This window comes from Carettochelys insculpta, chromosome 3 (genome assembly GCF_033958435.1).
Source record: "Carettochelys insculpta isolate YL-2023 chromosome 3, ASM3395843v1, whole genome shotgun sequence".
Classification (NCBI taxonomy): Eukaryota; Metazoa; Chordata; order Testudines; family Carettochelyidae; genus Carettochelys; species Carettochelys insculpta.
Genome location: NC_134139.1, coordinates 42,636,543 through 42,708,631, shown reverse-complemented (window position 1 = coordinate 42,708,631; position 72,089 = coordinate 42,636,543). Strand labels below are relative to the sequence as shown.

Here is a 72,089-nt window from a genome sequence, read left to right as displayed (position 1 = left end):
ATTGCTCCCCAGACCAATTCTTGAGGAGCTCCACCAGTGACCTCCCGCCAGTGTGACCTCTCACCTTTCAGCACAACCTGTTGTCAGAGCCATCCCGTCCATAGGATAAACTAAGGGTCATTGTCCCAAGCCCCATGCTTTTGGGGGCCCTGAAGTGGCTGTCTCAGCTGTCCTATGGACAAGATAGAGGAGGATTACTTGGGCCAAGGTGTGGCAGCAGCAGCAGCAGCAGCAGCAGCAGCAGCAGCAGCAGCAGGGGGTCACCTCCTCTTTCACTCACCAAATGGGCAGCACAAGTGGCAGCCTACTCAGCTCCACCACGCTCTCCTGGCCTGCTTCCCCAAAGCAGTGGGAAGCCGCTTCTGCTCCCCACCACCCTCAGAGAAGTGGGGCTCAGTGGACCAGGAGTCCACAACATAGCATAGCACACTGCTGCTCGTGCTCCTCGCACAGTGAGTTGGTGGGGTGGGGCAATGAGAGATGACCCTTGCTGCTGCCACTGCCCATCACCATATCCTGCCATGGGTCATCCTTGGCCCAGTTGGTTGGGGAAGAGGCCAGGAGGCAGGGGGGTAAGGCTGGAGTGAGGGAAGTGTGGGGTCTATGGCATTAGGAGGTGTTGCCCCAGGCTGCACACCAAAAGCAGTAGCAGGTGTTGCCCCAAGCCCTGTCCCCACACCCCCTTGGGATGGCCTAGCCTGTTGTAGTCTCTCCTTTAACCAGTTCCTTACCTACCTTTCAGTTCCAGTATTAATCTCTATCTCCTCTAATTTTACTTCTATTAATAAAGAAACAAGCTTTTGAGCTCCACAACACTCTTCAGGCCACTGCAAGCTTTTCTCTCTCACCAGTGGAAGTTGGTCTAATAAAAGGTTTGACCTCATGCACTTTGTGTCTCAAGTATATTTCAGATCACTTTATATTGTGCCTGACTACAATGACCTTCAAGTGTTCTGAGGCACTTTTCATGGACTTCTAGTGGAACAGGTCCTTTTATCATTTCTGTTTGGAAATTGTGTCTCTCCCTGTGGGTGCTATCATAAGTGAAATGTGCAATAAATTTTGGGTAGCAGGAGTTCAAATTTCTCCATGCCCTAGATCTCATTTTCCCGCTATTTCCTTCTTCAGTTTCTGCCTTCCTAGGCCGTTTCTACACAGGCCACTTCCTTCGGAAGTGGCATGCTAATACACAGAGTGAAAGATGCTAATGAGGCATGGATGCAAATTCCCCATGCCTCATTAGCATAAAATCACGTGATTTGGAGTCTGGAAGACTGTTCTTCTGGACTCCAAAACACCGTGTAGAAGCGCGTCCTTGAGGGGGTTGGGGGGGTGCTTCTGGAAAGAAGTCTGTCTTCCAGAGGTCCCTTCTTCCTGAAAATTTTTGAGAAGAAGGGGCCTCCGGAAGAAGGACTTCCTTCTGGAAGCACCCCTGCCCCCCCGGCCCCCGGGCAACGCTTCTACATGGCATTTTGGAGTCTGGAAGAACGGTCTTCCAGACTCCAAATCACATGATTTTATGCTAATGAGGCATGGGGAATTTGCATCCATGCCTCATTAGCATCTTTCACTCCGTGTAGCCCTAGAATTCAGGTTCTCTTTCCAAAGTGCATATCAATGACTGGCTCTGCAGACAGTTATGAGAACTACTGAGACTATGGTAAACGAAAAAATATTTGGTAGTACTTCCTTGGCAATTTACTTGAAATACCCTGTGTCTACACGTGCCCCTTCCTTTCAAAAGGGGATGTTAATGAGGGGGTTTGAAATATGCTAATGAGGTGCTGCAATGAATATGCAGTGCTTCATTAGCATAACGGCGGCCACGACGATTTCAAAGAGCGGCTTTTTGAATCATGTACCACCTGTGGAGACAGGACCTTCTGAAAGGACCCTTCCAGTTTTCAAAGGCCCTTCTTCTGATCTGGTGGTCGGAAGAAGGGCTTTCGAAAACCGGGGGGGGTCCTTTTGGAAGGTCCCGTCTCCACAGGCAGCCCGCAATTTGACAAGCCGCACTTTCGAGTCCCCCCAGCCGCCATTATGCTAGTGAGGCGCTGCATATTCATTGCAGCACCTCATTCGCGTCTTTCAAACCTGCGCATTAACATGCCCCTTTCTAAAGTAAGGGGCACATGTAAGCCCAGCCATAGTGTTAAATCGAAAAATGAAAAATGTAAAATGTATGCTAACCTTGCCAAACGATGGAAAATGTTCCATACAGAGTATTGGAACATCTTCTTGGACTTAATTTCTGTGTCATCCTGACCTTTTCTCCAACTTTGTTCAGGAAACACTGAACCAGACTCCAAAAGGAAGTTTTTTTCTTGGATTCAAATATAGTTTGGGAAGTACTAGATACAGTTCACATTGAAATCCATGTGAGTTGTGCCTTTTTACTGAAGCAAAGGAAATCTGCCATATGCTTCACCAGGTATGTGTTTCTCTGCCTCAGTGGTGACTGAAGAACCTCTAGATGCCCCATCGCCTCAGAACCTGCTGCTGTGATGCCAATGGAAGTTCACGTAATCAGTGTTGTTGTAGACATGAGGATTCTAGAATACTGGGGAGATCAACAGAAGTTGGTCCAATAAACAATATTATCTCCCCCAACCTGTCTCCCCAATGACAGCTGATCACCTTAACCCCCTCTCAAGAGGAACTCGGTACCTTGCAGAGTTGGACCCCAGCTGTCTGTGTTTGGCAGAGCCATACCCTCCAGTCAATGAATGACTGTTACAACACTTTTCTTTACCAACCTGTTTCCTTTTCAGTTCGTAGAGAACTTAGCTATAACAGTGATGGGGCATGAGCAGTGATAATGTCTTCTTCTCCTATTAATGTCTGTAATGATTAGAACTAATTGAAATATTTAAAATGAAAAAAAGTTCATTGAGAAATGGCCATTTAAAAAAATGTTGTAAAAAGCTACTGACAGGAGTTACCCTGTGTCGTGACCTCTAAGTACAAAAATCTACCTCTTAGTTAAGGAACATTTGTCAGTCTCAGGAAACAGCCAATGCTTTGTGGGCACGATGTTTAGATCCATTTGGCCTTAAGTCAGTTTCAGTCAAACTCTTCCTATCATTTCTGTCCTCCCCACCATTGGTAATAAAATCCATTCCCCCCTCCCAAAATTGCACAATTAGCCCAAGAGTGATCTGCTTAGACCCTGGCTTATGGATTGGCTGGACTGCTTAGGCCTCGGAGGGAATTGCTTCAGATGACTCAGCAGGCTCGGAACAAATCAAGGTCATGTTCAGAACACACATCCCACAGTCTACTGAATAATTCAATAGGGGGTGCTAAGTTATAAACTTAAAATAATATCAAACCCTATATAAGTATAGCAGTAATTCTCTCTGCTTCATCAGGAACTGCTTGTTTTGCCGTTTTTTGTTGTTTCCTCATATTGGTTGATTTTTTTTTTCAGTTCCACAGACCAAAGTGCTGATTGTACATTATTGCAAGTGCATTGGGGCACCAACAGGAGATGCTCTGGTTCTAATTTAGATTTCACTCTGCAGAATCTCTGGAATCAAAGAGGGCTCAGTTTATTTAAAGAAAAAAAAAACTTTCTAAAAATTTATGGGGCAAAAAATACCTTCATAGTAAATCCTTGTGTCCTTTCTAGCTGTCCTTACACAACATTTAGTTATGAAATGTGGCTGTTTAGAACTAAATACTTTCTCAGATAGAGTAACTCTCTCAATGGCCAGAGGTGACAAAAGCTTAGGGAAGAAGTTGATGTGCATTTATTATATTGCTTTTACAGTCTTTAGAATTTCTTCAGGGCATTTCCTGCTCTCAAGAGTGAATGTAATTGAGTAATACTGAATTCCTGTTAAAAAATAACAGACACTCCTTTCCTCTAGAAAAACTGAAAATTAAAAGGACGAGGATTATGCAAAAGTGGCACTGGCAGTTATGCAGGTAATGCTTTAGAAGATGAGAGGGGTTCCTCTTTGTACAAAATTAAAGAATTATGCAGTTTGTCAAAAGGTGGGGGGTATCATTAATTAAAGGGTAGAGGGGACAGAAAACTTCATTCACCTAATTTTCTGTTCAGAGTACAAACTAATTGAAAGAGGTCCCATAGCAGTCATGGGGGGGAATGGAATCCTCACCCATGGGCTTTGTTAAAGACACACACACTGTGTGTCAGGGAAAAATAAATTATTAGACATTTGCAAAAATAGTGTTTGCCACAGAAAATTAAATTAAATCAACTTAAAAGCGAATGAATGTCTTTAGATTCACATTGGCCACTTTAAAATGTGCAATAATTGTATAATTTTTTGTTCTGTGTCAAATACACTGTGTATATTCTGTTTTCTTTTCCCTTTTATAATAAGGCAAATTTCAGAAACGGTAAATTTCCCCACTCACTCAGAAAATGTCAGAGGAAAGAAACATCTGTATATATGCTAACTCTTCCTCAGGAATTGTGTAAATTTTTGGTGATGATGGTGGATTCTCTATATGAAAGATTTTAAATGTAAACATACGTGTTGGATATTTTTTCCTCTTTTCAATGGCAGGGACTTAGCGAGTCTTTGAAAAACTGGCTAGTGACTCCTATTTCGCAATCGTGGAAATACAATAAATTCATCCACTTCCTTGAATGGTAATTGAAAGAATTTTTGGCATCTTAAAAATAAGATTTAATTGTCTAGATAAATCAGTGACACGTTAGAACACTGTGCTTCAGAAGATTACCATAATATCATACCAAAGTGCGTGAGATGTTCCTGGCTTGTTGCATGGCACACAAGGTAGCTGTTAAACATGGATTGTCTTTGAAGAGGCAGAAAGTGTTGAGTCAAATGAAAATGATGGATGAAGTGATCTTAATGGGTTGCAATTGTAGAAAGTGATTTAACCTTAACATTATGTAGATCCCAGGAGTATCTAAGCTCCCATAAAAGAGAACAGTTTTTAAAGTAAATATGTTATATTTGATTCACATAGTATTTCAGAGCTATATTGGTTATGTTAAACTACTTGGAGGCTGGACGAGGTTGGGGTAGAGAACCTCCAGCCCAAGGGCTGCACATAGTTTGTCAGGGTTAGATGCCGACAGGCTGTCTGTTTGTTTACCTGAGGCTATGTCTAGATTAGAGTGATCTGGTGACAGAAGTTTTGTCAGCAGATATCTTCTGACAAAACTTTTATTAACAGATTGCATCCAGACTGCAAAGCAGATTGCTCTTTTGGTCCACTTTTTTGTTGACGGAGAGCAGCTCGACTGCCTGGCTGCTCTTTCAACAAAATGACTACCAGGAACATCCCAACTGGCTTTCTGTCAACAGATCTCTGTCAACAGAGGCATTCTACCTCGTGGGGAGTGGGATAAGGCTTTTGACAAACATGCTGCATTCTATCTATCTATCTATCTATTGATAATGCATTGTATGTGAAATGTGTTGTATGATAAGGAAGGCTATTGATAGATACATAAAAATAAATGTATAATATATGGCTCAATGCCCTCCTCCATCCCCTGAGCCAGGCACCCCCAACCTCCTGCTCTAACCCAATCCCCGTCCCCTCCTCTCCTCCTTTTTGTGTGTGTGACTGTATATGAGGCTGCGTCTACACGTGCACGCTACTTCGAAGTAGCGGCAGTAACTTCGAAATAGCGCCCGTCACGTCTACACGTGTTGGGCGCTATTTCGAAGTTGAAATCGACGTTAGGCGGCAAGACGTCGAAGTCGCTAACCCCATGAGCGGATGGGAATAGCGCCCTACTTCGACGTTCAACATCGAAGTAGGGATGTGTAGACGATCCGTGTCCCGCAACATCGAAATAGCGGGGTCCTCCATGGCAGCCATCAGCTGGGGGGTTGAGAGATACTCTCTCTCCAGCCCTTGCGGGGCTCTGTGGTCACCGTGGGCAGCAGCCCTTAGCCCAGGGCTTCTGGCTGCTGCTGCTGCAGCTGGGGGTCCGTGCTGCATATACAGGGTCTGCAACTAGTTGTTGGCTCTGTGTATCTTGCACTGTTTAATGAAAGTGTGTCTGGGAGGGGCCCTTTAAGGGAGCGACTTGCTGTTGAGTCCGCCCCGTGACCCTGTCTGCAGCTGTGCCTGGCTCCCTTATTTCGATGTGTGCTACTTTGCCGTGTAGACGTTCCCTCGCTGTGCCTATTTCGATGTTGGGCTGAGCAACGTCGAAGTTGAACATCGACGTTGCCAGCCCTGGAGGACGTGTAGACGTTATTCATCGAAATAGACTATTTCGATGTCGCAACATCGAAATAAGCTATTTCGAAGTTGGGTGCACGTGTAGACGTAGCCTGAGTGTGGTATAGAAAGACATAGCACACTAACGTCCTGCTTTTATGTGCTCCCACAGAAGGAAAGAAGAAATAAATAAATAAACCTTAGCACCCCAGTGGTCTGAAATAAAAAGCTAACCAGGAGCTAACCATATCATCAGACTGGTTTCAACAGAAATGTGAACTTGGCAAAGAAACAAGAAAGCAAATCTTTTTTGGCTGTACCCTGTTATTGCCCCATCCTGGGCTCCCATGTTTCTGCTCCTCCTACCAAACATGTCTCAAGAAAGCCAAAACCTCCATGAAAAGTGACCAGGAAGCATGGTGCCTCTACAATTCTTGTGACAGTTATTTTACAGCACATGTGGATCCCCAGCACCTCTGACTTGAAGGGAAATGTGGCCGAACCAAGACTCTGCCCTTCCTCAAGGTGTGGTCTGTGTGCTCTCCAAGCTAGAAGTGGAAAAGCAACTGGTGCAGATTGTGCAGGGGTCCTTGGGCAAGAAGAGCCTGAGGTGGCTGGTGCTGACTGGGCAGGAGGCATTGGGGGAAAAGCCTCAGGCAACAGTTGCTGACAGGCCTAGAGGTGCTGGGCAGGAAAAGCCTGAGATGGCTGGTGCTTACTGGGCAGTGGGGTTTGGGCAGGAAAAGCCTGAAGGGGCTGGCCCTGAAAGGGCAGAAGGCTCTGGATGGTAAAACCTTCAGATGCCTCAAGCTCACTGGGCAGGAGGAGCTGGGAGGGAAAAGCCTGAGGGGGCTGGTGCTGAGGTGATGATAGGTGGCTGGACTGTCAGATGCTCACTAGGTGGGAAGAATTGCCAGTAGCTGGTGCTGACTGGATAGGAGGTGCTGTGTGGGAAGACCCTCAAGAGGCCTGTGCTGACTGGGCAAGAGGCAATGGGAGACAAAGAACTCATGTGGCTGACAGCATAGCAGGTGCCAGACAGGAAAAATCGCAGGTGTCTTCTGCTGACAGGGCAGGGTATGCTGTGTGGGAAATCCTCAGCCAGCACATGCTGACAGCAGGAGGTGCTGGGCAGGAAAAGCCTCATGTGGCTGGCATTGACTGGGCAGGAAGCACTGGGTAAGAAAAGCCTGAGGATGCTGGCACTGAAACGACAGGAGGTTCTGAATGGTAAAACTCTCAGATGCCTCAAGCTCAGTGGACAGGAGGTGCTGGGCAAGAAAATCCTGAGGGGACTGGTGTTGACAAGACAGGAGATGCTGGGTTGGAAAACTTTCAGACACCTAGAGCTCACTGCGCAGGAAGTGCTGGATGGGAAAAGCCTGAGGAAGAGGGTGGGAAAAGCCTGAAGGGGCTGGTGCCAACAGGGCAGGAGATGTTGTGGGGTGGGGCTGGGAAAGCTTCAGGCAACTAGTGCTGATTGTGCAGGAGATTTTGGTTGAGAAAATCCTGAGGGAGCTGGTGCTGATCAGCCAGAAGAGTTTGGGTGGGAAAAGCCTGAGGAGGCTGGCACTGACAGGAGGCTCTGGGTGCTAAAACCCTCAGATACCTTGAGCTCACTGGGAAGGAGGAGCGAGGTTGGAAAAGCCTGAGCGGACCGGTGCTGACAGAGCAGGAGACATTGGTAGGGAGAGCCTCAGGCAGCTGTTGCTTACTGAGTAGGATGTTTTGAGAAGGAAAATCTTGAAGGGGCTGATGCTGACAGGGTAGGAGGTGTTGTGGGCATGAGGACTGGTGCTCAGGTGGCTCAGGTGACTGGTGCTGACAGGGAAGGAGGTTTTGGGTGGAAAAAACTTGAGGGGGCTGGTGCTGACAGGGCAAGAGGTGTTGGGAGGGAAAATCCTCTGGCAACTGGTGCTGACACAGCTGACACAGCTCCATGAATGTCTGCTTTGTCATCCTAAAGTTCTTGAGCCACCTTTCATTGTCCCACTGGCCCAGTCCCAGCCTCTCCCACCAGTCCGCACTGCTGGGGTGGCTCCAGAGGCGTCATGGAATGGGGAGGAGTGGTTGCCCATTGCCAGAGCCTGCAGGACCCCAGTGGGCGGGGGAGGTGGGCCCCAGGGTGTCCACCACGCCCAGCATGGCAATCACCCCCTGGGTCCTGGTGTGGGTGGGGCCATCGGCCTCAGGCGGCTGCTGTTTCTCCATTCTCCTACCGTTCTTGGAGCACGGTCCACACAGTGCTGTGTGATGCTGTGTGTGCAGGGTGGGTGTGTTTGGGAGGGGCCCTTTAAGGTGGCGGCTGGCTGTGGGACCCAGAAGGGTTTGTCGGCCATGTGATCCCATGCATGGTGTTTCCTAGATGCTTATTTCAAAAGACCCTGTGTTCCCATGTGAACACTCCCTTTCGAAGCATGGGGAGGGGGTTCTTTCAAAATAGCGGATTGGTACAGAGATCCGTTTTGTGTGTGTAGCTGCGCTATTTTGAAATCCCTTATTTCAATTTTGTTTTTCGATGTTCCCCCTTTCAAAGTTTCTTTGTAGTGTAGACAAAGCCCTACTGATGGAAATTTTCAGAGCACATTTGAATATTGTTAAGGTGCACACTAGGGATAAAAGGCAGATGGACAGCCATTTTCTAAGGGCTTATCTATACTTGAAGTGCTATGGTGATGCTTCTGTAGCACTTTGATGTGAACACTATGGCTATGGTTACACTAGCAAATTTTGCTGACAAAACCCCAGTGTTGTTGACAAAACTGGTGGAATGTCCACACACAAAATGCATTGTGTTGACATCTTGTTGTCAAAACTCAGCACTTTCATCAGCAGCATTCTGCTTCTCAGCCATGAGGCATAATGCTTCTGTTGACAGATTCTGTTGACAAAAAAGCTGTGTGGACACTCTTGGGGGGCCTTCTCTTGAGAGACACGGCATCCAAAAAAATGGACAGCTCTGCCTGCCGTGCTTCCGGGTGCCTGTTTTGTCGAGAGAGCAGCTGGGCAGTCTGGCCGCTCTGTCAAGAATGGAGAGCTCTTCTGATTGGCTTTTGTGTTTAGCCACACTCTGTCGGCAGAAGTTTTGTTGGGAAATCTTTTCCGACAGTGACTTCTGTTGACAGATTGTTGTAGTGTAACCATAGCCTATGGGAGGAGCTTTCCTGTTGGCGTAGTTAATCTACCTCCCTGAGAGGTGGTAGCTGGATTGATAGAAGAATTCGTCTGTTGATCTACTGTTATCGACATGATGGATTAGGCTTGTTGGTATGGATTTTTTACGCCCATGTGCAACATTGCTAAGTAATTCTGTTCAGTATAGTGGACCAGACAAAGGGAAAAGGAAAATGAATTAGATAATGTGAAACATTGATGTTGTTTCAAAACTTGAAGCCTTAAGACTTTTTTCTGTAACAGATATGTCCATATAGAGCATGAAGAACTTCCTTGGACTCCTGAAGGACTATATAACTCTTACATTTTTATGTAATTTCTTAACTCAGTCTCCTGAATAAATCTCCTAATTCACTGTCATTTGGAATGCATCCAAGCATTGGCAGCATAGTTTCTGGGTCTGGGTTATTTCTCTGTGTGGCAGTTCAATTAGGCCAGAAGTATAGAATTACCCCTTACGTTTTCTGTTACCTGCTTTATAGACAGGGATGGTGGAAAAACTTATATAGTGAGGGTGTTCAGAGCCATTGAACTAAACTGTAAACCCTACATATGATGGAATCTACTTCATGCCAGCACCCCCTTATTTCTAAGGTGACCAACTGTCCCATATTTGGTGGGATGGTCATGTATTTGGGATGCCAAAAAGGCATCCCAACTTATTTCTTAAAAGGGACAAATTGTCCCATATTTAGGCCCTTGGGAGATGGGGGTGGGACCAGGAGCGCCCGCAGCCACTGCTTTCCCAGAGCCAGGAGCTCCTGTGCTTGCCACTCTCCCAGGGCTCTGCACCATGAGCTCCCACAACCACTGATCTCCCAGGCCTCTGTGCTGGGAGCTCCTGCAGCTGCTGCTCTCCCAGGGCTCCAGGCAGGGAGCTCCCACGGCTGCCACTCTCCCAGGGCTCTGTGCTGGGAGCGCCCGAGGTCCATCGCTCTCCCCGGGTTCCGTGCCAGGAGTGCCTGCAGCCATGCTCTGCTGGGGCTCCCGGTGGGGAGAGCCCCTGGCTGCCATTTCCCCAGGGCTGGGGGCTGTGGGGAGCGCTGGCTCTGTGGGACTGGACTTGGTGCAGCCTGGAGGAGCTGCCCTTTCCCCTCCCCCATTTTCTCTCTTTCCCGTATTTGGGACAGGGTGATATGGACAACCTTCCTATTTTTTGCACCTATATTTACAGGTGGCAGGTGCTTCAGAGAAAGGAAGTCAAAATGAGATGGGAATTTCTGGGGTGGGGGAGCAGAGGAAGAGGCAGAGGCAGAGGCAGACAAGGCTTGGGCAAGTAGCAAGGATGAGTCATGGACACAAAAACAATGAGCTCAGCTGTGAGCTCCAAGGTAACCACTACCCACTTGCTTACTACAATCCAGCTAAGAGGCTAGAATGCTGGATTCAGACATTGCCAGACCCTCCTGCTGGAGCTGTACCACTTTGTATAAATGTTCACTGAGCCAGAAACGAAGACTGACTCTATAACCTGGCGGGGAGGAGTCTGAGAACCAAGTCCCTGTGCTGGCTGATTGAGTTCAGCAACTTGTGCAGGGGTCTCCAAAACCCAAGAAGACTGTCCCAACTACTGTCTCACTTGTGTTTTCTTTCACAACAAATTTTAAACGCCCTCATTTTCCTTCTGTACTGGACTGAAAATGAATTGTTGACAGAGCTGATCACTTTTGATCCACTTTGCAGCCTGGCAGCAATCTGCCAACAGAAGTTTTGTCAGAAGATATATTTTGACAGTAACCTCTGTCAACAGATCACTCTAGTGTAGACATAGGCTACCACCTTCACTGCCCACATATTAAACTTTCAAACACCTTGTGCTTGCTCTCGTGCTACTTCTCAGGCTTGAGAGGTGCTGCCTGACATCTGCAGAACTACCTCATTATCCTTCTTTAAAACCCTCCTTTACTGTAATGCCTACACAAAATGTAGTGACTAAGCTGTTGGCATGTGACCCTTGCCGGTCCTGCTGACCAAGTCTCATTGTTTCCTTGTCCTCCCCAGCTATCCGTCCATACCTATCTGGCTCCTGTCTTATGCTCAGATGGTAAATTCTCAGAGGTGAGGGTTGGCTGATGTTCTATTCACACCACACCTAGCGTGGTACGATCCTGGCCCACCCCAGAAGCTGCTGATCAAACATATACCCCTGGTGACGGGAGGGCTTCGCTGCAGAAAGCCCAGCCAGCATTGGTTTCCTTTCTCTGAGGTCACTGCCATCTCGAACCCCCGGGGCTGGAAATAGGGCCTTGAGGTTGCCACGGCACGCCCGGGCAGGAAGCAGAGTCCATCCCGTGCAGCAGGGGCCCATGAAATTTCACAAGAGGGGGTGCAGCATGATGGGCTGCTGGCTCTCAAGCTCATCCATCTCATTCAAAAGGCTGAAAGGCGTTACTGTATTGATATGGGTGTGCTCCCATTCATATACCCATTAACAAATGTTTCCATTCTGCCTCCTTATTTTCTTATACCTCAAACGTTTTTATAGGACTATAACTGAACTTTCCACCAGTCTGCATTACATTAGACAGGTTGGGGGGAGGGGCTAATTGCAGGGACGAAAAGCGGGGTCCCCCACGTAAGGTCTGCTCACCCCTGACATACGCCCCTTATAGTTTGGGTCAATGCCTCCCCCCCCGCCCCCAAAAAAAGCGGCACTGCCCCCAGGCCTACCGCCCGCTGACACTGCTCCGGGCCACCTTTCCTCCCCCCGCTGCGGGACGCAGACAGCAGCGCTCCCTCAGCCCGCCCTGGGTCACGGAGCCAGCCCCGGAGGGCAGCCGCCCCCGCCTAGCCAGGCTGCCGGGAGCCCCGCCGGGCTGGGCGCCCCGGGGGCTCGCAGGTGGCTGCGGCGGGGGCGGCCTTTCACTCCAGGCCTCGTCCCCGCCGCTGCGGGGAGGCTCTGGGAGGCCGAAGTCCGCAGGATCTGCGGCCCCGCTCGCCTGGCCCATCCGTATCCGGGTCTCGGCAGCTCCTGGGCGGCCCCTGCGCCGCTTCCGCCCCCAGCCCGTCCTGTCCCGTCCGCACAGGCGGAACCGCGTCTGCTCGCCGAGCCGGAGCCAGCGCCACCCGGTACGTAACCCGGGCTGAGCCCGCCCCGGGGATCCCGCCGTGCCGCAGCCCGTGGGCCGCCCGCTGGCTGGGGGGCTGCAGCCGGAGGCGGAGCTGCCTTCGCCTCCGCGCCCTTGGCAGGGAAACCCAGCGGGGCGAGCCGCCCTGCGCCCCCTAGTGCTCCCGACCGTCGGCAGGGGCCGGTCACCCGCCCCGCTCCCTCCGCAGTCGGGGCACTCCTGGACTGTGCTCTGCGCCCTGGTTAACCTGCCCCGCTAGGGGGGCTGAGAGAGCCGCAGTCAGCGCTGGGTGCTGGGGCTGGTGCCGCTTCCTCTGGTTTTCATTGGTTTGTGCTTGCCTAAAATCCACCCCACCCCCACCTGAACCTGCCACGCTGGAGTCACCTGCCGGGTGAACTCTGAATATCTCCAAAGTCTGAAGTCCAGCCGTTTTGGCTGATTTTTTTGACCCAGAGGATGAGGGGAAGATCGTGCTTCCACATCTTACAGAATTTCCTTCGGTGCGTGGAAATCTTTAAGCTAACCTGGAAACCTAGAACTGCCCACGTGGCTAGACCTTAACAGAAGGCTAATCCTTGTAGGTCTTTGAAAAGAACATTTTAAAATTGGGAAGAGGTAAACCACAGCTGCTTTTTAAAAAAAAAAAAATTTAAAGGCTCTATACGTGCAGCGTAGAAATGTTATTAAATTATGTCAGTCTTTCCTGTAAAACAGGCTTATGTCACTCCACAGTGTCAGAGCCAGGTGTTTTGTATATGGGAAAAGTGTAAACTAAGGCAGCCTCCCCATCCCCCCTTTTGGTTTTTATAATTTCTTTGAGGGTGCTGCTGAGGGGGCAGATCTTTATGTACAATCTGACCTCAAGACCCTAAATACTTATGCATGTATACAACATTTAAGTGCATGAAATGAGGATCATTTCCGAAGTTGTGCACAGAGGTCTACAAATCAGGGTTTAGGTTTGTAAAGTGCTGTGAAAATATAAGTCCCTAAAGCACATGGTAAGTGTTCTAGAAAGTGTTGCAATTAAAAAAAAAACCAACCAAACAAACATAGAATTGTATAAAACCACAAAGAACTTAAATGCAATATTATGATGGCAGATTCACACATGTGCAGGATTGGTGATTTAGCGTATAGGTGTTTGCCACCCTCATTGCACATATGTAGAATTTTATTTTATTACTACCGAATGTATATCATACCTGAATATATGCAAAAACCAACAAGGAGACCTGTAGCATCTTAAAGACTAACGCCGTAGACAGCAGCCCTATTTTGAAATAAGGACTTTTGGGATAGATATTCCAAAATGCCTATTTTGAAATAATGCTGCTACACAGAGAAGTGTATTTTGAAATAACACTTAGCTATTTTGAAATACATTATTTGAGCACATAGCACTTATTTCAAAATAGCACGTATTAAAAAAATTATTTAGTTATTTATTTTGAAACAAGCGCTGTCCCACATTGTAACAGCAACTATTTTGAAATTGGTGCTATTTTCCCACAATGAGGTTTATTGAATCTGAAATAACATACCTGCTTTTTCAAATTTATTTCAGAATAGTGTGTGCATAGTGTAGATGACAGGAAAGTTATTTCAAAATAACTGCTATTACTTCAGCATAAATTTGCTGTGTAGATGTAGCCTAACAGATTTGTTTGGGTGTAAACTTTCGTTGACAAAAATGTTCTTCACCAGATGCATCTGACAAAGTAGTCTTTTGCTCACCAAATCTTATGCCCAAATAAATCTGTTTGTCTTTTAACGTGCCACAGGGCTCCTCATTGTTTTTACAGATAGAGGCTAACATGGCTACCCGTCTGATAAATATATACAGAATCTCCCAGCTGGTATAGTTAGTTTTAGAGTTACAGTTTAAAAGGAAGAAACTATTTCTGACAGAGTGAAGCAGATTTAATTTTTCCCCCTTCATTTTCAGATAAACAGAGAAATGTCCCACCCTGAAAACAAAGGGCTGATATTGGGCATAATGGCAGGGGCTGCTGGAATAAGTTTGGTGCTGGTTTGGTATCACAGGATCCGAAAACCTGGGGCAACTGTACAATTGCCTGCATTTCTAGATGTAGGTAACAGATTTCCTTATGTAGATTTGCAAAAGGAAACTCATAATGAGCAAGGAACAGTAATAGCTTTACAAGGAAGACAGCTTCAGATACTAGAAAAATTAAATGGCTTGCTGGTGAGCGTGGAAGAACTGAAGAGAGAGGTGAAGTTTCTTAAAGAAGCTATTCCAAAGCTGGAAGAGCTTGTTCGAGATGAGCTGCAAGGAAAGGCTGATGTTCACCGGATTAGCCCTTCACACAAAGCAACCAGAAAAAGAAGAGTCGAGACAGCTCATGGTGCAACAGAAACTACCAGCTCTGAGGAGGCAGATAGTGAAGGAGGGTGAGTCTTTAATGTATGTCATGCAGATTACACCTTAAAATAGGCAGACAAATAACATTTTAGTACCATGTCTGTTCTGTACAGAGTAGTGTAACTTCTGCTTCAGGTTTTGTCATTATGTATTCTATATCTCGGCGTCTGAAAATGCTGTCCAGATCAGTAGAGCCAGATCCTGTACCCTGCTGTGGCTGATTTGTATAGATCTCTTAGGAATATCTCAATTTTGATGAAAATTTGGTCAGAAAAATAAATGAGGTATTATGGAACGAATGTGATGGAATGGCTCTGTATTTTGTTCCAATGTGACTTTTAATTTTGAAATTTATTTTATTTTCTATTATAGTACATGACTTTGGAGAGCAACATTGGAACAAAATGTTTGTTTGATACGACTGAAACAGTTTGAACAATTTTCCAAAAAATGTATTTTGCTTGAAATTTTAATTTTTGAAGGGTTTTAGATCTTTTTTAAGGGTCCCAGTTGCATCTAACACTTATTTAGTGCTTTCCATTCAGGCCAGGAGTCACAGAATGTAATCTTCAGTTTTTGGTATCATCTGCAAAGTTAAAAAGGTATAGTTGGGGGCGGTGGCAATACAGATTTCACCATGCTGTGCCAACAACTCATCTGAATTCTGACCTGGAAGGATCACTTCTAAAGTCAACAGTACATTCAGTACTTGGCCTTTTCCTAGAACTGCAAATAAACATCAGTTGTCATGGTGAATTATGTGAAATTTTATTAACGGGATACCGAAGTCCTTTGCAATTATTTTTCCCTTTTCAGCAAAGGAAAGATAGGAGTTGTTTGCCCCAAATGTGTGTTCTTAACTCTTCAGTGTATATAATGACTGACAAGTCTGCTACACTACTTAGACACTGTTTTCTGAAGAGAGCTCTTGTTGCATCCATACAAATGTTCTCATGGAATGACTGCATTCAACTCTGAACATACAGTAGAATTGTAAAGGCCTTCAATTAAAAACATTCTAAGACAATAAAGATAGCTGGCTTCTATGATCTGTCTTTAATGTGATGAAAGTAAAAGGTCTTGGATCTTGCTTTTGGTTTAATAGTGTCATAGTTTGTCAGTTCTGCACAGAAAGCACCTTTTTCTTGATTGATGTACTAAAGGTGTTGTACCAACAAAAAAACTACAGAAAGACTGTTCTTTTGAATTTATGCTTTTGTTTTGTCTGTTATTTTTGACTTCCAGGAGCTTTAATGGTAGTTACTGAATGGTTCTGTGAGCAAGTGTTGCATATTTTGGTGACCTGTTATGTCTGACTGTTACATGTATGTAGACTGTTTCTAACATGAATGCTGAAAATTAGGAAATGTAAGTAATCAAATATTTTATAAGAAATCATTATTGTTGGTCAAATTGGTTGGTAGACTTCAACACTAAACTATTCCTCTTATGTATCTGAAATTATAGGTAGAGTGTCTTGTAAATCAAATCAGATTAATTTCATAGTAAACTATAAAATTCTTTGATCATTAGTGTAATTATCATAGGAAAATGTTTTAACCATGCATAGATTTGCCCAATGATGAAATAATAGCAACGTGTTTATTAAAGTAACCTGTAAAGGTGAACATGTAGGACAACACTTTTCTACTGAAATAATTTTTATTGAGAGCCTGTGTGAATACTGTACATCTTGCCATCATAGTTCTATGCAATAGTCTTTCCTTTATGAATGCTTGATAACTTTACTTATGTTAAAAAGTATATACACAATATAACAAAGAACCCAAATGCAAAGCAAACCCTCATGTCACTTGAAATCATTCCTGGAGATTCCATTTTTATCTATACCCTTACTTAAGAATCACATGTACAATAAAAATAACACCCTGGCTATGTCTACACTAGCCAAAAACTTCGAAATGGCCATGCAAATGGCCATTTCGAAGTTTCCTAATGAAGAGCTGAAATACATATTCAGCGCCTCATTAGCATGCGGGCGGCTGCGGCACTTCGAAATTGACACAGCTCACCGCCGCGCGGCTCATCCAGATGAGTCTCCTTTTCGAAAGGACCCCGCCTACTTTGAAGTCCCCTTATTCCTATGAGCAGATAGGAATAAGGGGACTTCGAAGTAGCCGGGGTCCTTTCGAAAAGGAGCCCCGTCTGGACAAGCCGTGTCAGTTTCGAAGTGCCGCAGCCGCCTGCATGCTAATGAGGCGCTGAATATGTATTTCAGCGCTTCATTAGGAAACTTCGAAATGGCCATTTGCATGGCCGTTTCGAAGTTTTTGGCTAGTGTAGACATGGCCCCTGAGTTTGAAACTTAACTTGATTCTGAAACATATTGCTCTGAAATTTAAACTTGCTCATAAATAGTACTCTCCACCTTTTGTTACTCTCATTGTATCATTTCTAAGTTTAGGTTTTGGTTCGGCAGACATTTATACATAAGTCTAACATTGTGTATGTGAATAGTAACAGAGTGGTAGTTGTGTTGGTCTGTACTCCAGCAGAAATGTAGTACTAACAAAATGATTTATTCAGTGATGAGCTTTTGTGGGACAGACCCACTTCATCAGATCCAAGTGGCTCTGTTCCACGAAAGCTCATTGCCGAGTAAATCATTTTGTTAGCCTTTAATGTGCTACATTTCTCTTGCTTTGTTTTATTATGTATGTGAGATGTCCCATTGATGTCAGTCAAATTATGTGCATGGGTCAATATCTGCCAGATAGGCCTTATCTTGAAAACCTCTTTAGGGTCCTAAGCCATCAAGGTACTTAAGCATGTGCCTAAATTTAAGCACATAAGTAATCCCATTGAAATTAGTGCTGATTAAAATTGGTTGCCTTCCATTCTTGACTCATAACTTCTTAGAACCAGGGTGATAGGAAAGACTTCTAGCTTATTCTGATAAAACCGGTCAATGGGCTTCTTTAAGCATTTTTAGCATGCTATTTTAAATATTTTACTACTTTTTCATTTAGCAATTGGAAAATTTCTCTGCTTTTAGGTAAAATTGTGTGTGAGTCAAGTTGATAAACTGTGCATAATCCTTACTTTCAGGAGAAATTGTCTTTGTTGATCAGCTGTTTTAAAATCTGTGTTACCTTCTTGTAAAGTTTACAGACTGCAGACATTTAAAATATCTTATAAAGGTGAAGCGGATAGAATAGTCTTACTAAATTTGTAGACTGATGAAACTCAAAATGTATTTAAGTCTCAATCCTCCAAGAGTTACGAAGATGCATAAATCATGCATTTGAATATCCCCATTGCTCTGTGTGAATAGGGCTAGTATCGTGTGAAGTTATGCGTGCATTAGTTGTGCTATTTGCAGGATCAAGAGCTGTAGGTTCAAGTTGTTTTCAGCTACCTAACTGAAAGGCTGTGACAGGGTCAAGCTTGGAGAAGATTAAAAAAAATGCTGTACTACCTCTGGGCTGATTATCTGCATCCATCATAGCTATTTTTTTGGTTCCTAGCTCCTTGGTGGACTAATTGAATGTCTTGTGACTCTTTTCAGCAAGAGTGGAGTTGTAGTACAGTATAATATATTACAGCACCTAGAAACCAGTAAGTTGTTGCCTTAATACAGTAATGTAACATTGTTTCAGTCTGTTTTGTTTAATAACATAAGCTTAGCATTTTTCCTTTGTAAGCAGTTATTTAAAAGATACTGCTTTTTTCGTTTTTTAAATATCAAAATGAGCAATTCAAAGTGTAATTTATCTTTATCAAGGACCATGACTGTGTTTTCCAGATATTTCTGTGTGGAGTCATGAGGGCGAGGAAGTGCTACATATAAATATTAACACAGACTAAGAATTTTTTAAAATGTTGTTCCATAAAATCAGAATGAAATGATATGCAACCTTCTGCCCATTCTATTCCAGCTCACCCAGTTTTCTCCCTCTTTTGCAGGCTGTGTGCTGGAAAGTTCTTCCCATTGTTCTGGGATCAGAGGCACATTAGGGGGTTATGATCTGGCCATGGAACCTTATTACTTCACTGATGTTGTTACGATGTTATTCACTTGTTATGATTTATACAGCAAAATAGGTCAGCTGTGAGATGTTTATATATTTTTCAAGTGAAGTTATAGTAAAATTGTATTCCATGATCTGGCCATATGGAGCTGATCCTTGGTATTGTCAGGTTTATACAAGACTCTTTGGAGTTCTCTGATGGGCTTGTTTTGACTGAGATGAGTGCTTCTCAGCATGGACTTGACCTTGGCATTTTTTGCTGATATGGTAACATCCTGTAATAATCCGATCAGTCTATTTTTCAGCCTTGGACAGACAGTGTTTTTGCAAAGAAAAAAATGGGGGAGGAGATGTTATTTCTGCTAGGTATAATTTAATGATAATAGATAACACTGAGACCTTGATGTCAATGAGTAAAATCAAACACTTTCAACCCTTAAAGGATGTTTGATGTTGGTCAAAAAAGCTTTTAACTCTTCAGTTGCAGTATTATACAGGAACGTGTCATTCCATTTACAATTATTATTTCATTGCTACATTATACTGTTTAACTCCAACCATTTTCTATTGATAATTAAACAAAACGGCCCTTTTTACCTGATCTGAGAGTGTTCAGCGCTGACTCTTGCGTTACAGTTAAAGAAGCATCTAAACATGCACTGCCCTTTTAGTAGTTTAGTCATTACATACACAACTTACATGTAGAATAGCTTTACGTCCAGTTGAAAGTAATAATGAAATAGCAACACATTATACTTTTAAATGTGTTTCAGCAGACTAGAGTAAACTGAACTATTTTCAAATCTTGACTCTACTGAAATTGATGGAACTTTTGCCAGTGAACTTCAGTATTGTGAGGATTCAACTGTAAATTATAGATAAATATATACAAATCTGTTCTGAATATTTCACTTTGTTTGTTCAGCACTCTGCTTTTCAATTTGCTACCAAACAGCTTTGTAGTATTCTTCTTCCTCACATCAGAGACTTTATTTGGGGTTAGAAGCTATATTGCCAATACTGGCCATTCTGTTATACAATAAACAGCTGAATATTAATTATTTTAGCTATCCTCAGCCAGACCTGACAATGCCTTAAAGGATCTTAGGATTAGAGCCATACCCCAATTCACTGTCCATTTTGGTAAATGTCATGGTTACAGGATTTTAAAAATTTCATGGTTTTAGCTGTTTACATTTGAAATTTCAGGGTGATGTAGTTGTAGGAGTCAACCTAAAAAAGGAGTTGCAGAGGGCAGTTGTAAGCTTATTGTATGGAGGGTTGTGGTACTAATACCCTTACTTCTGTACTATTGGTGGAAGGGTACGGCCTTTTGTGCTGGACACCTAGTCAACAGCCACAGCTCTCCAGCTGCTCCATTCTGGTGGCAGTAGACGAGTAAGGGTGGCAGTACCACGACCCACCTAAAATAACCCAGTGATCTCCCAGCAACTCCCTTTTGGGTCAGGACTCCCCAGTGTGGGAAACACTGGTCTCCTCTCTCTATTGTATAGGATAAATGTGCACAAAAGGCCAGATTTCACAGTCAGGCTACGTCTACACATGAACGCTACATCGAAATAGGCTATTTCGATGAATAACGTCTACACGTCCTCCAGGGCTGGCAACGTCGACGTTCAACATCGACGTTGCGCAGCACCACATCAAAATAGGCGCTGCGAGGAAACGTCTACACGCCACAGTAGCACACATTGAAATAAGGGTGCCAGGCACAGCTGCAGACAGGGTCACAGGGCGGACTCAACAGCAAGCCGCTCCCTTAAAGGGCGCCTCCCAGACACAGTTGCACTAAACAACACAAGATCCGCAGAGCCGACAACTGGTTGCAGACCCTGTGCATGCAGCATGGATCCCCAGCTGCCGCAGCAGCAGCCAGAAGCCCTGAGCTAAGGGCTGCTGCCCACGGTGATCACAGAGCCCCGCAGGGGCTGGAAAGAGAGCGTCTCTCAACCCCTCAGCTGATGGCCGCCATGGAGGACCCCGCAATTTCGAAGTTGCAGGACGCGCAACGACTACACGGTCCCTACTTCGACGTTGAACGTCGAAGTAGGGCGCTATTCCCATCCCCTCATGGGGTTAGCGGCTTCAACGTCTCGCCACTTAACGTCGATGTTAACATCGAAATAGCGCCCAACACGTGTAGCCGTGATGGGCGCTATTTCAAAGTTAGTGCCGCTACTTCGAAGTAGCGTCCACGTGTAGACACGGCTTCAGTGATGTATTTTTCATGGCTGTGAATTTGGCAGGGCTCAACTTACAATGAAGACAACTGATCTGTATCTTGCTCGTAAGCAAGCTCTGTGGGCAGTCCATATCTGGTAACAGAACCATGACAGTTCCAGAGACAGTGTCAAAACAGAATAACAAGTCACAGTCTAATCACTGGGCAATGCCTCTGGCAATCATGTTGTGTAGACTCTTAGGCAGAATGCATCAGGATTATTTACGAAATCTTCTAGTAATAATGATTTCTTCCTTCTCTAGTTCAGAAGAATGATACTGTAGTTTAAAATGATTGTGAACATATCAAGAACTTTTGTTAAATTTGGGAAGCTAGCATAAAATTTAATAGAATGTTTCATCAATGTTTTTAGAATATTGAGATTTGTTGTTATAATTTTAGCTATATTACAGCTCACACTGATACTGAAGGAGAATCTGAAGAAGAAAAGGGATGGATTAGCTTATCCGCAGCATCCCTGAGACCAGAAAAGAAAACAGAATTATTTAATCTTCTGCAGCAGGTGGAGAGTTTGCGTTGTGGTTCTGATGATGATAAAAGAGAGAGCTTCAGACTGTTACTTGTGAAAGAGGAAAAGGTACTGAGGAATAAACACACAATTATTTTCATAGCCCTGGCTCTACCTTCACTGTAGCGTATTTCCTCTGTTTTAAATCTTGGTAATATTACAGCTAGGTACAAAAAAAAAATAAAGGTGTTGATCAGCAAATTACGTTAAAAATAAAAGATTTTCCTAAAGGTCATCACATCAGTATTTTTATTAGAGTAGTTGTAAAAGCTTGTTTTGTTTTTCACTAAAGTTAAACTATATCAAGTTCCAGTTTGTTCCAGCTTCTTAAGGAACAGACATGTAATGGAGGTTTTTAGGTAAATGGAATAAGTTTTCCAGCTCTTTAATTTGTCTAAGTGGAAAAGTCTTCTGGAATTAAGTTGGGAAGAAACCAACAGAGCTCTAAAGAAATTTAACAAATGTTTACAAAAATGACACCAAAAACCAACAGGGAGTGATCCAGTGAAGCCAATGGAGCTGTGACAGCCTATGTCACCTGAGAATCTGCCCCATGAAATGATTGGTGTGTAGGGTGTTTTTTTTGTTAAGGCATCCTTTAGAATTATGTAGGATGATAGGACATGACATTTACCTCTTGAATGCCCCTTCATGGGTGGGTGTGGCACTGCAGGCCTTTCTTGTGCCTCCCTGTAGATCATCAGACTTGCTTGGTGGGTCTTTGGTGGCTCAAGCTCTCCAGTCAAGTTTCACAGTCAGTACGAATGAATGAACTCTTTCTGAGGTAACAAGGCTCCATCAAGGACTATCGGTGTGCCCTTATTAGTGTCTTCAGCAATGTATCTGGATCTTTTGAGTCTAGCCTCTTGTGCATTTAGTAGAGAGCATCACCAGGGCTTTCAGCCTTGTTTCTTTGCCTTTTAAATTTAGCTCCTTTTTTGGGCTCTTAAACTAGGTGTGCCCCCTTTCCATTGTTTAGGCTACTCCAGCACTTGTGGATGGGGGACTTGGGGCCCAGAACAGTAGGGGGACCCAACAGACAGCAGCCACTTACTGCTCCCATCAGTTTTCTTGGGTCTTTTCCTGTGCAGTCCCCTTCTCATTGCCATATCTCACAGCTGAATTTCTTAGAGCTGCTTCTTCTGCTTTGAGTGCAGTTACCACCAGAAGCTTTAAGCTTCTCTCTGGAGTTTCTGTAACCAGAGAGGTACATTCTTCCCAGCAACCGACCTTGCCCAACCCTGGCAGCTCCTTTTGCCTGAGCCTTCCACTGATTGGCTTCTGCCATGTAGCCTGTTTAGGAATGCCTATAGACTCACCTTTGCTGCTCTTTCCTAGGGCAGGGTGTAATACAGTGATTCTCAAATTTTTGTATTGGTGACCCCTTTCAAACAGTGAGCCTCTCAGTGCCAGGCCCTTTATAAATTAAAAACACTTTTTTTTTTTTTTTTTTTAAAATTAACACCATTTTAAATGCAGGAGGTGAAGTAGGGTTTATGGTGGAGGCTGGTTGCTGGTGACCCCTGCCCATGAAATAACCTCACAACCCCCCTTGGGTTTGCCTCTTTCATGAACAGCATCCCCATAAGCTGTGCAGTTGTGTGGTTGCTCAGAAGAGATTCAGGTGCCACCCAGCTGGTTAGCAGAATGTTCACAGGTAGGTATTTTGTTTCTGCTGGTGACTCACGTTTACACATGCATTGGTAACATAACATGTAACAAAATTTATTCCACACATGGATGAAAGGGGTTAGAGGGAACAATGGTCACGAACCCTAGTTGGAGAACTCCTGGTGTAATAGAACTTTGGGGCCACAAAGGCCTGTTATGCCTTGTTACAGATGGTTATAATTCTCTGTTAAAATCAAAAGAATGATCTGAAAAAACTTAGACAGTTAAACATTTTTGGTATGTTCTCCAGGACAGGGGTAGTCAATTTTTTTTGTCAAGGTCAAAATTTCTTGGTTAAGATATAGTCAAGGCCCAGACTCCAGAAAAATAATGATGAAAGACAGTAATGATAATAAAGTTTTCACAGTCTATTCAAAAGTTTCTGGTGATTCAGATTTGACCCATAGTCTGCCTATTTACTACTTGCTCTAGGACTTTTTCTATAAGATGAGCTTGATCTTTCAGTACTTGAACTGTCAATGAAATCACTGGAAGTTTTAGGTTCCATAATCAATACTGAGCTCACCCTTCCTATATTTCTTCTGGTTAGGCAGATATTAGTTGTTCTGGTAATATTCCTCATTTAAATGGAGAAATATGGTTGATATGATATTGTGAGTGAATGATGAGATTTTTATTTTATGCGTAGAAGAAAACATCCTGTTAGCTCACCTCATGATATATATTTTATTTTTATTATATATTAATGAACAGTTCTACAAAAAATCCTTTTGTTAAAAAAACAAACAAACCAAAACCAAAACCAAACCAAACCAAACCCCCAGAAAACCTGAACAAATCTAATACATATTTTCTAGCTAAGTGTCCAAGTATTTAAAAGTATTCATCTTATCATGCTCACCAAATGTAATTATAATAGTGTGGCAGGAATAAAAATATCCAGAGATTCACCATCTTACAATGGGTGAGGGAAACATGACCAGAGACTAAATATGCTATTAAGGTATTTTAACTGTTATTGGAGAAAACATTTTTTTTCAATTTAATTGCTTAATATAACTGCTCCATCCTTTGCTGTTCAGTATGGAAACGATGTGGGGTTTCTTTGGAGACTTGCACGAGCTTATGGAGATATGTTTGAGATGACTACAGATGTTGAAGAAAAGAAGAAACATGTTGCTAGTGGTAAGTGGAGCAAAAAGCTGGCTAGATGGAATGACACCTGACTGTTGTGGAACGGTTCATTCTGTGAACTTTTAGTGACACTTTCCCCTGAAATGTAGTAGTCCAAGCAGTTTTGTCATTTATTTGATAATGAGTGTGTTTAGATCTTGGTGAAAATGTTTTTCGTGATAATACTGCCCAGGCTTTGGAATTAAGCAGTTAGTTTCATTCTACTAGAGAGGTCCAGGGCCGGATTAGAAGCGGTTCTGTCACAGGATTGGCGCCAGCCAATACTTTTAATCCTTAAGTCTGGGTCTACATGGCACTCTGCCCAGCACTGCTGCCAGCAGAGCTATGCAAAGTGAGCTTCTCAGGATTGCAAATGGCTTCCCATTTGCATACTCCCAAAGTTCATTACCACAGCCACACAAGAGTTGGGTGCCGGCATTGCAGAGGCCTTGTGGACATGCCTCTGCTGGCCAAACCCCCCTTGAGACATAAGGGACTGGCGACAGTAGGGGGTTACCTGTCAAAGACACGTCCACACGGCCTCTACAGTGCTGGCACCTGCTTCTGCTGGAATCAAACTCTTGCGTGGCTTTGGTAATGAGCTTCAGGAGTATGTAAATGGGAAGCCATCTGAAATCGTGAGAAGCTCACTTTGCATAGTTCTGACAGCAGTGGTGCTGGGCAGAACGCCATGTAGACATAGCCTAAACGTCAGCCCAACTAACCACAAAACTAAAGCAGGCAAAAAATCATCATTTCTGTAGGGCATATGCAGAGGTCCAGGGTTGTCTTCCCTATCCTATGGCACCACACTGTAGTAACCAGCTTTTAGATGAGGAAGGCTGAATATGGCTCATTCTGGAGCTTGAGAATACTGCAGATGGGAAGCAAAGCTAAAGACTGAAAAGCAGAACGTGCAGCACCAACATCACCTAGCCATCTATCTGTCATCTCGTCTTAGGTATCCTGTTAGCAGCTCAGTCTTAAAATCGTCAAAACTGAATTCCTGATTTTTTCCTCTCTCATTACCTCCTTTTTTTCTCTATAGCTTTCCGAAGCATCACCACCCTGGCAATCACTCTGGTTCATAACTGGGAGGTCGTTGTTCGCTCCTTTCTCTCTCCTCCATTTAAGCTATATCTTAAACCTGGCTACTTCTTCATCTTCAGTAAATCTAGCATCTTCCTTTCTCAATGAGAAATTCTCATCCATCCTGTCTTGATCTCGACTACTGCAAAATTCTTCTCTCTTGCCTCTTTCATATCTGTCTCCATTAGCCCCTGCCTCCAATTCCATACAGTACACTGCCACTAAAATAAGCCTCCTTGCCCATCTCTTTGATTTTATAATTCTCTTTACCTTTTCCACTGGCTCTGCATCAAATTTGACTTCTCTTTACTTCCTCCATAGTCCTACATCATCCTGCCTCACCTTACTTTTCTTTTTTTGTCTTGTTCTGAGTTTTCATTAACCTAGTCTTTTTCTCCAGCAGTGCCCTGGACGAGTCATGTGGCAGCTTCTCTTGCACATAACTCTCTGAGCCTTCTGTTGTGCTACTCTTACACGTGCCATTTCCTTTCTGAACTGCTGTGCAGGATACCTACTCTGTTTGCCATCAAGCCTCTTAAGAAGACTCATCTTTCTCTTGATTTTTATTGAGAAACTTGTTGGCTGATCTTTTCTTGTTTCACGACAAGCTTGGTTATAACTTAGATGTCTGATAAGAGTTTATTATTAACACATGTATCTTCATTACTCCCCTTTCCCTTACTCACTCTCCATTTGTTTACATGTCTCTTTATACAGTGAGCCTTCTTCAGGCAGGGATGTTGCCATCTTTGTTCGTAAAGAGCCCAGCACACTGAAGCTACTAATATATATAGTTTGGATTATTTGCTTTACCTCTCATTTTTATAGTTATTTTTAATAAAATAATAATAATAATAATAATAATAATAGCTTCATTGATTACAGCTAAGGCTTTAAAAACAACAAACTCGTCCTCTGGACTCCTACTCAAAACGTGACTTTGGCTAAGTCATTTAATTTCTCCATTCCTGATTCAAGAGCAGAGCATCTCTGAAAACTATTTGGTTGCATCTGAAATGAACTATCCTAAGTAAACAAAAGTATAAAATTGCATTCGTGGGCGCATTATGAATCCAAAATTTTAAAATATCCCTCTCAACGTTTACATGGAAAGTCAGCTTGGTTTCTTTGTATATCTTGAGTATATAACCTTGCAGTGTATTTCCTGATTTTAATCTAAGGTGTAGAGATCCTTTTGTATATCTTTATTTCTTTTACAGGAAAAATTGCAGCTGAAAAAGCTATACAGCTGGATGCCATGAGTGCTGAAAGTCACCAATGGTAAGTTTGAATAAGGAAGAAATGTTGTTTGTATTACAGCTTTTTGCAAAGTGAGAGCTAAAATTTTCTGTAAACAATGTTGGCAAGTCCTAAAACTGTTACAGGCTCCCTATTTTATCATTGTAGATTATTGGTTGAGTATCAGTTTTTCAAGTTAGCTAGTTATAACTTCATATGGTTTTATTTACTCAGCATAATGATGTTATACATCTAATAGTTATGTTAAAGTATTGTGAGAAAAGCTTACTACAGTACATGAAGCCTCAGTTTATGGTGAAATAAGGCACTACATAATTTTCCACTAAGTATAATGAAATGCAGGATTGACTATTTGATTACACCAGTATCTCATAATGTTCATACAAACTATAGTGCAATTTTCCGTTTTCTTCATTTTTCTAACCTGAATGTATAAAACATCTATGTGTTTGATATGATTTTCTTTATGATGTTATTCCTTCTATCTCATACAAATGCCACATCTAAAGCTCTAGGTTAACTTACTACATGTAGCAACAAAATTAAACAGTGCAGGTGAAGGGGTATCAGAAAAGTCAGTGCTAGATTTGAACAAAATTTGAGAATTTCTGTAGTATGAGACATTCTAACACTTCAAAATTTTCTTTAGTTCCAAATTTGAACACAAAGTCAAAATTTCCTGAGAATAAGTTTCTAAAAATTTGGTTTTGGTGATATAAAAGTGATCTCATTAAGCCGCATTATTTCAGTAAATTCAAAGAGCTTTATGTTGACTTTTACATTCCACAATAATTTTAGAGTAATACAATATAGTTGAAGCTAATTGTTTTGACTTTATTAAAATAAAGCACTTATTAAATTCTGTGTGTTCCCGTGAAATGTTTCAAGTTTGGCAAATCAGCATTCCTGACAGAAAAATGTTTCTTTCATTCCAGTGTCCGTATCCTAATTCTTTCCCAATTATTTCATCAGTTTAGTCTATCTGCTGCTAGGTTGAGCTGTCCACTTTATTGTGTTGACTCTCCTCAGGGATGAGAGAGTTGCTATGTTTTTAAAAAGATGTATTTCCTCCCCTACTGATGTTTATCTCACCTCTTGATCTATGTCTACTTCGTGGCTAGAGACTATTAAAAAGGTAGTCTATGAAAGGGGAATTTAGTCTGTTCAAGAGGACATTATCCTTTGAGGCTTTTAATTAATCCTCTCCTCCTTGATGACCTTGTCATCATTTAACAGTGAAATACTGTAATGACAGGCCCTTCTGGCAGGAGAAAGGAAGTACAAAAGTAAGGAAAGAAAAGGTGTCCCAAAATTAGAGCAGCCAAAAAAACTTGTTTTAGATGTTGAAGTATGGAAGGAAATTCCACACTTCTTAAAATGGAGTGTCCTGTTGCAGAAAAAAATACCATATATGATATACAGTTTCAGCCTTGTATTTATGTCCTTATGATTCTGGATGAGACACCCAGGTGGAATTGAACCTGGGATCTCTGAAACTTAGTGCATGAGCCTGTACAGTTTGAGCTAAAAGGCAGCTGGTTCTCAGTTAAGGATGTCTCTGTATAAGCGGCCTTAGTGCCACTACATGGGACAGTGAACCATATCTCTAGGTGTGTGGGTTACACTTAGTAAGTATGAACTTTTCTTTTATTATGGAACCAGTGACATTGTGGCTTTCCAAAGACATAATGGGCAGTGTAAGTTTCATTAGTTCAGAATGATGAGGTGCTCAACATCGGTGGCAATTTTAAGGATTAATATGGTAGCCATTGTCAAATAGTTTATAATTCTCTTTGTTTTTGAAGACTGTTACAATATTTGATATTGCTAGTAAGTGTTATCTGTAGTCGGGGAGCTGACAGCCTAACCAGGCCTCTGGGCAAGGTGTGTGTGTGTGTGTGTGTGTGTGTGTGTGTGTGTGTGTGTGTGTGTGTGTGTGTGTGTGTGTGTGTGTGTGTGTGTGTGTGTGTGCAGGGGTGGGGAGTTGGCTCCTCAGTACCATAAGGGGCAGGGCCTCAGGTGGAAGGAGTGGGGCTGGGGCAGCTAGTGCTGAGTGCTGCCCAGACTGTAACAGTAATGGCAGCAGTAGGCGGGAACCCTGGACCCTTTTGAATCACCAAACCCTGAGGCAGTTGCCCCCTGGGCCCTCCCTCTCCCTTCAGCAGGCCTGCCCATAATTCACTTAGCACTGAAGTCATGTCTACACTTGCACTGATGTTGGCAAAATTTTGGTCACCTTGGGGGTGTAAAAATACCTCCTCATGAACGACATAAGTTCTGCAGCATGAGCACTCTTGTGCACAGTGCCGTGTAGGCAGAAGGTGCTCTCCCTGTGACACAGCTGCCACCTCTTATGGAGCTGGTTTGATCATGTTGACGAGAGCTCCCTCATAGCTATGGCTGTGCTGCTGTAAATGGAGACCTGGCCTACATTTGTACATTTTTTTTTCCCTCTTTTTCATCCTTGATTACAGACACTTGTAATCTAATAATGGGGCTGGAGTGGGGTGGGGGTGGGGATATGAAATTTAATTAGACTACTCAGAATTGTACAGCAAATTGTTATTCCTGCCTTGTGGAAGGAAACTTATTACGTAAGTTTGCACTAATGTTTCCCTTGATTTTATTCTGCTTGTCTATATGTAAAATATATCTGTCTCAGAGGATTAGGATGATAGACAAGCTTTCAGAGAAGCCTAAGAAACTGATCTCTAATAATTAGGCGCTGTAATTAGAACAAATACATTTCTATATGTACCAAGCCAAGGAATCTCAGCGACCATGAAAGTATAATTGATTAAAGGGAAATTGCTATAGCTAAGAAATGCTAATTCTGGCCTTCTTTTCCCACTCATGCAGATTTTTCAGATTTATTTGCCTGTATAACAATATTCTGTATGTTATATGATAGCCTGGTGACTTCATTTAGCATGTTCAGAAAGTTCCTGTGATAAGAGGGCAAGTGAAGGGCTTTCTGAGCAAAGACAAATATGTCTTTCATGTCTACCTGTCCTCATTCATACTTAAAAGTCTTTTTAGCAGCGTTGTGTTGGTTAGGTGTATGAAAAAAATAACACACACCTCAATGACTACAGCTGTGCTGATTAAAAGCCCTGTTGGTCAGGCCTACCAAATTCACAGTTCACATTGGTCATTTTCACAATCTGAAATGAAATTCAGGGTGTTGTAACTTTAGGGTCCTGATCTGAAAAGGGACTGTGGAGGGTCCCAAAGCTGTGTAAGGGCAGTTGCAGGATTGCCATACTCATATTTGTTGCTGCCCTCAGAGACCTACTCTAGAGGCAGAAGCAGCTGCAGTTTTCTATAGCTGAAGGAGGCTCCTGGAGGTAGAGGTAGGTCCAATCTCTTCACTGCTGCTGGGAGGGCCTCAAACAGGGGCCAGTGGTGGATTAACATAGTGGCCTATGCTCAGGGGCCCTAGATGATTTGAAAATGAGTGTTCCAGCCCTGGCAAGAGCCATCGGGCCCTGGCCCCAGCAAGGATTATGGGGCTAAAGCACCAGGCTCAGGTGCCATGATAAAAGCCAGGCAGAAGAAGCTGTCCCTCCCCAGTCTGGCTGATTGTTTGGAGAGATCATATTTCATGTGGGGGCAAGGCCAATTTCATGTATGGACTGTGAAATTAGTAGGGCCTTACCAGCTGTAAGTTACCTCAGCAAAAATGTCCAGTGATGAATAGAGTCATGGGGAGTCAGTTGAGGTCACTCAGTTAGGGGTGCTGAAAGAAATGGGACATACACTTCACACAGCTGATCGTTATTCCAGTATTTGTATTTACTATACCAAGGCAGCACAGAACAGCTTCTGTGTTACAGTAGGGTCACAACACTTGCAAGGGTTGGGTGTTGAGAATCCTTGAAAATATTTAATTTTTGCAAATACCGAATGCTTGCTGGGGCTCAGAAGGAAACTGCCTGGGCCCAATGCAGATCACCACGCCGGAGCCAGTCAGTGGCTGGGCTGTGCCTCGAATTTGCAGCTGTAGTCTCTCATGAACCAGCTCAATGTGCGTCAGCCACAAATTATGGCAGATAGCATTTTACGATCAGCTTGTATGTTGAAATCTGCCACTGGTAGAAAATTCTGATGGTGGCAACTACTGATGTTACATTGGGCGCCCCTGCTCTATATAGGCTGGGCTGGGGCCGATGGCTGCTGCTACCGCAAATAAAATGACCACTGTTGTGGTGTGTGTTGGCGCTGACAGAGCTGCTGTGGCTGCTGTAGCAGAGCCCTCATCTGGCCCCTTTGGTGCCCAACTTCCAGAGCAAATACCATGGCCCTGTGCCCTGGCCTTGTTCTCACTCTTTTCCACTCCTCCCGCAGCCCCAGGGGGCATGGGGTCCCTTGCCCAGTGTGAGTGTGTGTGGGGGATCCTCTGCTTCTTCCCCCTGCCATGCCAGTGATCCCACATGGGTCCCTGCAATGGTAACCGTGGCTGGCAGGCTAGAAGAAGAGCTGTTTGGAAGCTTGCTCTGCCTGCCCACCAAGTTCAGCACAGGAAAGTGAAACTGATTCCCCCAGCTGCTTGCAAATAATTGAATTTGCAGTTGTTAAATTCACAAATGTTGCAACCTTCCTGTACTTTATTGGTCAATCAGAGTTCCATACTACACAATTCCCTTACGTACCTGTCCTCAGGCTTCCATCCAGACACCCCAAATAAAGTTCTACTAATCGCAAAGAACTGGACACATTACCTTCTAGGTCAATAAATATTTGAGATCTTATCCCAAATACATACTTAAAAGCAATTATTATTAATTAGACTAAAAATAATTTAAAAAGAGAGTTTTGGTTAAAAAAATCAATATACATACAGATATAAGTTCAATTTTTGAAGCTCACTTACCCAGTAGAGATGGTGATCTTGTAGTTGCAAAAGTATTTTTCAGAATTTAGTCCGTGGTTATAGTCCAAAATCCATATTCCAGGGTGATTTCCAGCCAATGACTGGGACCCCAATCCTTATGGCTTTAGTTTAGCCCTGTATGAAAACCTGACTGCAGATCTGAGACTTAAGCAAAGGCCACCAAAGGGGCCACCAGGATATCCTGGGGTCTCATTTCTTACGGCTTCCAGCTTTCCTCATGAGCATCCAACCAGATGTGAGAGTAAAAGGATCCTGTCCAAAGGAACTTCATACATTTGCAGCAGCCTTTTGGCTTGCACAATAGGCTTTTAAGGCAAGCTTCTGGCTCCCAAGCATCATGGCAATTAGCATAAGGTAATTTATCCATTAAACAGTTTGTATATGGTTTACCACATTCTTCAAAAGTATGTGTTAACATATACCAACATATTGTATATTAATTATTTGGCCAGAAGTACTCTTTTGCTGATATAAGCAATGCCTTCATTGGGAAGGCTTGCTGTTACAGCTAAGGCTGTTTTTCAACTACTTTCTACATCTTCTTGTGTCATTTCAAAGAGACACATGAACAATAATGCTACTTAAATCACATTTAATCTTAAATGTTAATATTCCCTTCTGGTCTTGAATCAAAGCTTTATTAAGAGTCAAGGATTGTTTGTTCACATCACAAAACCTGAACAAACACTTCTTCTTCGAGTGTCCCCGTGGGTGCTCCACAATAGGTGTCGGGCTTGCCCGGCGCCGCAGATCGGATCTTCCAAGCAGTTTCTGCCGGACCGCACATGCGCCGGCGCGCGCCGCTCCCTTGCGCGCTCCTGGCCATGTGCGCGATCCGGTCCCCGCCAGTTCCTCTTAACCGCTGTCGGCTGCAGACGGAATCCGAACTAGGCTAAGGCCAAGTAGCGTATTCAATGGCTTTAACTGTTTTTCTTTAAAGTTTTTCAAGTACTTAGGCTACTGCAAGTTAGCCGGTTGTTATTTTTGCAAAAAAAAAAAAAAAAAAAAGCAACAAACAAACTACAAGCGGGACAGCTTCAATCCAGTCCCAGTAACAAGCGCCGGAGGCCAGGAGCATAGGGCCATCAGCCCTCCTGCTGCGGCAGGCCATCGGAAGGGGGAAAACAGCACAGAGAAGGTGCTAAGTACCCGTTTAACAACTGAAAGACTCACCAACAATGTCCTCTTCAGGATTTAAAAAATGTGAGTCCTGCCGAGAGGCGATGCCAGCGTCCGATGGGCACAGTCTATGCATAAGGTGCCTTGGGGAGTCCCATGTTGCACAGGAATGCTCCTTCTGTGCTAAATTAACAGCCAGAGCAAGGAGAGACAGGGAGATGCGGCTTAAAATGCTGCTTTTTGATAAGGCCCTCCAGCCAGACGTGCCGGAGCGGCCGCAGCAGGAGGGACCCTCCGGGGCCCATAAAAGGAAAGCTGCCTCCCTCACCCCATCAGCGCAGAAACGGAGGAAAGCCTCCCCAGCCCGATCCCTGCCAGTAGCAACAGCAAGCGGGACGGGAGGAGCGAGCAGCCCCCAGCCGCAGCAACAGCTGATCGGCGGCGGCACGGAGAGCCACGTGGAAGCGGCTCAGCCTCCGATAATCAGCCAGCCGCCCCGCACCGCAGGCAGGGCGGCAGCTAAACAAGCGCCGGTGCCGGCGGCACCGCAGGCAGTGGCACCGACCCCCGGGGAACCGGCGGTGCAGAGCGCGCAGGCACGCAGCCTGCAGGCACCGAAGGACACCGCACGTGCGGCACCACCTTCAAGCGTGCCGAGCACGGTGCGGACGGGGCCGGGATCCCCTGTGCGTCAGGGGGCGGAGTTACCTCCTCCAGGGAGGGGGAAGGCTGCACACAAGAGGAGGCATTGCAGCCCCTCTCCGGACAGGGCTGTGGAGTTGCTTTCTCACAGCCCTCCGCTTATGTTGCAGACTCCAACCAGAAGGCAGGGGTCCCCCCTAGCCTACCCGGAGCCCCCTTCTCCATTTTTGCAACCAGCCTCACCCTGGCTGGGACCACCTTCACCCTTCCTGGGGTTTGAACCGCTGGACTATTATGCAAAATCGCTCTCTCCAGTGTCTCGACGATCTCCCTCCCCCAGACGCAGAGGGTATGCACCGAGGGAGTGGTCTAGGTCACCTTCCCAAGAACAGTGCCTATACTGCCATGGTCGCCCCTACCACGCGGGGCATAGACACCATCGGCAATCTACTAGGGAAAGATCCCCACAGACGATCTCGTACCCCCGAGGGCAATTGCAACCGGGGACAGAGACTCAAGCATCTCAGGGGGGACTGGTTATGGAACCCCGAGATTTTCCCTCGCAAACCTCTAGCGAGAGGGTGTACCATCACCAGCAGGAACCGGAAGGGTCCAGAGAGACGTACCCCAGCGGTTCCTCGCTCTCCTCCCCGGACGAGGCTACGGCCCCAGGGGACGTCCATCCTCCGGATGATCTCAAACAGTTTCAAGAGCTGTTTAAGAGGGTGGCCTTCACGCAAGGCATCCAGACAGCAGAGGTGCAAGAGAAACACCATAAACTCCTCAAAAATTTGAGACCTCCGGCCTCCTCCAGAGTAGCAATACCGCTTGATGAAGCGATCTTAGAGTCCGCCACTACGACATGGCAGACCCCTGCGACTATTCCGCCTGTCCAAAAGAGAGCGGATAAGAAATACTTCGTGCCGGCGAAGGGCATGGAGTTCCTGTTCAGCCACCCACAGCCAAATTCCTTGGTGGTGGAGTCGTCGCAACAAAGATCAAAGACATCTCAATTCAGGACAGGGGGACAGACAAAGATGCCAAGAAGCTAGAGCTGTTCGGCAGAAAGGTCTACTCCTCCTCCACTTTAACGTTGCGAATGGCAAATTACGCAGCGCACTTAGCGAACCATAATTTCGACAACTATTCCAGGTTCACCTCCCTCATGGACTCGCTTCCAGAGGACAAAAAGCCGGTGCTCAAGGCCATAGTGTAAGAAGGCTACGCGGCCTCGAGGACGGGAGTTCAGATCGCCCTGGACGTTGCGGACACAGCAGCACGTTCCACAGCAACGCCCCTCCATACACAAAGAAAAGGTACTAACCTCAACAAAGACGGTACCAGTACCAGCAACAGCGCCCCCAGTACCACAGGGGTTACGAGCAAGGGCGACTTCAACAGCACCAGCAGTACAGAACTCCCAGGCGACGTTCACAACAGAGCCGTGCGTCCTCGGGGCGGGGCCAAAGGCCACAAGTTTGACATACAGATCCAGGGCTGCGCCATCACTACCATCGCACAAGGTCATCTGAAGCGACTATTCCACCATCGCCTCCGACCATTCTACGACCAGTGGCAAAGGATCACCACAGACAAATGGGTGCTGGAGATCATAGCCACGGGGTACGCCATCCCCTTCCAGTCACTCCCACCGTCACGACCTCCACCCAAGCCCCACCTCCAGGAGGCCTCCCATGTAGCGAGGCTCAGGCAGGAGGTGGACCATCTCATGCTCATAGGGGCGGTGGAAAGAGTGCCGGAGCAACTGCAAGGGAAAGGGTTCTACTCCAGGTACTTCCTCACGGAGAAAAAGACAGGAGGCTGGAGGCCCATCTTAGACCTTCGCGGCCTCAACAGGTACCTGCGCAAGCAACGTTTTCGGATGACCACAATCGCCTCCATCCTTACAGCACTGGACGATGGAGACTGGTTCGCAGCCCTCGATTTACAAGACGCGTACTTCCACATAACTATCCATCCGGCTCACCGGCGATTCCTCCGGTTCATGGTAGGCAACGAACACTTCCAATACGAGGTCCTACCATTTGGCCTCTCCTCGGCCCCCAGAGTCTTCACCAAGACCTTGGCAGTGGTGTCAGCCTACCTGCACAGACAGGGGGTATTTATTTTCCCGTATCTGGACGACTGCCTGCTCAAAGGGGCCTCGAAGGGGGAGGTTCTGCGCATGATACGCGTCACAGCAAACACGTTCTCTTCACTCGGCCTGGTTATCAATCTGGCAAAATCGAAAATAGACCCCACACAGGACATAGAGTTCACAGGGGCTCGCATAAACTCGGTTACAGCGAGAGTATATCTACCAGAGGCTCGCTTTCGGGCCATTGGTTCCCTCGTGCAGGTCATCACCTTCAGCCCTACGGTGCCGGTCTTGACGTGCTTGCAGCTGCTGGGCCACATGGCAGCGGCGACGTTCGTAGTACAGAACGCCAGGTTACACATGCACAGCATGCAGCACTGGCTGGCGAGTGTATACAAACCGGCAGTACACACCGTTCACAGGGTGGTGTCGCCCACAGCCGGGGTGCGCAAATCCCTACAATGGTGGGTAAACCCCAGGAACCTGCTAACAGGGGTACCCTTCCACCAGCTGCAAATATCGGTTTTTCTCACTACAGATGCCTCCCTCATAGGGTGGGGAGCGCACATGGGCGAAGAGGTGACTCAAGGACTGTGGTCACCCACGGCACAGTCACTACACATAAATATACTGGAGCTCAGAGCAGTATTCAACGCCTGCAGACACTTTCGAGACCACATACAAGGCAAAGTCGTCGGGATCAGTACAGACAATACCTCCACCATGTTTTATATAAACAGGCAAGGAGGAGCTCGATCCCGTGCCTTATGCACGGAAGCAATCCGCTTATGCAACTGGTGCATCGCCAACAATATAATCTTGAAAGCCTCATACTTGCCGGGTGCGCACAATGTGAAGGCAGACCAGCTGAGCAGGCGTTTTGCACTCACACAAGAGTGGCAGATCCGTCCCGATCTGCTACGGCCGATTTTCCACGCATGGGGTTTTCCCCAAATAGACCTGTTTGCCACTCAGCACAACAAGAAGTGCCCACGATTCTGCTCCAGGGCAGGACTGGGATGGGGGTCCCTGGGGGACGCGTTCGCGATCCCGTGGAGGGGCCCCCTGCTTTATGCGTTTCCTCCCACAGTGCTGATCCACAAAGTCTTGCAGAAAGCCAGGAGGGAAAGGGCCCGGATGATCCTGATAGTCCCAACGTGGGATCGACAACAATGATTCCCCCTACTCCTGCGCATGTTGGACCGTCCACCGATGCCTCTTCCGGTGGCGCCGGATCTGCTCACGCAGGCCCAGGGGTCCATAGTGCACCCGCACCCCCAAAGCCTGCGACTGCAAGCGTGGTTAATCCATGGCTCAGCTCCCTAGAGAGCACATGCACAGTGGAAGTACAGCAAGTCCTAGAAAGTAGCAGGAGGACTTCCACCAGGAAGACCTACAAGCAAAAATGGACTCGCTTCACGGCTTGGTGTTCTACCAAACAGCTGGCCCCCCTTTTGGTGCCTATACCTACAATACTAGAGTATTTACTGGACCTCAAGAGAGGAGGACTCTCGCTATCCTCGTTGAAGGTCCACCTTGCCGCCATCTCGGCGTTCAGACATGAGGAGGAAGGGCACATGGTGTTCGCCCACCCTATGGTTACCAGGTTCCTCAAAGGGTTGGTAAACCTCTACCCCCCTCGGAAACCGATTCCACCTTCGTGGAACTTGGACCTGGTGCTTACCACGCTAATGGGACCACCGTTCGAGCCCTTGGCCACGGTTCCACTCCGCCTCCTTACAGTAAAGACGACATTTCTTCTTGCAATTACGTCAGCTCGTAGGGTGAGCGAGCTCGCGGCAGTCATGGCAACACCACCCTGCACTGTTTTTTCCAAGGAGGCGGTAACCATATGGCTGCATCCAGCCTTTGTTCCCAAAGTTTCTTCCGAGTTTCACATTAACGAACCTATTGTTCTACCCTCGTTTTATCCAAAGCCTCATAACTCCAACGAAGAGGCGCGCCTACACCTCCTGGACGTGAGGAGGGCGCTAGCCTTCTACATAGACAGGACCAAGTCCTTCCGGAAAACGGATAGACTCCTAGTCTCCCTCGCTCCCAAATCGAAAGGAGAAGGTCTCTCCTTGCAGAGAATCTCACAGCACATTGTATCCTGCATAAAAATGTGCTACGAGCTCAAAAAGACTCCTTTATTGGCCACTCCCAGGGCTCATTCCACTAGGGCGGTGGCGGCATCAACAACCTTTTTCAAGGGCGTTGCGTTAAAAGACATTTGCAGAGCGGCGACCTGGTCATCCTACGACACCTTCACCAAACATTACGCCCTTCACAGGGTATTCCAAGAGGATACCCGTCTCTCTGCAGCGGTCCTCTCGGGGACAAGCTGCACATAATCCGATTACCCACCTCCTATCTTGGGTTACTGCTGGGTAGTCACCTATTGTGGAGCACCCACGGGGACACTCGAAGAAGAAAGAAAAGTTACTCACCGTAGTAACGGTGGTTCTTCGAGATGTGTCCCCCTGGGTGCTCCACTACCCGCCCATCCTCCCTGCTTCGGATCTCTGTTAGTGTTTTGCAGGGGCACCTGAGGTGGTTGGTCGAGGAACTGGCGGGGACCGGATCGCGCACGTGGCCAGGAGCGCGCAAGGGAGCGGCGCGCACCGGCGCATGCGCGGTCCGGCAGAAACTGCTTGGAAGATCCGATCTGCGGCGCCGGGCAAGCCCGACAGCTATTGTGGAGCACCCACAGGGACACATCTCGAAGAACCACCGTTACTACGGTGAGTAACTTTTCTTTATCATTCTACTGCTCTTACAATGCAAGTTTGCATTACAGAGTTCTACTCTGACTTAATGTAACAGCCAACTTATCCTTTCTGCATTTTCCTAACAAGTCTTTAAAGGTGAACGCTAGGTCAGTCAGCCTTAGAGCTGATTAACCCTTTCTGGCCGTGTGCCACATATGAGTGATATGTCTAATGTTTCCGTCAGATACCATCACAGCTAACATATCTTCTTTAGTTTGCCGAACTGGCATATGTTAATTATTTAGGCAGAAGCAGTCTTTTGCTGGAATAAGCAATGCCTCCATTAGTAAGGCTTGCTGACATAGCTAAGGCTATTTTTTCAACTACTTTCTACATCTGCCTCCACAAAAATGCCTGGAGTTTGGCCAGCTTCCTGTCTGTGTTTAGTTGTGTGATCTGTCTATGAGAGAAGCTAATCTTTTAGGCTCAAAGATATCAATACCAGAACTAATCAGTGTTTTTACCAGCAGCTTGGCAGTTGCTCAATATTCGTCTTCAAATAAAATTTATTGGTGGGATAAATATAGAAAGTACTGGCCAAAACGTATTTTATCAATTAGTCGGCCTTGGCAATCAATCTTTTTGCAACCACTAATAATCTCAGAATTAATGAGTGTATCAAAACTTCAGCTGATGAACAATCATGCTTTAGTTTATGGTTCCTGGGATAGATCATGAAGCCTTTAGACTGTTTGATTAGATGTACTTTAAACTGTTACTTTGTTGATAATGGTAATCAGAGCTGCAATTTTCATCTGTTTAATCAGTCTGATTCCCCCTGTGAAGAGGGATTAGAATGACAATAAGATTTTAGCAAAAAAATGTAAATGTTGGAGTCCATGTCTACAGTAGCCCCCTCCTTTCAGAAGGGGCATGGTAATGAGTGAGTTGGGAAGATGCTAATGAGGCACTTTCATGAATATGCAGTGCCTCATTAGCATATTGGTGGCCATGAGTGATACGAAAGTACCGCTTTCAAATTGTGTGCCACCCGGGAATCCAGGAGGTCCTTTCAAAAGTACCTCCTGGATTCCGAAAACCCCTTCTTCCTATTTTGGTTTTATGAAAAAGGGGCTTTCAAAGTCTGGGGGTCTTTTTGAAAGGCCCCCGTCTATATGGGCAGTATGTAATTTGAAAGCAGCGCTTTCGAATCACATGTGGTTGCCATTATGATAATGAGGTGCTGCATATTCCTGACCTAAAGAGGAACAGCTCCCTCATTAACAGGGACGTGCATTTTAACCATTCCTATGATAATTAGGGAATCTTGCTCTATCCCAATATCATTGTGATTTTGCCAGGATTAAGCTTCACCCCAATCACCGCTGATGTTATACTCCCAGTCCTACAGGAATTACAATTGTGCAGGCCAGACAGTCTGGCCTTCGGGAAAATGGCACCCTGGGTGAAATTGTATTTTGGTGCTCCTGCCACTCCCCAGATATGGTTTGTCCCCATTTCCCTTGGCCCCCCTGTGCTCCACAACCTTTGTACCAATGTCCTGTGCTTCTTTTTCATTAACTCCTTCTCCCAACTCCTATACTGCGTCCCCTGTGACCCTAACCCCTGCATTTGGCCACCTGCACCCCAACCTTTGCACAGTGCCACATTCACCCAAACTTTGCACTTCCTTCCTTCCTGTACCTTCAATCCCAGCCCTGCTCCTACCATAGCACTTCCCTGCCTGCACCCCCACCCTGTTATGCCCAGCAACCCCCAAGCCCAGTGGCCAGAGATCTCCCAGAGATTTCCACCACAGATCCCTCTGCCCAGTGCTCTCCCACCCACTCCCCCCTCACCTCCCTCTACAGTTTTCCCCCCTTTGCCTCCCCTTCTTTTATTTTCTTTTAACTTTCCCTCCTCCATTGACATGTTGAGTGTGTATCTCTCCCTCCTCCTAGTCCATGTCTGCTGCTGATCTCTGTTGAGGAAGAAAGAAAAGGAAAAAGTCCAGAGAGGATCCTTGATGTCTGGGCCTAAGTTTCAGAGCAGAGAGAGGTGGAGTGAAAAAAAAACAAACCAGAGAGATTGCGGGGAATTGTTGACAGGCAGAAGAAGGGAGAGGGGAAGGTGCGGAGTGGGGCAGCTGTGAACAACAGCTCTCCCCTGGAAGCACCAGCCTGCTCCCCAGGAGGCCCTGGCATGTTTGCTGCTACCTCACTAAGCCAGACAGCAAATTGTCCCACCAATCTGTTCCCATCCCAGTCCCCCTCCCACGCACCAGTTAGCTTTGCCCACTGCCCTCTCTGCCTCCCTGCCCACTGCTTCATGAAATCCTGTGCCTGGCTCTACTGACTGATCTCAGCTCACCCCCCCCAAACAAACAAACACATACAAACAACAAACCCCACCACTTCCTAGCCTCCAAGTATCCTCTGCTCCATTTCCAGCCTTGCTCTGTCCCCCACCACAGCTCCTCTGCTCACTCTCAGCCCGTAGACTTTTGCTTCTGGTCCATGGGGCCCCGTCTCTATTGGAGACGGAGCAGCACAAGCAGGAAGGGACTCAATCCACACAGCTCTGGGCTTTTAAGGATGAGGGGGTGGGGGCAAGGTGCAGCTGCAGTCCTCGGTCAACCTGCTGAAGAATAAGTGGGCAGAGGTGAGGAACTGATGAGAAACCTGCCACCCAGCACAGGGAAGGAAACAGAGAGGAGTCTGCATCAAGGGGAAGTCTGAGCCCTTTGTGGCGCCCCCTATCTACGGAGCCATGAGCATGCCTCTGGTTTGCCTAGCCCAGGTTCCTTAAGGACTTATTTGTGGCTCCCAATGCTAGAATTGCAAAGTTAAAGTAAATTAAATAAATAAATAAGCCCTCATGATTATTTGATATATGGTGAAAGTCTAAAAGACCAACAATGAACAACTCATACTTATATAGCAAACGATATGTGATCTTGAAATGTTGGATAACTACCTCTTTGATACATGCAGTGCATTGTGGGTTATGATACTATATCTGTGTTTGATCGTTTTGCTAAAAAGTCTGGATTTTGGAAAGGAAGAGGAAGCTTGCAGCATTCCTGCTGTGGAAGGCAATATGCATTTTAAGAAAGAAAACTGAAATTAAAGGTGAACTAAGATTGGCATAATTAACATAGGTTTGGGAGTGAAAGTCAGGAAGATAGTAGTATAAACACACATGTAGAGTGTGAGGAAATAGAATATGTAAAAGTTTGGGAATGTCCTCCAATAAACATGTATTGCTTTACAAATCATTGTGTGTGCACTGTTTTTAAAGTAGGGGTTACAAAAAGTGTGGTCTGATGTTATTTTTTTAAGGCCCATCTCATATTTGTGTGCATTGCGGCTCATGAATTATTGAGTTTTTTACCAAATTAAAAAAAAAAAGGCTCTTCTTGCCATTTTTTTTGCCAACCCCTGCCCTAGCCTTAAAGCAGTTGTGCGTGCATGAAACCAAGTGTGTAAATGCTTTGACTTGGTTATTATGCATCTCTGCACATGTATAACTAACAAAAGGGCCTAATCCTCAGGTCTAGCCAACCTGAACATTTCAAATTTGAAATTAGAGTTGTGAGAGCGCCGTGGAAGGAGAGTTATATATGTGGAGAAAAGTATCTTTGCATTAACCTTCATCTAATGCAGGGCTAAAGGGATTTTACATAAAGTTCCCAGCAAAATAGAGTATACTGTTAGGCACTCACAATAACAGAAATGTTCTAGATAAACATGCAGGGTTAAAAGTGGGTAATAGTTGTAAAATATTGTGCAGATTCTTGAAGATATGACCTGATTTATACACTCTGAATGTTTTCAGAGTGACAAATGCAGCCATTTGCGATAAAAAGAAGTATTTAAACAATTAAAGATTAGTTTCTAGAGGACATTTTTGCTATGAATTCCATGGCCAAAGAAATGCAGAATACACTAAAATCCATAATTTTCTGTTCGTGGCTATCCAAATTAAACTGCATTAAATACTAGTTTAAAATGGTGTACCTTTGGATTCCTCCTTGTGTATTGCTGTGTGCTTTGCAATGTTTTACTAAATAAAATTTCTCAAATTTAGTTTGCAGTCACGTGTTTTTTTTTTTAAAACTGTTGTGTTTTTTTCCCCCAGTGTGTTTGCTAGTGTTAGTTGCACATGGGTCTGCTGCATCTGACATTTCCCTGGAGTGCAGCCTTATTGCTCTTGGCTGTGTCTACACTAGCACACTACGTTGAAGTAGCCTATTTTGAAGTAAGAACATCGAAATAGGCTACTTCAACATGTATTGTCTACATGTCCTCCAGGGCTGGTGCTGTCGATGTTCAACGTCAAAGTAGCAATGGGGAACGTCGAAAGGAGCCACCCCAGAAGGAAATGCGGAGCGTCCACACACACAAGCACTCTCCGTTGAAATAAGGGACCAGCAAAGCCTGCGGACGGGGTCACAGGCTGGACTAGCCCTTCTGGGGCAAGAGCAAGCCGCTCCCTTAATGGGCCCTTCCCAGACACACTTGGCCTGCACAGCACAAGGTCCACAGAGCCAACAACTGGTTGCAGACCCCATGCACACAACATGGTCCCCCAGCTGCAGGAGCAGCAGCAGCAGCCAGAAGCCCTGGGCTAAGGACTGCGGCATATGGCAACCATAGAGCCCTGCAGGGGCTGGACCGAGCGTCTCTCAACCCCTCAGCTGATGGCCGCCATGGAGGACCCCGCTATTTCAATGTAGTGGGACGCGGATTGTCTACACACGCCCTACTTCGACATGGAATGTCGAAGTAGGGTGCTATTCCCATCTTCGGATAGGAATAACAATTTCAATGTCTCGCCACCTAATGTCGATTTCAACGTCGAAACAGCACACGGCGTGTGTAGACGCGACACGTGCTATTTCGACATTGTGCTGGCTACTTCGAAGTAGCCAGCTAGTGCAGACACACCCCTTATGTTCTTACAACAAACACTAAAGTTCTTGTTAGCCTAGATTAGCCAGTGTGTACTCTCTGCATTTGCACAGGGCCCTTATCTCAGAGGGCCATCCAGAGGATGGGGTAACCTTGAGCAGCAATGCCACTTGCTCAAATTTGGTCTGGCTGCCCAGCATGGATGCAGAACAAGCAGAACTGGGAACTCAGGATCAGGAGAAGCAGCCCCAATCCAGGATGACACTGATGAATGGCCCTGGAATGTTTGGGGTGGAGGGTGGGTTTGATGGTGAGTCATGGATTTAGTGAAGCGAGTAGATGGGGATGCTGGCAATGACAGGGTTGGAGGTTGGGATGTGGGGGCTGAGCCCAGTGTGGCTGATGTGTTCAAGGCTGTGCAAACAGGATGTATGTCTGGGCTGCTGGGGTGTGTACGAGGGCTGTCAGATTAAGTGGGGGCTGATGGCAGCTTTTGGGGCTAAATGTGAAATAGAGGGGGCACTCCAAAGTCTGTGGGGGAGAGGGAAGAGTGTGGCGTCGGGCAGTATGTGTCCACAGTGGAGCAAGTAGGGGGTGGAGGTGGTTTGCTGTCTATTTTATGGAAGATTGAGAGCAAGGAATTTCCATGGTGCACAAGCCCCCAAAATTCTTTCTTCCAGGTCTGGTTCCTGCCAGGGTCTAGGCTCTGTTGCATTCCAAGTAAGAAAAAACCTCAGTAATATGCTTTGTGTCTTGGCGGGCTTGCAGATTCCAGTCCCCAAACCCACAGTTTTATCAACACCCCACTGATTTCCCACTGATGCTTTATGTGTGTCTGAGAATAATCAGATGCATTTTTATAACTAAAACACTCTATAAAGAGTGGTAGGAAAGGCTATAACTATAGTTACAAACCCATGACATCTGTTATGAGTTTACAGAAGTTAGAAGATGGTCCTAGGACTGATAAGGATGTTGGTTTCCCATTAGATATCTTCATGTTTGGCACATTACTGTAATACACATGAACTAAACCCAGATTTATTTTATAGGTTGTAATATTTTGTATTACTAAAGCAAATAAGTTGGCGCTCTTTCATTTGCAGCTTTGAAAACAACTTATAAATTCTTCTTCAATTGTTTTGATTTGGATAGTCTCCGACATCACTTAGTTACTTTGGCAAGTATTTTAAGCTATGTCTTGTTTTTATTACTGCAGGAGAATGAATTTGGTCCTAGCGTATCCAGTGAGAATCATGGTTCTTTTCTCAAGACTTGGGGGATAGAATATGGAGAACAAAGGCTTGTTCATCCATAAATTTCCTTGTTTATAAGACAGACATAAAACCTAGGACCATCTTCATTTTGTGTGTTAACATCTGGGCTGGTTCTGAGTGTGCAAGATAAAATGGGCTGAATGAACCTGCTGTGCCTTCCAACGATGACGGGTATACCCTCATATGTCTTAGTTTTGACTGAATGCCAATAGACCACCTAAAATACCATCAAAGGAAAAGTTAACTCATTGTATGCTGCTCTTTAAGCAGTTCCATATGGGACTACCCATTGACCTGCAGAGAGCTTCATTCTAGCAGGTCTCCGTGTGGACATTGGGGTCCGGGCTGCCTGAGCTCATTGCAAGATCAGATGCTTGGTGATTGCTGAAAGCTAGCTGATTTCTGTTGTGTGTGCTTGTGCAGAGAAAAAGAATGTAAACTGCAGGAGAATAATTCTTGTTTTCAATAAGCTTTTTCTTACAGAAATCTACACATTTCCATTTTTCTTGCTTTGTCTGCGTGTTTTCAGTTTCTCATAAAGTGATTGTTTCTGTTTAACTTACATCAGATTATGTTTTAATACAATGTTTGCTCATCCAAAAGTAGTTATTACTGTATCCATCATGTTTATTTAATGAGCATGTTTGAATGTGTGGATACTTTTGCTATCATACCAGCATTATCTCAGTTGTAGTGTTATGGCCTTGTTGGTCCCTAATCTTGAAAGATATCCTCTTTATTTTCCCTTTATTATACTTATATGTGCTTAAATGTTTCATTTTTCACAAATTTGTAATAGTGCAATAGCAGTATAATAACAACAGTTACTAAATATCCCTGGCTTTAAAGTTGCCTGCTGGATCCCTATTGAACCACTAGATGGGGCGAGTGGCTGTGGGGTGGTGTGCTCTTGAGAGAGGTTCCCTAGCAGTACAGTACATAGCTCTGAAACCTGAATATGCAGGTGAATGATGAATTTGGATAAAAGGAGCCTGTTAATATTTCTACTTGTGTAGAAAAATCAGTGTTCCAGTTGTGTTCTTTTTCCTAGCTCTGCTAATAAATATGCCAAAACTCCGTTCAGGAATCTTTATACACTGACAACTCTTTCCTCTGTCCATTGTTTTATTCCCTTTGATTTTTTCTCTAGGGAAGCATTTTGCTAGGGATTAAATTAGTAATATTTGTCTTACAGTAGCATCCAAAATGTTGGGCAGGACAGTGATTGGCATGCCTCATTAATTCCATGTTGTAGTTTAGTTTAAGGTGCACCTGTAACTAACCAGAAATGTTCAGATTGGTGAATTACATTTAGTAGATGAAGCGGGTCTTTGCCCATGAAAGCTTATGCTCCAAAATATCTGTTAGTCTATAAGGTGCTACAGGACTTCTTGTTGTTTTTACATTTAGTAGAGTACCAGTTTACAAACAAGGATAAAACTTTGCTCCTCCCCCCATTTTATTTGCACCCATCTGAAAAGTTATGAATTGTATTTAACCAACCACTCTCTACAATTGATTGTCCAAAGTGCTTTGCAATTTTAACTCCTACACAGTTAGTTAATTCGAATACACAAGTAGCTGGTGTTATTGTTTAGTGTATTCAGGTGCAAAGTAAGACATTGCAGCAAGTATATGAGAGAGATCCTTATTTTTAGACATAGGAATTTTTTTTAAATTGATATTTTAAGTAGCTTTTTTGTTTTTCATTTTGTGTGAATTGTATTGTCTCTCTCTGACTATCACAAATAATCACTATAAATAAAAGTACTTCTCAGAACTAGATTAAGCTAGTGCCCTTCTTTAACTTGTCACGCACAGACAGGAAAATACTGCAAGATGCTGGATTAGCTTGTTCGCTTTCCATTGTTTTCTTTTCCAGCAGCAATCCGTTTAGCTATGGTATGCTGAGTTTATCTGATTAGCACCTAATGAGTAAAGGGGGTAGGAGACATGTTGCCTAGATCTGAGCAATTTATGTCAAATAAAGTTTTTAGTACCTTCCCACCCCCCTCTAAATATGTGAACTTTCCTGACCTTCCTAACTTCATTCCCTTTTACCAGCTCTTTCCCATACGAAACCATGCTGTTTTAGTTGACAGGGGTATCAGTGTGATTAGCCAGATTCTGTTCAGAGCATATCCTGCTCAATAATGTTTGACAGTCTGTTTGAATGTCATGTGAATTCAGCAACTGTTGTTATGCCCGCTTTAATGCCTTAGCAGGAAACATCGGTAGTATTAGAAATTAATTAACATGATTACTTTTATAATTGATTTTTATAGTAAAACTATTGGATTCATTTATATGGAATAAAATAATACTTTAGTTGTGCAACTATTACAGTGTATTAATTTAACAAGAATGTATTCATAGCTTAAACTGGCAAATGTAAAGAATCAAAGTTGAGATTTAAATCATGCCTAAAATAAATCAGTACTAACAAAGAATGTTCTCACTGTCATTTGCCAACTTTTTTTGCATAATTCTCACTTCAACTTCCAGATTACTCCTTATTTTGATTTAATAAATCTTAGATGTCATAGCTGAACTCTGTAAAATCTGTGAAACCATATTTATGGGTTTATGCTGCTTTATTACTGGTGGTAAAGTGGTATAAAGTGGCCTTAGGGCAACTTAAAGTCAGGCCTGGGGTCTGTTTTCCTCTTGATATGCATGCATGGGTCTATTATAATTGCAGTAATAAATGTGCATCAATAAGAGTGCATGCATTTCTGGAGAGTCAAGAAAATGAGCGTGTTGTTCAGACAATATAAGCATAGAAAAGGAGTCCATTTAAAAATATTTCTAAATCAGCCTATTTCCCCCAATTATAACTTTGTGGAAGGGTTTATTTAAATAGGAATGAATTTTTGTGATTTTTTTTTTTAAATAAAAGAGACAATTAGGGCAACAGGTTCTAAGATGCACTGAGAGAGGAGAAATGTGATTTTAGAAGCCAGTAGGAGACATGGCATGGCACCATAGAATGGAATAGAAAGAGCAGTAGTTTGCTGTAACAGAATACAAGTTTTCAAACATTTAAAAATTAACCAAAGAATACTAGAAAGATCAGAACAACTAACAAGCAGGAGGCATAGGTAAAAGAGAAAGAGGACATTGTGGAAAGTAACTAGGATATTTGAAAAACTTCTAGAAATCTAGACAGCAGGAAAGAGTGAAAACGTGTTCAATTCAGTAAAAGCAGGAAAAGCCAAAAATAAATTATGTAAGATTGAAAGGGACTATTTATATTCTGACTATTGACTCATGAGTGTAAGCGTATCACTCAGAGCTCAAAATGCTCTGGTTGTTCCCAGTGCTACATAATTGTATATAATCTATATTATATTGATTTCCATAATGGAAGATCTACCTCCAGTGAATGTTAAGGTAGGATCCACAAGTCAAGGAATGGGCAAGTTAAGATGGTGTGCCCGGTTTTAACTCTTCGTTCCCTTATACATAAGAACAGACATACTGGGTCAGACCAATGGCCTATGTTCTGACAGTGGCCAATGCCAGGTGCTTCAGAGGGAAAGAACAGAACGGGCAATCATTGATGGATCCATCCCCGATCATCCAGTCTCAGCTCCTGGCAAAGAGCGTCTAGGGACACGCGGACTCTGGTGTTACATTCCTGACTGTCCTGGTTAATAGCCATGATGGACCTCTTGTTCACGAATATGAAATATAGTACAGTCTTTAATTACACGATCACTTATTGTTTCTCAAATGCAATCTCATAAATTAGTCTTTGTGTAGCTACACCTTCTATTTGTGCTGCTCTCCATATGCTAGAAAAACAGAATCTGTGAAAGACATTTCTACAGAGATACATACAAGATATTCTGGTGAGCTTTGCAGATCATGAGCTATCAGGACTATCCTTTGTTCTGTCTCATGTTCCTAATATCCCTATCAGACCTTTCTAGCACCACATCACTGATGTGACAATCACTGCTTTCTTGTTATAATTAAAAAATTATTTCTATGAACCTTGCTAGAGTGTGACTACATGATTGATGCAACCACATTATTTGAGAGCCAATCTTATTTTCTTTCAATCATATCCTCCAGTTGTTGCCATTACATTCCTGTCAAATGTTTGCGGTTCTTCTGGACTTACTTGCTTCTCAGTTATATTATTAGTAGCAGCTTGTTGTGAGGCTGGTGTTGATATCTCATCATCAATTCAGGCAGCTAAAATAAATGGGTCTTGTGCCAGCTGCCTGCCTTGCCCTAAGTCCATGGTATCCTCTGAGCATGCTTTGCTATGATCATAGGCTCCATGTTTCCATGTTATCTATGGGATGAGTATTTGCATTTGCTTGTGAACATGAATTTTTTCCCTAAGCGCTGTTCAGCCCTGTCTTGTTGTCACCCCCACTAGCCTTCTTTCCATATCACTGCCACAACCTAGTATTCAGCTAATGTGCTTGGTGTTGCTTATCTGTGGTGCAGTGTGTACTGATTGCTCCACCATTGAGGTAAAACTGTTTGTTCCAGCAAATTCACTGCTGGCTCCAGGTTTGGAAAGAGAGGATACGATCACAGTGTTTTCTGTGTGCAAGTGAGCTCTGCTCTCTTTTCAAGCTTGACAACTGCATGTGGGTCAACTTTCACCCTTCTTGGTATACAATAAACTCGGTCTTAACTGGCATTCTACCATCTAGAACTCTCAAATAACTGGCACGTTAGCCATAAGGAAATGTTGGTTATATTTTCCTTAAGTACGGTATAGTGAAAGTAAATACAAATAAATACAGCAAATACAGTATGTTTACAGTGCACAATACTATTGTTGTTAGTAAATGAAGTACTCCCCAGGCATTTTTGGTTTTTTCCTCAAAATCTAATCTTTTTGTCTTTAGTGTTATGCATTGCTAGGTTTACCTCTCTATTATACAGAATATTGGAACACCTGGCAACCTCCTGGTCCTGGGTCTGATGGATATGAAAGAGTTTACTGCAGATTTTTTTGCTTTTGTAACCCATATTAGGAAAGTATGAATCTTTCTCCGCCTCTTGTGACTGGTACGCGTAAAGTTAATTAGTTTATTGCAGCTGGCAGATAGAATCCAAAGGGTAGAAATTTTCAGAAGTACCTAATTCCAATTTTTTTAGATGTGACTTAGGCAATTGGAGCCTAAATCCCTAAGAGCCTAGATCACTTTTGTAAAATGGGGCTTCAGTGCCTGAGTCACTTGGCCCTTTGAAAATGTTATCCTTAGTCCTTTGGCTCAAATAATAGAAGCTCATACTTCCAGTTCTACAGGAAAGTCCTGGTTTCAGACTTACTTGGCAGCCCAAATCAGTTAGACTTTTTCAATGTCCTACAACTATTTGCTGTGATTTTATCATGTTTTTTTATTTTCTAAATAGTGTAGCAATGTATGAAGTAATTATGCACCTATTTTATCATTTTAAATCAAAGGAATTTGACTAAAGTAATTGTATATGTGTGAGCTGTATTTTTGCCACTTTGCTTTTCTTCCACCAAAGGTTTGCAATTATGTGCGGCTATATGTCTGAGTTTGACAGTATACAGAACAAAATCAGGAATGGTGGTCTCTTTAAGGTATGTTTTGGTAGTTTCATTAGCAACTGTTCTTAATTTGCTTTTACCAATAATATACAAGACAGGCTTTTGCAGTAAATTAACTCAGCCTTCGGGCATACTTCAATGCCAGTGTTATGGTTAAGAAATTACTTTTATGTGCTCCTAAAACATATTGTCCATTAGCTTTCAAAATACAAGAGTTTCAATATAACTTCTTTACTGAGTTAACTTCTGAAGTCATATGAATAGTGTAGAAAAATGTAAATTAAATAAAATAGATTGAAAGAGTAGCACATATGTGACCAGTTTGCAAAAAGAATGAAATGGGAAGCTGTCACAGCTTCAAGAAGATCATTTGAGTGGTTCAGATGAGAAGTTATACTTTTATACAACTATTTTAGTGATTGGCTTGGTTTGAAAAATAGAGCTATTGGGAAAGTAAAACCAACAATATTTGACAATTGAATGATTTTTGAGAAGAAAATAATAAAACAGGGTAGAAAAAAATCTTTTAATAAATTCCTTATTTTTGAAATGCTGATTATTCAGAAAGAATTTACCTCAGTTAAGGAGACCTGAAAATGGAGGAGAGAGCAGAAAGAAAGGTGGGTTGGGAAGAAATATTTCATCTGCTGTTTATTATCCTTTGTACTGTTTTATTCAGACCCATTTTGTCTTGAGAACTGCAGGGCTTGGGTGTAGGATCTACACTTCTAATCACTGTTCAACTAGAAAGTTTGGACTGTGGTTCAATTTCTTATCTTAGACATCTATGTCAAATTATTTCTAGATTTTCTGACCATCTGCCAGGTGTGGATTTTTTTTCATTATCCATGTCAAAGAAAACAAGGCCCTGCTTTTGAGTAAAAAATGTTGTATGATGCACCAACTCATAGTGGCAGCCATGCTACATGCTAGAGAAGGGCTGATAATTAGTTTGAGTATATAGTGTCTATGAAGCAAAATAGGAGTGCTTGCACTGGGTTGATGTGCTGTACTTTTCTTATGTCAAATATGGTTAAACCCAAAGTTTAATAGGTTTGGAGTAACTCCGTCTGTTTGCTTGTTTATTTTAAAGATCCTTTGACTGTTTGTTGAACTTTGGGGTTGTTAGGTCATCTTCTAAATGCCATGTGTCCAAGTACATTATGTGCAGAGTTGTTAAATAATTGTGTATGTGGTTTTCTTCTGTATGCAAGGGTGCTGCCAGGTAAAATGTTTACAGAACACTAGCACATTTAGAACAAAAGCAGTCACAGAAGATGATTCCAATATATTTGCACTGATTTTTTGCAATATAGTTTTTAGAAGTTTTATGACAATTCCCAAACCGAAATGAATATTCTATTTTCCTGTTCTTTCTGACAGGAGCATCTAGACAAAGCAATTGAACTTAAGCCTCACGATCCTTTGTTATATCACTTAAATGGAAGATGGTGCTATTCAGTAAGTTGTTTTCTATGCCTAACATTTGACTCCAATGTGCTAAAAAAGATAATGTATTTACAACTGAATCCTGTAACTGAAATCTGAGAGAAAGGACATGTTTATTGAAATGGAGACTTTAAAACTGTAAACAAAGCATTGCTACATACGTCTCATGAAATAATTTCTACGTGCCTGCTTGTTAACACTGGCTGTCTAGCTTCCCGCCATTGTCACACACATTCACTGTGCCACATACTCATTTTCAAAGGCCTTTGTTTTGATTTTTGTTTATTATATATACATATCAGTGAAATGATAACTAAGATTTGGAGAGGAAGAATGGGTTGTTTATGTGGTATGTCACTAGTCTGAACTTGGGGAGACCAAGCTGACCACAGACTTCTGGTGTGGCATTGAGTAATTAATGTAGTGTCTGTGCTGCAATTTTGTGCATGTCAAATAGGGATAGTAATAATTCTTGATCTCAGAGGGGCACTGTGAGAAGATATTTTAGTGAGAGGATTTCTCTTAGCTCCAGCTTTTTAAAGTGTCAGACATTTGTGTTGTGCTGAAAGAAAATTCATTGCAGCACAAGCCTCAAGTAGATAGTGTATGCCTGTATGTTTTCACTGTGTGTTTTTGTTGTCACTTAATGAAAACCATTCTGCCCTTCTATTCCATGAGAAACCAATATCTATGTAAGTAAGTTTGATTTAAGAAATTTGTGTGTAGATACTTGTGAACCAGTTCACTCAATGCATTAGTGCCTTCTTGTGGCAGCAGCCATCTCCCCATCTGCTGATGGTTACCCTGGCACTCTCTTTTTCTATGACTCTGCTCTCCAGCCAGGTTGTGATTTAGTACATCCTTTCCTGAGTAATTCAGAGGAGTAAGGGGACTTCGAAGTTGCCCCGGCACTTCAAAGTACCGGCGGGTGAGCGCGGCTGGATGCGAGCCGGTACTTCGAAGTTTAAAACTTCAAAGTTGCCACGGGGGGAATTTGCTCAATGAAGTGCTGCCTATGCACGGCAGAGCTTCATTAGTAAACTCCCAACACCCTAATTGCCATCCTTCCTTCGAAGGAAGGTGGTAGTGTAGACAAGCCCAATGGGTTTTAGAAAATAAAGAGCCAGGTGGAAGGTTTAGTGTGACCCACTCAGTCTCAAGGATTCCTTCTTGTGGCTGCTGGTGTATGCCGAGATATATATGGGAAAGAAATGTCAGACAGTATATAGTGTGACAATGGCAACATAGAGTAAAGAAATCTCCAGAAAATTCCTTTATACCAGGCTGGAATCCTGGAAAGTGAGAGGTTTCTTGGCACGTGCTATTGGTGAGAATTCAAGTGGACAACTGAACACCTGCTTAGAGAGATCTGTGTCTCACCTCTGCACATGAAATGAACATGTCTTAGAAGAGCATTAGCTACCCACATAATGACAGTATTAACAACTGCTCTAATTGCTGGCTGAAACATTTAATAGGTGGACAATTGTGCCTTACTGTCTATATCAGCCCTGACATTTTAAAAACTAATGTGGGTTTACGATATTTGGTCTGAACATTAATCTTCATATCCAGAAATAATCTCACATTGGTTCAATCAGTATTTTGTATTAACTTTCTCATAATGTGTATGTTGTAAAGACTCCTCCTTGTGTTCCTTTGCACACCAAATTGTATACATATAGGCCGTGTCTACATTACAGCCCCCTTTTGAAAGGACGGCTTTTGAAACAGAAAGCCAGGCGGAGGAGGTCTCGCGGGCAGGGTCACAAGGTGGATGAGCCCTTCCGGGACCACAGCCCGCTGTCTCCTTAAGGGCCCCCCCATCCCATGCATCGGTTTGCACACGTTGAAGGCCAGCCACCTGTCTCCAGGCTCGCACACCGAGGAGATCAGAGGAGGCACCCTGGGCCCGCATGGAACCCGAGCAGCCTCCCATTCCCAGCCTGAGGGCGTGACGTCCCCAGCCGGTCCCCCGAGGCATCCGCCGCCTGTGGAGCTTCCCCACAAGCAGCGATTGGTGGGACCGGCTGGTGCTGGAGGACTGGAGCGACGACCGGTGGCTACAGAACTTCTGGATGACCAAGAGGACATTCCTAGAGCTGTGCCACTGGCTTGCCCCAGCCCTCCAGCACCAGGACACATGCATGAGGCCAGCGCTCCCACTCCAGAAAAGGGTGGCCATCGCCCTCTGGAAACTGTCCACTCAGGACAGTCACCGATCCATTGGCCATCAGTTTGGGGTGGGCAGGGTCACTGTTGGGGCCGTCCTCAATGAGGTAAGCTATGTGCATATGGGGGCTAAGGGATGGGGGGCACTCCGGCATGGGGCACCATTGAGGACCGCAGGGCAGCCCTCACTAGGGACGGGACAGGGACAGGGGCCCCAGGGAGGCCTGCCCTGCAGGGGACCGGGATGGTCGGCACACTACACCCCACCCCATGCTCATGAGTGCATCCTCCTCCCGCTCCCTGAAGGTCATCCGGGCCACGAATAGGGTCCTCCTGCGGCAGGTCGTCCGTGTCAGGGACCTGGACGATGCCATCGGGGCTTCGAGGAGTTGGGCTTCCCAAAATGCTTCAGGGCTCTGGACAGCATGCACATCACCATCCGGGCCCCAGAGCACAGTGGCGGGGCTTTCATAAACCGTAAGGGCTACCACTCTGTGGTCCTACAGGTATTCGTTGATGCCAATGGTCAGTTCTGGGACTCCTGTGAGGGCTGGTCCGGCCCTGCCCGTGACACCAGGGTGTTCCGGAACTCAGGGTTGGGCCGCTGCATGGCTGAGGTGGCCTTCATCCCCCAGCGGGAGCTCCCCACTGGGGACACCACAATGCCACCCTGCATTGTGGCGGACGTGGCCTACCCCCTACAGGCCTGGTTCATGAGACCGTACACGGGACACACACAGCCCAGCGAGGACGTTTTTAATGAGCGGCTGAACCGGGCCTGCAACGTGGTGGAGCAGGCATTTGGCTGCTTGAAAGGGCAATTCAGATGCCTCCTCACGAGGCTGGAGGTGGGCCTCCCCAGTGTTTCGGCAGTGGTTGGGGCCTGCTGTGCCCTGCACAACCTCATGGAGGCAAAGCACGAGCCATTCATGCATGGGTGGGCCGTTGAGGCAAGGTGCAGGTATGAGTAGCCCCCTGCTGTCCCATGCCGCCAGGCCCAGCGGGACGGGGTTTGGGTACAGGAGGCCCTGCGCCAGGCCTTTTGAGCGGGGACCGCAGTAACCATCCCACCCCCATGCACGCACACCCCATCCCCACCCCCATACACACACACCCCACCACCCCCACACATTCACAGGGGACCCAGATGGAACCACAAAATAAACACTTTACTTAACCGCTATTACTGGTTTGCCTATGTACAGGGAGGGGTATCACAGAAAAGGGGGCCGGGGGAACTATATACAGGGGCGTTGTGGCCCCAGGTGGCCACCCTCCGGGCCCTGGGCGGGCCGAGGCTAAGGGTGGAAGACCCTATTCATTTAGTGGGGTTGAGGGACGGGATCCCTGTCACCCACATCCGCCCCTTCCCCCTGGGTCCAGGTGGTCCGTTGTGGCTGGGCTGGGGCGGGTGTCATGGGGAGGTAGGGGCGTTGCTGGGGTGGGGCTCCTGTGGGCTCCCTGGGGTCGGCATGGGGGGAGTAGGGGGTAGAGGGGATGGCCTCACCCTGGCCTGTCAACATATGGGCCAGCTGCATCAGGGCAGCCGGGGGCAGGGGGGTTGGGACAAGGGCAGAGAGGTCGGGTTTGTGGGGCAGGGGGTTCACTGCGGGGGGGGGGGTGGAGACTGTGGGGGGGTGAGGGATGTCGGGGGTGGGGAGGCTGACCGGGGGACTAGGGAGGTGGTCAAGGTCAGGGGTGAGGAGGCTGACCGGGGGGACTGGGGAGGTGGGGGGTGAGGAAGCTGACCGGGGAGGTCGAGGGGTGGCTGGGTGACGGGGGGGATGAGGGATGGTGGGGTGGGGTGGGGGGGGCGGGAGTGGCTTGTGATGGGGCAGCAGCTGGGTCTAGGTGGTCCACCACGGCCCGGGTCAGGGTGTCCATGTTCGCCGTGACCCAGTCCCAGGCCTGCCGCTCAACAGCAAGCCACTCCTGTGGCATGGCAGTAAGATCCCGCAGAGCTGCAGTATGGGCAGCATCCCCCGCCTCCTCGTTGCCACCCTGGTGGTGCCGGCGGCCGCCCTGCATGGTCCCTGATTGGGATGCAGGCCGCTCCCCCTCACCCTCCATGGTGGGGCTGTTTCAGCCACTGACTGCAGGAGCTGTGGAGACAGAAGGGGAGCGGGGAATGGACCGTTAGTCCCAGGTGCAGGTCCCCGTGTCCTGCCCAACCCCCTCTCAAGGTCCGTGTCCCTGGGTGCCCCTCAGGGGTACTGAAGATACACCCCTTCCATGCTATTCACCGGTCTCTCCAAGTCTGGCCAGCCCTTGGTGCTGTCCCATCTATGTGGTTCTGAGTGCCGCGCATCATCCCCCTGAGAGCCCGGGGAGCATAGCTGTCCAGGGTCCACATGCACCTGGGTTGGTGGCCGTGTGGGATGCCTGTGGCCACCCCGGGTGGGACCTGACACTCCCTCCCCAGGCACTAGGGAGGCTGGTGTGCATGCCACCTACCTATGGGTCCCTCCAGGAAGGCAGGCGAGGCATGGTCGGATGGGGCCTGGCTAGAGGGCCTGGATGGGAGGTCGATGACGAGGACCCCCTCGCTTGAGCCCTCATCCTCACTGGTGGGGGTCGAGTCTCCATGCTGTCTGCGGTCGCCTGGACCTGGGGTGCTCCTCGCCCTCAGTTGCCATCTCTTCCTCGGTGTCACCCACAGACGTGTTGAGGAGGATGGTGGGGGGGCGGGTCCGGCCTCCTTCAGCCCCAGGAGGCGGTGGAGCTCCTTGTAGTAGGGGCAGCTTGTGGGGGCTGTCCCCAACCACGTGTCTGTGTCCTGGGCCCTACAACACCCCCACCACAGTTCTTTCACCTTTGATGGGATCTGTTCTGGTGTGCGGGTGGGGTGGCCGCGGCCGAGCAGCCCCTTTGCCAGCTGCTCGAAGGTGACTGCATTGTGGCGACGGACCCCCATTTGTTGGAGGACCTCCTCATCCTCCCAGAGGGAGAGGAAGTCCTGGATCTCGGCCTCTGTCCAGGATGGGGCTTGATGGTTCGGGGCCTGGCCCACCTCTTGGGATGACTCCATGCTGTCTTTGGAGAGCCCCTGGGGCGGGCGAGCGTCCGGGTGGCTGGCCATGGGTCCGGGTGGTGTGGGGACTGGCTGGCTGTCGCAGTGCCTGGCGAGCTGGAGAGCAGCATGGCCTCACTGCTGGCTTCACACTCTCAGCTTCCTGCCTCAGGGTTTCTGGGAGCCTGCATCCTTAAGTGTGGCCGGACGCTGGAGCCATAGAGATCTGTCTGTGCAGTGAGCAGCGCCGCTGCCTGCCGGCTGATTGCCACCATGGATGGCAATCCCTCTTTGAAAGAGCGGGCTGCAGAGTGTCTACACTTGCTCTCTTTCGAAATTATTTTTCAAAGGAGGGCGCACTTCCCATCCTGGGAATGGAGGACCAACGTCAAAATAACATGGGAGTTCTTTCGAAGTTACTTTTGAAAGAGCATGGTGTGTGTGTGGATGCTCCGCGGGTTCTTTCGAAAGAGCTCGCTCTTCCGATCCTCATTTCGAATGTACTTGCTAGTGTAGACGCGGCCATACAGTAATACAAGGCGATACTTCTCTTTACAATTGAAAAATGAGTTTTAAGTATATTTTTCCCTTTCTGATTTTGTTATAGGTAGCACAGTTGTCTTGGATTGAGAAGAAAGTAGCTGCTACTCTTTTTGGGACTCCACCAACGTCAACAGTACAGGAAGCTTTGCAGAATTTCCTTAAGGTAGATCCTGTCCAACAGTTTACCTGAGCAGCGATTTACCAAATAATCTGCGTGACTGTTTGCAAGACCTCAGCTGAACAAATTACGTTCAGTGGATATAAATTCAAAGTCCTATTATTTATTTCTGAAATAACTTCCTTAAAGTTAATATAGGGTAGAATGAGTAACATTGCTTATTTATTTATTCTCCTTTTTATAAATTTCGGTAACTTCCCTGGTTAGTTGCTTTCAGATTTAATGTCAGAGCTACAGATATCTTTGAATCAAAAGTAACCTCAGTGAACAATTGCGTCAAGCCCATTTTTAAGGGATTTGCATAAGAGAAGCTCATTTGTTTGCAATTTCAATGGAACACTGACACTGGCAGTTTCCTCTTTCTAATCTAAACTTTACCTTTTCTAGCTTTCACAAGCATTCTTCCTTGTGTGTGGGAGATGGATAAATACCAAGAATGCATGTAAAATGAAGCAAACTGGATGGCCCCAATCACACAGGAGTATGTTCCTGTGCATTTGTCTTTGAATTCACAATTTTAAGAAAACTGTGTGTACATAGGTTATAATAGCTGCAACTGGGCAACTTCTATTTGTCATTGCTGTTTGTGCAGCTGATAAATATGACAGTAACTCCAAAAGGAGACATTTTCATAGATGTGGTTACTGCTTGACCAATTTTTATATTTACTGGACAAGCACATTTTTCCTCAATATCAGACTTGCTTTTTCATGTCCCTACTTTGTTTAAAAATAAAACAAACAAAAATTCCTGTGTTGTTGGACAATACATATCTACATCTACACTACCACCCCCTCTCTATAATAGATGTTTATTCTATTTAAAGGTCATTTTCCACTAAGTCAGTAGGAAAATTCACATTGACATCAGTGGACTTTGGCTCATGCTCCTGTGCTCTAAAGTAACTGTAGCTTTAAATGATCTTCTGCCCATGTCTAAGCTTGATGGTATGTGTTTGTGCATATTTTCCACTGGCAATATGCAATACCACAAATAATACAGAATGTTTTGGCGTAAGAAATAGCAGCAGTAGTAAATTCTGCTGAGGTAACTCATAACTACTGTGTGGTATTTATTGACGGAGGTTGCATCTTGGTTACCAAAAGTTTTGTAAAGTGTTCGGTCATCATTAAGATTTGCACATCTCTTCTATGTTCAAAATGGGGTAATATTGCTGGCTCATGCTGATGCATGTTTTCGAGTCCATTATCCAACTCTTCAGGACATCAGAGTATATCCAGAGGTCTTACAACAACGTTAGCAGTAGGGGAGTAGAGGGATAGCAGAGTCAGATGTTCCCACATATGTTTTAAAAATATGTTGAACATTTAAACATTTCCAGGTGACAGGATAAAGAGGAAGATGGACACAGGGATAAAAGAGGCAAGGAGAAGAGGAGTGAAAAAACTGATGAAGCAACTGAGTTTAATTCCTGCCCAATTGCCTAGATTGAGCAGTAGTTGCCTGGCTAATTGACAAGAGAGTAAAATATCACTCTTTTCATTATCATCATCTTCCATCTAGTGTGAACATTGTAGATTTTGTACCTGGGGTGATGCATTTTCTTGATCCTTTCATAAAAGTTTCAAACAGAAGACTGAGGACTTTAGCAAAGTCTCAAAAAAAAACAAAAAAAAACAAATTTCCAGCTTTTGTGTCTTACCCATAAGAATTAGTACACTTCTGTATTTTTCAACTATGCTAAAAGGATTTTGGAGCATAGGGGTGATATCAGGGAATCAGCCTAAATCTTTGAGGAAGCTTTGCACTTTATTGGAAATTTTATATTGACCACGTTAGTCTTAAGGGATGATATCAGGGAATCAGCCTAAATCTTTGAGGAAGCTTTGCACTTTATTGGAAATTTTATGTTGTCCACATTAGTCTTACCATGGGATATTTATGCATCTGTTATTTCCTGAATTTCATTATCCAGGTAGAAGAAATGCATCCAGGATATTCTAAATACAATTATGTGTATTTGGCAAAGGTAACTAAAACAGTTTACTTTTAAAAAATAATTAATAGATTCTGGTATTCTAAAGGCCTGGTTATTTTTAACACATTTTCCCCTTCCAGTGCTACAAAGATCTCGGTCAGAGAAGCAATGCACTGAAATACTGTGATTTTGCCTCATCAATGTTACCAATTACCAATGAGGTGAGTACCAAAAGTGACAATAAGTTTCTGTTATGATTGTTGTCCTCTCTTTGGCATTTATCACTGTTGTGTCCCAGTGCACCATGGTAATAAAGCTACATCGCTTTTCCTCTTGAAGCTGAAACCTCCTCCTTTCTTTTTAACCCAGTTTATTACAATGGCTGATTCCATCTCTCTGAAATATCTTGCAAAAAGGTTATTTAGGAAGCTTCCTAAAGCTTGTTCTGAAGAGTTTGTTTTATGCTAGAGAGTTGGCCCATATGTAATTCATCCAGTTTATTAAACTATCATAAGCTTAAACTGTTCAGTGTGTCTACATTAACCATGCTTGTTACCCACACACTCTGGCACCCCACCTTTAATTTTCTGGGGGGCAATGCATAACCTGGTTGATTTAGGTACCCTTGTTTCCCCAATGACTAAGCACCTACGCTTAGCCAGTTCCCAGGGCTCAGAGCATAAACTTCTGTGTGTTTGAAGGGCTTTATGCTAGTAAATGAGTCTTATAAAGTAATATGCTTAATCTCTGTTGAATACCAGTTATTAAAACAGAATACACACACTAAGCATACAGTGCACATCACTCCCATAAAGCAAGTAAAATTTTTGGTGGCCAGTCAGTATCAGGTCATCTGGGGCTCCTCCATTTTCAGTGAGGTATAGTTTGGAGCTGTTAGACTCCAACAGCCTACCCATCATGGACTGTGTCCCAGAGTTGAGTTCCAGAGGACTTCCTTTTGGATCTCAGTTTATAAAAATTAAACTTGAGTCCTGCTTAGCTGTGCTTTAATCAGTCATTTTACACTAAAGTGCTACAAAACAATATATTTTACCAAATCCTGCCTCATTACGAAATGGTTCTTTAGCCAACCATATCCCATGTCTTTAGCTGATTTTAAATTTTGCAAAATTAGTTATGTAACAGAAAGAAACAAACAACAAATCAGACAGAGGCTATCCAGATAAACAGCAGAGAAGCATGGATCCTAAAAATAAAACAGTAAAGAAGTTTAGACTGCACAGTCACACCTGTTGATAAGCAATCTCTTGCCACACAGAATGCTATCAAAGTTTTGTTTAAACATCGTAAGATTTTTTTTTTTAGGAAGAAGGATTCATTCAAAGATGGGGATTACTTTTGAAAGAGCCACGTCCACACTGCTTTTGTTCTTTTGAAAGAAGAATATGCAAATGAGGTGCCAGATATGTAAATCTGTGCCTCATCTGCATTTTCAATTTCCTTCATTTGCATGCCTCTTTCGAAAGAGGAATGCTAGTGTAGACGTAGCCTTTCTCTGATCTCCCATAGAAACATGTTCCACAATTATATAGTTTCCACTGAAAATGTCTTAATGTCTTGGAATTTCAAAAGTTCAAACTTGGGCTTTGTCAGCCTAAGGACCCACTGTGAGCATAGCAGAGGTTGTTCTGCAGAAGAAATGGCCATACCTCATTCATTGCTTGCAGTTAAGGAGTTTGATTGACAGCTAAGCCAAACATTCTTGCTCAGAAGACAGACCACTGCCTGCTGCACCAAGAACAGCTTCTGCGTGGGCATTAGTATCAGCCGAAGTTGTGGTTTCTTGTAATAACTTAAGCTTTGTACAAGTATGAATATTAATCTCCTTAGCACCATTTCATTCTCAGTGCTAAGATGTGCCTTGAGTTTATCTTTTTTTACTAAAGTTAAGACGATCTGTTATCAATCAGCACTATACAGAACTGTATTGTAGAAAAACGATGACCAAGGACTTAGGAGAACAGTTCGTAACTGAAGTGATTTATGCTGAGATATTTTAGCAGTATGTCCACGTTAGTTGTACTGAATGGCTGTATCTACAGGTGCTGCTTCTTCCGGAAGTGGCACAGTAATGAGCTATCCAGAAGATGCTAGTGAGGTGCGGGTGCAGATTTTCTGCAGCTCATTAGCATATCGGCACATGGTTCAGAGTCCATAAGAAGCTCTGCTGGACTCCAAAGTACACGTGCAGACACATGGCCCATGGGGATCTTCCGGAAGGAAACCCTCCTTCCCAAAGCCCCTTCTTCCTCAAAATTTTTATTTAGAACTTCTTCCGGACTCCGAACCACATGCCAATATGCTAATGAGGCATGCAAAATTTGCATCTGTGCCTCATTAGCATCTTCCAGATAGCTCACAACTGTGCCGCTTCTGCCAGAAGAATCGGCACCTGTAGGCACAGCCAATGTGTCTAAGTTTTGCCCCACCCTGGCCCCCATTTCCATTCTACTGTTATCCATATGATGTTGCCTTGAGGATGCCATCCTCCTCCCCAGGGTTGTCTGCTTCAGGGACCTTGATGCTGCCATCATGGGATTCTCTGAGCTGGGGTTTCCCGACTGTTTTGGCACACTGGACGGGACCCATATCACAATCCAGGCCCTGGATCACAGCGCAGGGGATTTTATCAACTGGAAGGGGTACCACTCCATGGTGCTCCAGGCCCTCACTGATGCCAAAGGATGCTTTCTCGATGTCTGTGTGGGCTGGTCATGCTGAGCCCATGATGCGTGGATCTTCTGGAACTCTTGACTCAGGTGCTGCATGGAGGAGGGGACCTACGTCCTTCCTTGGGTGCTCCGGGTCAGAGACATGACCATGCCCCTCTTCATGCTGGCTCATGCCACCTACCCCCTGCACCACTGGGCATATGGACCTTTTTAATGCCCACCTGAACCAGGCCTGCATCCCCGTGGAGTGGGTGGTCGGGTGCCTGAAGGGCCACTTTCAGTGCCTCCTCACACAGCTGGAAGTCGGCCTCCACATTGTGCCCACTGTTGTGGATGCTTGCTGAACTCTCCACAATATCATGGAGAGTAAACACAAGATCTTTGTGCGGGCCTGGGCTCCAAGGCCCGCCCTGGCCCTGTGCAGTCAGCTGGTGCCCTGTGTTGACAGGTGCCACCGGGATGAGGTGTGGGTCAGAGGGGCCCTCCAGGAGGCCTTTGCTCAGGAGTTCCAGTGACCCTTTCCCGGGCTCCCCCTGCTCTTTCCCCACCCTGCACACCCATCCCTCACTGCTCCCGCACCACAACCCCGCCACATGCACAACCTTCACACTCCCCAGCAATCACAAGGGACATGGGGGTAGTGAGCAAGCAACTGTTTAAATATTGCTCAAATTTGATCTGGCTGCCCAACAAGGATGCAGAACAAGCAGAACTGGGCACTCAGTATCAGGAGAAGCAGCTCCAATCCAGGATGACACTGATGAATGGCCCGAGAATGTTTGGGGTTGGAGGTGGGTTTGATGGTGAGTCATGGGTTTAGTGAAGTGAGCAGATGGGGATGCTGGCAGTGACAGGGTTGGGATGTTGGGGGCTGAGCCTAGTGTGCCTGATGTGTTCAAGGCTGTGCAAACAGGATGTATGTCTGGGCTGCTGGGGTGTGTGGGAGGGCTGTGAGATTAAGTGGGAGCTGATGGAGCCTTCCCACCAATCACAAGGGACATGGGGGTAGTGAAAAAGAAATGGTTTAAATATTGTAAGTGTTGTACAATGGTAAAACATACATAGAATGATATACAGGGGACTGGGGGGGCTATATACATTGGGGTGTCCTGGGTCAGGGGTGGGGGAGTCTGAACTTGGAGGGGGTCCTGGGTTGGTGGTGGTGGGGCCTTACTTATCTGTGGGCGTGGGGGGCCATGAGTTGCACTGGCTACTGGAGCCCATAGTGCCCCAGGTCCGTGGTCCCTGTAGGGGCTGGGACAGAGCCAGGACTATGTAGAGGTAGAGGCATGGCTGGGGTGTGGTGGCCTCAGCCTCAGCAGGTGGTGAAGAGGGAGGACAGGTGATAGGCTTGGCGGGGACCACACTAGCCACAAGCCAGCAGATGAGTTTCGGCTTGGTGGCTGCAGGGAGGTCAGGCAGGAGCAGAGCAGCAAGGGCAGGGGTCGCATGAGGGCTGTGACAAGGGCTGCAGGAGTGGCTGGCAATGGAGTAGGAGTCTGGGGCATGCAGGTGTTCACAGCCCAGATGAGGGTGCAAAGGGTGCCTGCCACCTCACCCCAGGCCTCCCACTCCATCACCAGCAATTCTTACAGGATGGCATTTTGCTCCTGCCAGGTGGCTAAGTGGGCAGTGGTGGGCTCCTCATGGTGGCAGCAGCACTGCCCCCTGCTGTGGACCCACGCAGGTGCTGGAGGTGGGGGTGCCCTGGCCCCCTTGGCGGCTGCCGCGGGGCTCCCCTGGCCCTGGACAGGCCTTGGCCAGCCCTCGGCGGTGGAACTGTGGGACAGTAGGGGACAGAAATACTGTTGCAAAATTACTTTTGAAAGAATGCATTTTATGTGTAGACGCTCCACTAGATATTTTGAAAGGGCTCCTTCCAGTAAGTTCAGAAGAACTTGCTAGTGTAGATGCAGCCTGGGTGTTCTCCAAGTGGAGAACTTGAGGGTCCTAAGAAACATTTGCCTTCTCAGTAGAAGAGATCCTAATGTTCAAAGCTCTGTGTGAACTAAGGTTGACTTCATAATGGCTGATCTGTTTAGCCGGTAGTCATTATGCTACCATTACTTTGAAATGTGTTTTGAGAAACTGTCAGCGTGAAAGGCATTATATAAATTCTCTCCAAATTACATGTGGTGGACTACTGAAGTAAAATCAATACTCTTTTGAAATCTTGGAAGAAAAACAATATTTTATTTGAAATATGATGTTTTATTATTTATTTGAAAAATGATATTTTATTTGAATGATCATGTGAGTGTGTGTAAGGATATAGTATCATGTGAGATGAGCTGTGAGTGGGTGTACATATGTACTGTTAAAAGGACAGTTCTCAGAAGGCAAAGGAGGCCTATTGTTGCAGACTTGAGAACATTGATTCCTTATTTTGAACAAAGAATCTTTTATATTTTCAGTGGAGAAATGTGTAGCAGCAAGAATTTAAGAGCATAATTTTAATATATCTAAAAATAAAAAGCAAACCAGGAAAATAACAAGCTTTTATATCCTACATGTGGGCCATAGTGAAGGTACTGTGCTTGCCTGTTGGGAACAATGAATTCATCACTTGGAAGTGTAGTGAGAGACTTAGGGGCATGTTATTTTCATGGTTCCAATCATCCATGATGATAAACATAAGGAACAGCAGTTGTAAAAGCCTGCTTTCTCTATCTCCTCAAAAAGAGTTGTTTCAGAAGAGCTGAAAACAGCAAAGCAGGAGGGACAATCCAGTAACACTGGGAGATATGTCAAATCCAGACAAAAATTATGTTAAACTGAGTTAAAATTGAGACTGTATGTAAGTATATTAATGGCAACATGTATCAGAACATTGTAGTTATCAAAAAAAACAGTAATAAAAATTCAGAGTTAAGGCTAAATATGTAATAGAATTATAAGGTTGTAAATTGATAAAACAGGAGATGAATACCTATGCTCTTGCCCCCACTTCTTTTTTTTAAACCTACCTCTCATACCTTATAATCCACATGGTTTTTAGGTTATTGCCAAAAGGCTTCCCTTAACTGTTTGCATTCTTTAAAAAAAAAAAAAAAAGTCTCTGGAGAGCATGACCTGGATATTTCCAGTGTGTTGTTTTTTTTTCACTGAGAGCACACTTGCGTGGTAATTTTTATACATAGTGATAAAGTATCCTACATTTATGTCGAGTAATCCCTCGGTTTACATGGAAGTTGTGTTCTGGGCAACGTCTGAGTAAATTGAATTTTACCTAAATTGGAGTCGGGCACCTGGGGGAAGTGGGTGGAGGCAGCCACGCAGGCCCCAGTTTCTCACAGCTGGGGGGCACACAGCTGCTTGCAGCACCACAAGCAGCTGTGTGCCTGCCAGGCTCCCTAGCTGGAGAGCCCAGTGCGCAGACAGAGGCTTGTGGCCTGGTTTCTCAGAAGAACCAGCACTGCAAGCAGCTGTCTGTCAGGGACAGCAGCCTGACTCGCGACTGCTGCCCTGGACAGGAGTGGCTGCCGCCCCTGACAGGGGCAGGAAACCTCTCCTCTCAGGGCGGCAAGAATCAGGCGCTGCTCCTGTGAGAATCAGGTTTCCCACTCCTGTCAGGTGCAGTAGTTGTGTTAACCCAAGACACGCACAACTTGATTGCGCATGTCTTGAGCATTTACTGTACAGCAGGGTCTCAACATTCGCGAGGGTTCTGTGCTCAGAACCCTTGCAAATGTTGATTTTTGCGAATGTGGGGGTGGGGCTTGGAGACCCAGGAAGAGGCAGCGCACGTGCTCCCTGCCCTGGGACCCTGGGAAGCCGCAGGAGCAGCCGGTGCTCCTGGCCCCAGAGCCATGGGGAATCTGTGGCAGCCACCGGCACTCCCAGCCCTGGAGCCCTGGGGAAGCAAGGCCAATTGTGAATAATTGAATTTGCGAATGTGGCACTTGCGAATGGCGAGACCCTAGTGTGTTGAGTTCACCAGGTTATGATGAAACTGATTATTAGTTTTAATACTAAGCACTCATCCTCTCAAGTGTAAGTAGGGTAACCAGATGTTCTGATATTATTGGGACCGTCCCTAAATTAGGTATTTTGTCTTATATGTGCAACTATACCTCCTGCCCTGACAGAAAAGTGTGCTCCAGTTTTCACACTTGCTATTTGGTCACCCTAAAGTTTTGAACATGGCTGTCGTTCAGTAAAAAGATGATCAATCACAAGAGTGTGGCCATGTTTCAGGCATATAGGAGAAACATAAACTGAGATGGCAGCTCACAGGAGGATTGAAGGAAGATGCAATTAGTTTAATTTTCCTTTTAGTGAGGCTTAGCTTTCAAAATATTGGGATACACTGCTGATTTCTATGCTAAAATTAAACCAAATTAAGTGTTGAAATTTGGTTTTTGAGGTTGGTCAGAAATAAGATATAATTGATAACCAATATAAATTGAACCTCAGGTCATTAACAGAGGACATGCCTCTAACACAAATCCTAGAAATAGGTGAAATATGGATTTTCTTTCATTTTGATGCTCATTTTGTATAATTAGAACATGCAGCATTACAGTCAACTGCATTTTATTTTATTTTATTTTTGGTGATGTTGATCATTAGAAGCTTTGGGAGACCATGTCTCATTCTCAGAGGAATATAATAACTATATCTGAGACTATAAAATGCCCTTCTGACGTACAGCAAGTGTGTAGAAAATTGCAAGTGGATCCCTGTGCTGATTGAAATATCTAAGGAGGAAAGTAATATTATGAAACTACTAGAAGATTTATTATCCCTTTCACCTGCCTGGTGATTGTCTTCTTTTTTGTATGTATTTATGAGATGTCATGCATTCCAAACACATCCCCTTTTCCTGACACCGTCAAACCCTTGCCTTGCTTTAAGTTATGATAAGAGGAAGCTACCAAATTTGGTGGTCCTAGCTCTTATAGTTTAGGGGGAGTTCTTGAACAAACACTTAAACACCCAGACAGATGGACAGACAGAGAGAAAAACTACATTTATAGGAGATATTTAAACTGATAACTGCTGTGGTCAGGATTATTTATTAAGTGCCTGTGGAAGTTATTAAATTGGGGACAGGCAGGATTTAGTTTATATAATTAAATATATTAAAGTATAAGAGACTTTATTTTAATTGGCCACCATTATGTGTGATTGGGTATCTCCCATACTGTAGTTGAGGCTGTCTCATGGAGTTGTATAGCTATAACCAGAAGTCATGAGAGTGGTTCTCAAAGCCAAAACATGTTGTTGTCATTAAATTAATATTAGAGTGTAGTTTTGGACTCTGATGGCCAGCTTCTGAGCTAAAGTAACATGCCTTGCAGCCCCATTTTATTTTTATTAGCAGCAAAGGCAGATGCAGGAAGGACTGCCCAACCTTTAGCTCTTGGTACATTGCAGTTCTCTGAAGAGATTGCCCAATGTATTAGTCTTCCTTTTCTCCTATTGAAAGAGAGAAATATGCAAGACCAGTTTTTAAAAAGGGATCATTTGTGGTGTGAATAAACCAGTCCGTCTTTGAAACATTGAACAAAAATCACTGAGATATGACAGAACCCTGAGTTTGCATCAACAGCTTTTAGCTGAGAGAAGTGTGAAAAGCCTAGTGCTACATCTGCATTACACAATAAATTCAATTTTATTAAATTTGATTTTATAACACTGGGCTTTATAAACTCGATTTTGAGTATCCTCATTTCCCACAAAGTAGAGTTAGTGCTGCTACACTAGAGTGGCTAAATATTGACTGTTGCAGCAGTACATTGTGGGAACCCATCCCACAGTTCCCACAACCCTGCATTCTGTGCCCTCCCCCCCGGGCCCTGCTGCACCCCTACTGCTGGCAGCACTCACCCTGCTGCCTGGTTCCCAGGTCCCGGCAGCTCACAGGAGCTGGGAAACTGACCAGTGTTGCTGTGCCTGTGTCACAGGAGCTGGGAGCAGGGAGCTAGGTGCTGCGCTGGTTAGTTTCCCGGCTTCCGTGAGTGGTGGGGAGCCAAGAGCCAGGTGTAGCAGTGTCATCAGTTTCCTGGCTCCCTACCACTCATGGGAGCCAGGAAACTGATCAGGGCTTCTGTGCTGGTCAGTTTCCTGGTTCCCACAAGTGGTGGGCAGCCAGGAGCCAGGTGCAACAGTGCCAGGCAGCCTCTGGAGGCTAATGAATTCCATTCAAAGACATGGCACTTCCACACTAGCCTTCATTCAATCTGCTAAATTTGAACTTGACACTGCACCCACCCAGTTCCAACGATATTATGATATCTATATTTGTGCTCCCTAAATCGAGTTAATGGTATTTCCAGGGAAGACAGTCACTTGGTACAATCAAGCTAACTGCCTTAAATTGAAGTTTATCTCATAGTGTAGACGTAGCCGAGGATTAAATAGAACTGTGAGGGTTTTTCCCCTAACTGTTTAAAGAAAATGCCTGCGTATTTACTTCTGAGTTCAGCCCTGAATACCATTTCTGAATTCCATTGAACAAACAGTCATAAATTTGTAAACTTTTATATATGTTCTCTGGCCCAAGACTCTGGTAGTCTCCTGATGAAAGTATTGTGTGTTTTGCAACTCTGTATTAAACATCTTGGAACAGACACTGTGAGGGCGGGTGAGGTGACATGGACTTTGAGGCATAGGATATAATGCCACATTTCTTCCTGTAACTAAATATATTTTGGCAAGTGTGTACAGGCATGTAATGCATGTCTTTTAAGTCTCTGATAAATGATTAGGTTGATAGTTTAGCCTATTGTTGTCAGTGAGAACACATATTCAAGGGAATTGTTCTGCTAATGTATTAATGCTTTAATCTGACCAGATAGTATAATATACTTTGACATTTGTTTTATGTGCTTTCTATCAGTTTCAAATATTTCTCTTTATTCCACCTTGTCATTATAGAAACTAATCAGAATAAAGAAGAGCACGAGTTTACTCGTCCATAAACTATATTTTAAAATGTTCTGTATTTTATTTTAATTCTTTGATTGAATAACACAGTGATCCTGAAGTTAAGCGATTACTTCATTGTCTTGGTCTGCTGAATCTTCTTTTAGAACATTTCCTTTGCAGAATTATCTTGCTGTTGAAGAAACCATGGCATGTAATTTTGAAATACTGGTACAAAACTCCTGAGATGTGCATGCCTATGGTTTGTTGCATGGGCACCCCAAACTTGTGTGTTTGTGAATCAGGGGTTTTCATCCCTACTACATTATGTTCTTCACCTCCAGATTTTTAAAATGTAGCTTTATCTGAACTGATACTGGCTTTGTGTGATAAAGATGTGTGCTTGAACAGGGAGAAATAAAACGCAGGTACAGTTTTCAGAAGAAACATTTCAATAAGTAGAATGTAATATTTTAGTACTTATATTTTGTATTGACACATGAGGTAGGGCAAGTTGTGGCCCAAAATCATTAGGTATATTTCCCACATTTTCTTGAGAATTGGATGGTAGAATTCCAAAGAAGAGTCAGAGATCTTAGATATTGCATATTCACAGCATACAGACTTACACACAAAACACAAAGCCAAATGTCTTTTGATCCAAACTGTGCCTATAAAAGTGTGGGCCTAGACCCACGTCCAGGAAAAGAGTGTTATTGGGAAGGTGAGAGTACTTTCTCACAGCTGGATGAAGAAGGCTGCCATCTGGCGCTACCCGCCCCACCCCCCACACACACTCACTCTCTCTCTCTCTCTCACCCCAGTGATTTTTGTTGTCTAGTTTAGCTATTTGTAGTTTTGTGCATTTTGTGGCTATTGATTTTATGTTTCAGAGGGATAGCTGCGTTAGTCCGTTTCAGCAAAAACAATGGGGAGCATAAGCTTTCATGGGCTTCATCAAATGTATCTGATGAAGTGCATTCTGGCCCACACACGCATATGTCCAAATACATGTGTTAGTCTCAAAAGTGCCACAGGACTCCTCATTAACTGTATGTAATGTCTTTTGTTAATAGAGAAATTTGTATGAGCACCTATTAGCTTGATACAACAAACTGTAACACCAGGGGCATTCCACATCTAACTGAATGTTTGTTTTCCTGTCATAGGATAAAGAGGCCCAGAAAGATTTAGAAGCTTTACTTCTAACACTGCAGCTGTGATGAAAAGCACGTTTAAGTCTTCATTCCAGGATGATATTGTATAAAATCCTGGAAACTAATCACTGGGAATCTGATCCAATGTTCATTGAAACTAGCGGAAAGACTGCCGTTGATATCAGTCATTTTTAGATCAGGCCCTGTAAGCAGGGTCTGAAAATGATTCATACTTTTTGATTCTAGCTTTATTTTTAATGTTTGGAGCTACTGTTTGTTTTAAATTACTGTTGCTAGAAGTTATGACGTTCACAGCTCACAATGGACATAGGCAAGAATGCCAAATTGCACTGTGTTCTTGGAATGGTTAATCAGCTAAACTGCAATGCTAGCAAAGAGTTGTAAGGAGCAATTTCTTTTTTTTTCCACATTAAATTATATTTGTAGCAATTGCTCTATGTACATGTATATGAAGGCACACCATAAATGTATGTATGTGTATTCTTTACTCACAAGAAAGGTATAATACTAATGAAGTTAAGGAAAAACGTATAGCCTTTTAAAAAGCTATTTTTAATTTAGTCTACTTTTATTTTAACTGTAACTGTGAAAGCCTTATAAATCATGTTTTAAAGTTGTATTTTATGTTACTTGAAAGGAAAATATTAAAAATTGAACCAATGAAATTAAATATGTTGGTTAAATCTCTTAGAATTGTGATACGTGAGCCACCCCCCAGGTAGATTAATCCTGGTCTTTTGTCAGTGTGGCTTTGAGAGCCCCACATCCCTACCCCATATGTTGATCATTCATGTCCATATTGGAGGCACCATTGACTACACTGTGAGCAATGCACTGTGATTGTGTATCCCACAGTTCAGTGTTGTAGGAAGGCAGAGCTGATCACTGCATATCTTGGGATCCACTCCAGGTTCTTCAGCAGCCTCCTCAGCTGCTGGGAGCAGCATCACGAGTAACTCTGTGAGATCTCCCTACTGAGGAAAGTCAAAGCAGCACAGCAGCTTGTGTGCTGTCTTGCCCCACACCAGTCCCTGCAGCAGCAGTTTGCCTAATGCATGACAGAATAGGAGCTTAGCTGTGAGATATTTCCTGGATCTTTGAAAGGGGAGGGGTGCATGCCAGTAAGGCAGCAAAGATCAAATCGGTGAGCAAAGGGATTAAGACAGGCATTGTGGAATAGCGGCAAAAGCAAGTTCTGCCAACAAAACAAACTAGCTTCTGCACTGGTTCTTTGTCAGCAATGAAGGGAGGGAGCAAAGAGAAGTCTCTCATAGGGTTGGGGTTTTTTTTGTAATTGAAACTTGGCATTTTTCCCAACAAAAGTTACATTTTTCTCACTGTTTTGTCATCAAAAGGCAGTTTTTGACAATAAAACTTGATAGATAGGGCCTAAACTACCATCACTGGAAGCATATAGCAGCTCTTCTAAGCACATCCTTGCATGTTCTACTTCTCCCCTCGGCATAATATCTGAGCATCTTCCATGGAAAATTGAAAACAATAACGAAGTTCATAGGAAACATCACGGAATTTTGGGGATTTATGAATGTTGTCTGTCATACTCTTATCTAAAACACAGCAGCACCTGGGGTTAAGTAGCCACCGGGTTCCTAGCTTTCTCTGATTTTAAAAAACACAAAAGTATATAAAAGCAACCCAACAGTAATAGGCATTTTATCTGCCATTAAAATGAAAGCTGGCGGCCCAATACTGAATTGTCAATTTCTCTTATTCCTGTATGTGCACTTGTGGTAATGGGGTTCTATTGTTTGTTTTTAGTTTTTCACAATTCTTAAAAATGACATATTCCTTGTAAAAATGAAAATGCTGCATTTTTTTCTATGCAAACTGATTTCAGGGATCCCTGGTGACCACAAATATTATACTCCGACATTTATTCAAAGCAATAATTAAGATTATCAGCTCTTCAGCATAAACATCCAGGATGCTGGATTTTCAGTGTGACAAAATATTCATACCAAAGAACACTTAATGTGTGCTGCTGTCACTAGTGCCAGCTTCAGATTCAGCAGAACATGTTCACCTTGCTCTGAGTAGACAATGTATTCTAGTCACTTTCTGTCCTGAATGAGTATGTCATGGAACCCTGCACAAGGGTAATGAACGTTT

The 72,089-nt window shown here is 44.6% G+C and overlaps 1 protein-coding gene across 2 annotated transcripts; it reads left to right on the top strand.

Annotated features, from left to right (window-relative positions):
- Positions 1-12,105: 12,105 nt before the first annotated feature.
- Positions 12,106-70,615, top strand: RMDN2 (regulator of microtubule dynamics 2). Of its 2 annotated transcripts, none has more exons than XM_074989689.1 (11): positions 12,106-12,423; positions 14,371-14,837; positions 21,445-21,640; positions 24,286-24,388; positions 26,686-26,746; positions 49,885-49,960; positions 51,311-51,388; positions 57,166-57,264; positions 59,216-59,269; positions 59,359-59,439; positions 69,951-70,615. In XM_074989689.1, exons 2-11 carry the CDS (start codon positions 14,383-14,385, stop codon positions 70,002-70,004), a joined length of 1,257 nt encoding a protein of 418 aa, XP_074845790.1. In that variant the 5' UTR covers positions 12,106-12,423; positions 14,371-14,382; the 3' UTR covers positions 70,005-70,615. The 2 variants fall into 2 exon arrangements, with proteins under 2 accessions (XP_074845790.1, XP_074845791.1); XM_074989690.1 differs by lacking the exon at positions 12,106-12,423 and adding an exon at positions 12,831-12,922.
- Positions 70,616-72,089: the final 1,474 nt, after the last annotated feature.

Coding starts and splice junctions, on each gene's coding strand:
- RMDN2 (XM_074989689.1), top strand. CDS start 14,383: ATGTCCCACCCTGAAAACAAAGGGCTGATATTGGGCATAATGGCAGGG. Junction 24,389..26,685: donor GAAGAAACATGTTGCTAGTG/GTAAGTGGAGCA, acceptor TTTCTTTTACAG/GAAAAATTGCAGCTGAAAAA. Junction 51,389..57,165: donor ATGGAAGATGGTGCTATTCA/GTAAGTTGTTTT, acceptor ATTTTGTTATAG/GTAGCACAGTTGTCTTGGAT.